The following is a 72089-nucleotide window of genomic DNA, read 5'->3' on the forward strand; positions in this document are numbered from 1 at the left end:
TCTAAAGTGTCAGTGCCTTTCCTTAAGAGAATTCATACTTACATTAATCGAGTTTTTATTACTCTTCCATTGGTTTACAAAGTGTATTTTTGAGAAAAAGGGTTTGAGTGAACTCTTGTAAGTGTGAGAAAGCTTTGAGTGAAGCAAGAGAAAGAGAAAGGGAAAGAGAAAGGAACTTCGAGTGAAGTTTGAGAGAAAACGTCAGTTGTTGGGAACTGTCGTTGGGAACTTGAGTTGAGTGACTTAAGTTGAGAATCGAGAGAAAAGTGATAGGTTGTAATCAAAGTTGTTTTGGCCTATTATAGTGGAAAGTTGTTTAAAATCCCTTGTGGTCGAGGTTGTTTCTTCCTACTAGGCCTAGGAAGTTTTTCCTCGTAAAATCTCTCGTGTTCCCATTGTTTGTTCCCAAGTTTACTTTTAATTCCGCAAAAAGTAGTGCTTATTCTCTCACTATAATTCACCCCCCCTCTTATAGTGCTCATATTATACAACAATGATTTTATTTTAAAATTCGAAAATCCTTTATTACCTAATATACTTGAATTATTTGGAAATCTGAATTTTGAAAATAATAATCTTATAAAAAAAAAATTCTGTTTTGAAGCAAATCTCACGCAAATTCCAGAATTTTGTCAGTTTACCAAGCAATCTGTCAAATTGATTCTCAATCAATTATCACCCAAAAATTTCGAAAAATCAATTCTAACCTTCCTTCTTTGTTTCAATCAAATCTTTCCTTCCTTCTTGAATTATTCCTCTTTCCCTCTTCTAAGACTATAAATACCGGACTCCTACACCTCATTCAAACACAATTTTCGCTTCAAAAATTCAGTAGGTGAGAAACCCTTTTTCTGTTAAACAAGATCAGAGAAGAAAAAAAAAAGAGGGGGGGGGACGGGTCGCGTAGGATGGCCGGCCCTCTTCCTTCATCTTCATCTTCTTTCTTCTTTCTTCTTTCTTCTTTCTCTCTCCTCTGGTCTTGTTTTGGTTCTGCCTTTTAGCTTTCCTTCGTACAAAATTTTCTACCTTATTAATTCAATTTTCTTTAGTTTACTTTTTGTTTCTTTTCCTTTTATTTTCTTTAGTTTACTTTTTGTTTCTTTTCCTTTTATTTTCTTTGGTTTTACTTTTTGTCTTTTCTTACTAACTGATTCCTTGAATCAGTAAAGTTGTTTAATACAACTTTTTACCTTCTCTCATTATTTATTTGATCTTTTCTTTCTCTTCATTCTCTAATTTTTTAAACAAAGATTTTCTTTTCTTTTTCTACTTTGACAATTAAATCTTGTGAAAACTTTATTATTTCATCCACCTTCAATTCATAAACTTAATAGATTCGAATATTACATAGGTGACTAATTTAGTTCCTTCACTTACTATTGTAGACGGAGATTTTGTAGAAGGAGCTTTCTAGGGGTGACTTTATTATTCGTATCTGCGCTACTCGAGGTAATTTCGATGTTCATCGTACTCTAGTTTCCGTTGCAAAACGGCTATCTGTGTGATTATATGATTAAGTGATTATGTATGTAACAAATATTTTATAGACTAATATTATGAATTTCTGAGTTAGTAATCATTATTATAAAAGTAGGATTCTCATAATACTATGAACTGGAGTATGTTATTATAACTTGGTAAGAGTATAAATATGTTATAATCATGTGTTCTTTTGAACTAAAGTAGTATTAGTATGTGAATATTCTTGTGGCAAACCTTTATGACTAGAGTATGTTTTATGTTAACAAAACATGTGGAATTGTATGGTTATCAACTTGAGAATTTATGTTTATTGTGACCTTTAAATAAAAACTAAGGAGGGTAATGAAGCCCGAAGGGTGTTGAACAGGTTGCCCTATACGATGGTATAACTATCTATAGGTTGATTAATAAATACGATACGAACTGTTGTCTTCCTTCTATTTGTTGTGATCCAAGTAGAAGGAGGTGTGCACACTAGGGACTCTATGATTTTGGCCATGGTTATATTGGGGTGACGACCTCTTGTTGAAGTAGGCGGTTAATAGGGATTAGTCCCGGCCTACTCGCGTTCACATTTCCCTCTCTTAATTTAAAATTATTATTTTAAGTGGTGTGTCTAAACGTTATGATATATGACTTGTATTTGGAGTTAGTAATACAAACGTTGAAAATCCAAACATTAGTGTTGAATTTGTTGGAGCACTTTATTCTATTTCTAAAATCAAAATTTATTTTTAAAATTATTATTTTTACGGGATGGAGTCGAATTACTCAGTTTTTCTGATTTTTGGGAGTTGTCTGCCTTGTTGTCTTCTTTCTATTACTTGCAGGTTGGACTTGGTCACGGGATCTCGTGTGAGGAGGCTTAGTTAATTCACCTAGACGACCTTATTTAGTTTTTTTTATTTGGAGTTACTATTTTAGATTTTATTAACTTTGGTTGTAATGATATTTCTATTTTAAGACTTTTGGGTTAACTTATCTTTTGTTGCCTTTCATTTACTCTTAGAGAGTTGGGCGGTAATATCATCCAAGTTTGAATAAAGGATTTTCTTAAAACTACACTTATTGGATTTTACACTTATTTAAATTTGGAGGGTGTTACAAAGTGGTATCAAGAGCTTAGGTTTAAGATTAACTAGGGATAATTGGGCTAAAACGGACTAAATAGGTTAAGTAAATTAAATAAATAAAATTAGGACTAAATTATGAGAGTGGGTTCGAAAAGGGATTTTTTTTTTTGAAGTACTACTTTTAAGTACTTAATATATGCTTCTTTATGTTTTAGATGGCAAGACTTCACCAAACTGCAAGAAAAAGGACAACGAGGAAACTCACTGGCCCTCTCTCTGCTTCACCTTACTTGATTCGCATGAGATACGGGGAGGATGTTTGTGATTATGTCCATCGTTTGAACTTGGCTATTGAAAGCTACCATTTTAATGACTTATATGGAGATTCAGACTTTTGCACTCCTGAAAGAAAGCATATGTTTATTGACAACCCTACCGAGCGAGGCATTAGGAGCAATCAAAAGAAATACAATGATGTTATGTTAATGATACCCTAATGTTGAGAGGTACACGCATAAAGGATCATGGTTTCTGACCATTGAGTATCTACGAAGGGTCATGATTGATGCTATGGAAGAATACTATTACAATCTCAATGTAAATGGCTCTAGTTCTGATGAAGGGAAGCTAATAGAAGCCCTAACCCTACCCACCTCAGTCCGAGATGGAGATGAAGAGCCTATGGAGGATGATGACCTTTAAGTTGTTCTTTCTTTTATTTATTACGTGCAATAAATTTTTAATAGTTATGTTGACCAAGATATTTGATAATTATTAAATAGGTTTCTTCTATTGTGTTACTAGCTCAAACTAAATACTTATGCTCATTATTATATTTTACATCAATAATAAATGGTGGTCACACCATTGTTTTCTCTTTCTAGGTAGCTTATGCAATTTAACGTCTATACTCGGTTTCGCTCAAACAAAAATATGTCTGAGACTCCGAACAAATTGCTGCTCGATTGCGAACTCGAGCAATTCTCAAAGTTTGGACTTGTTCTTCAAAACCAACTCAACAACCATGTCGGTGAGGAATCCCAAGCAACCATGGCCAGAAAATTGCCAATTTGAAACCACCAACCTTCATTGGTCGAGAAGATCCTCTTGTGTTAGAAAACTGGTTGCGCGTATAGAGAAGATATTCACCTCTAATGAACCCCTAACCAAAAGGTTGACCATGCTACCTTTTACCTTCGAGAGGATGCTGATCTTTGGTGGGAAACCCAAGGACCAACCATTCATATGCAACCTAATTTTGATTGGTCTACTTTTAAGACTACTATGAGGGTCCGATTTTTTCCCGAGCACATTAGGAGACAAAAATATAGTGAGTTCACTAGATTCAATCAAGGATCTACTATGAGTGTAGAAGAGTATGCTCAGAAATTTCACGAATATGCTAGGTTTTGCCCCAATATGGTTCCTGATGAAGCCGCAAAAGCCCAGAAATTTGAGGATGGACTTAGTATTAGAATTCAAAAGAGACTAGGCGGTAGTACCTCCCACACTTTTATGGAGGCTTATGGTAAAGCTTGCAACATGGAGAGAATTTTGAAACGAGAAGAGGAAGTGTTGGGACGAATCAAGAGGAAGGACCAAAGTGGGAACTCTCAAATCAAGGTTATGAGAAAAAGGCTCGCTATGGAGGAAATAATAGCGGGGGTAATCATCAGGGAGGTCGTTATACCAACAATAAACAGTTCTCACAACAACAATCAAGGTCAAAGGAGACCAGGAGACAATAATAAGAAGGTGTTTGTCTGTAAGAAGTGCAATAAGAGTCACCCAGGTTTCACATGTCAGGGTGAGCGAATTAAGTATTTCCAGTGCGGCGAACCTGGACACAAGGCCAACCAGTGTCCAAATAGGCAAACTGACCAAAATGGGCAAAATAGGGGAAACCACAATAATGGGAATACCAATTGAAACCAATACCAGACACCAAATCGCTCTGCCAATCCTAAAGTTCCAAACACCAATGTAATCAAGCCACTCCAAATGCTACCCAGAGCAACAACCAGATCAATGAAAATGGTGCACGTCCAACTTATGGCAGAATTCACGTCATGAGCAGAATTGAACCTTCATCGTCGTGTCTAGCCAACATTGTCATGTCCATCGGGACCACAATCCAATGTAATACCCTTTTTCAAGACATTCCTATTACCATAAGCGGGACTGATCTACCTGCTGATCTGATCTTGTTTTCCCTGAAAGACTTTGATTTATCTTAGGAATGGACTGGTTGAGTAGATATAAGGCCAAGATTGAGTGTCATAAACAAAAAGTGTCTCTTAAAGGACCGCAAGGGAATAGGATATCTTACCAAGGGTTGTCTTTACACCTGGAATCAAGATTATCTCAGCTTTGAACCTTCAAACTTACCTTAGGAAAGGCTACACAGTGTACCTGTGTCACATGAAAGACATAAGTAAGGAGGATGAGGAGATACCCAACATTCCTGTTGTTTGTGAATTCCCGGATGTATTTCCAGAAGAATTCCAGGAATGCCACCAGAGAGAGAAGTTGATTTCAAAATCGACGTAGTTCCTGGAACAGGCCCTATTTCTAAAGCACCATATCGAATGGCCCCAGCCGAAACAAGAGAATTGAAAGTGCAATTAGAAGAACTCTTGGAGAAAGGATATATAAGACCAAGTGTCTCACCCTGGGGAGCCCCAGTGTTGTTCGTTAGGAAGAAGGATGGGTCTCTAAGATTATGCATTGATTATAGGAAGTTAAACAATGTCACTGTCAAGAACAGATTCCCACTTCCTAAAATCGAGGATTTATTCGATCAGTTAAAAGGTGCTGCAGTATTCTCAAAAATCGACTTGCGTTCTGGCTATCATCAGCTAAGGATCGCGAATGAGGATATACCCAAAACAGCCTTCCGCACAAGGTATGGCCATTATGAGTTCACAGTTATGCCATTTGGCCTCACTAATGCGCCTGCTGCATTCATGGACCTCATGAATTGACCTTCAAGCAGTACTTAGATAAGTGCGTGGTCATATTCATCGATGACATTCTGGTCTTCTCAAGAGATAAGGAAGAACTGAGGCCCATTTGAGGATAATTTTGGAGATCCTTCGCCAAGAGAAATTGTATGCCAAATTCTCAAAGTGCGAATTTTGGTTAGAGAAGGTCGCATTTTTAGGCCATGTGATTTCAAAGGACGGAGTTGCTGTTGACCCCTCAAAGATACAAGCAGTGACTGATTGGGCTAGACCCACAAGTGTTACGGAAATTAGAAGTTTCTTGGGTCTTGCAGGGTACTATAGGAGATTCGTTAGAGATTTCTCTAAGGTTGCTCAACCTCTAACCAACCTAATGAAGAAAACCACTAAATTTCATTGGGAGACCAATGTGAGTCAGATTCCAAGAATTGAAGAAACGACTTACAACAGCACCAGTGTTGACCTTACCCTGTGGAACAGAAGGCTTCGAGGTGTTCATGACGCCTCAAAGCATGGGTTAGGGTGTGTGCTAATGCAACATGGAAAAGTTGTAGCGTATGCATCCAGGCAACTGAAACCTTATGAACAAAATTACCCTACTCATGATTTAGAGTTAGGAGCGATTGTGTTTGCACTCAAAATATGGAGACATTATTTGTATGGAGTCAAGTGCACAATGTACACAACACATAAGAGTTTAAAATATCTCTACACTCAGAAGGAGTTAAACATGAGACAAAGGCGTTGGCTTGAACTCATCAATGATTATGATCTCGACATTGTCTACCACGAAGGCAAAGCAAACAAAGTCGCAGATGCTCTAAGCAGGAAGAGTAGTCATACTTGAATGTATTGATCTTAGCCGACGAGTTATGCAAGGACTTCCATAAGTTAAACTTAGAGGTGGTTGAACATGGTTATGTAGAAGCTAGATTAAATGCAGTCTTGTCGAGCCTAACCTCTTCGAAGAAATTCAAGCAAAGCAGAGCACAGATGATTGGTTGATTAAGTTGAGGAAGATGAAAGAGGAGGGTCAAGCACCTGAATTTGAGGTCGATGCTAAAGGAATAGCAAAGTACAAGGGAAGATGGTGTGTTCCTAATGATGAAACCCTAAAGGACAAGATCTTGAAAGAGGCTCATAATTCCCATTACTCTATACACCCTGGCGGAGACAAACTCTATATAAAGACCTCAAACAACACTTTTGGTGGCCCAGAATGAAGCGAGAAGTGGCGGAATTCGTAGCCAAATGCTTAACTTGCCAAAAGGTTAAGATCCAGCACATGAAACCTGGTGGAAAGCTACAGCCTTTATCGGTTCCAGGATGGAAATGGGAATCGATCTCTATGGACTTTGTTATGGGATTGCCAAACACTAAGTCAGGAAAGAATGCCATTTGGGTTATAGTAGATCGTTTGACAAAAACAGCAGATTTGTGGCAATGAAGGACACATGGTCAATGCAACAACTAGCAGATGCTTATTTCAAGGAGGTAGTAAGATTGCATGGTGTACCCAAGGATATTGTTTCTGATCGGGATTCTCGATTCCTATCCAAATTCTGGCAGAAGCTTCAAGAAGCTGTGGGAACCATACTCAAGTTTAGTACAACATTTCATCCAGCTACTGATGGACAAACGGAAAGAACTATTCAGACACTCGAAGACATGTTACGGGCGTGCGTGATGGACTTTGGAGGATCATGGGACGACCATTTGATGTATATAGAATTTTCCTATAATAATAGTTATCACTCAAGTATAAAGATGGCACCTTATGAAGCTTTGTATGGACAAAAATGCCGAAGCCCTATATGCTGGAGTGATGTGACTGAGTCATTGAATTTGGGGCCCGACATGATTGAAGAGACCACCAAAAAGGTGAAACTCATTCAAGAACACATGAAAGCCGCTCAAGATCGCCAAAAATCGTATGCAGATAAAAAAAGGAAAACTTAGAGTTCGAAATTGGAGAAAAAGCCTTACTCAAGGTCTCCCCAACTAAAGGTGTAGCGATTTGGGAGAAAAGGGAAGCTAAGCCCTCGATATATTGGCCCTTATGAAGTTTTGGAGCGAATCGGAGAGGTGGCCTATAGGTTAGCATTACCTACGGAACTAGCCAATGTCCATAACGTTTTCCATGTGTCTCAACTTCGCAGATATGTTCATGACCCAAACCATATCCTTCAACCTGAAACGTCGGAATTAGATCAAAACCTTACCTTTGAAAACCGACCCATTAAAATCTTAGATACCAAAACGCGAGATACTCGACGCAAAGTTGTGAGGTTAGTTAAGGTATTATGGTCGAATCAGAAAACTGAGGAAGCCACTTGGGAAGCTGAGGACGCCATGAGAAACCGATATCCGGAACTTTTTCCTCAGGTATGGTAAAGTTTCGAGGACGAAACTTCCTTAATGAAGGGAAGAGTGTAATACTAACTTTTCGTTTTCTAACTTAGAGAGTCTATGCGATTTAAGTTCGAGGACGAACTTTGCTTTTTAGGAGGAGTGAATGTAATATCCCGAAATTCTTAAACTCCTAAATAATTATTTTCTCCAAACTACAAAATTCATGATTTTATTTTAAAATTCGAAAATCCTTTATTACCTAATATACTTGAATTATTTGGAAATCTGAATTTCGAAAATAATAATCTTATAAAAAAAAAAAGAACGCAAATTCCAAAATTTTGTCAGTTTACCAAGCAATCTGTCAAATTGATTCTCAATCAATTATCACCCAAAAATTTCGAAAAATCAATTCTAACCTTCCTTCTTTGTTTCAATCAAATCTTTCCTTCCTTCTTGAATTATTCCTCTCTCCCTCTTCTAAGACTATAAAGACCGGACTCCTACACCTCATTCAAACACAATTTTCGCTTCAAAAATTCAGTAGGTGAGAAACCCTTTTTCTGTTAAACAAGATCAGAGAAGAAGAAGAAGAGAAAAAAAAAAAAAAAAAGGGGGGGGGGGGGGGACGGGTCGCGTAGGATGGCCGGCCCTCTTCCTTCATCTTCATCTTCTTTCTTCTTTCTCTCTCCTCTGGTCTTGTTTTGGTTCTGCCTTTTAGTTTTCCTTCGTACAAAATTTTCTACCTTACTGATTCAATCTTCTTTAGTTTACTTTTGTTTCTTTTCCTTTTATTTTCTTTAGTTACTTTTTGTTTCTTTTTCCTTTTATTTTCTTTGGTTTTACTTTTTGTCTTTTCTTACTAACTGATTCCTTGAATCAGTAAAGTTGTTTAATACAACTTTTTACCTTCTCTCATTATTTATTTGATCTTTTCTTTCTCTTCATTCTCTAATTTTTTAAACAAAGATTTTCTTTTCTTTTTTTACTTTGACAATTAAATCTTGTGAAAACTTTATTATTTCATCCACCTTCAATTCATAAACTTAATAGATTCGAATATTACATAGGTGACTAATTTAGTTCCTTCACTTACTATTGTAGACGGAGATTTTGTAGAAGGAGCTTTCTGGGTGACTTTATTATTCGTATCTGCGCTACTCGAGGTAATTTCGATGTTCATCGTACTCTAGTTTCCGTTGCAAAACGGCTATCTGTGTGATTATATGATTAAGTGATTATGTATGTAACAAATATTTTATAGACTAATATTATGAATTTCTGATTAGTAATCATTATTATAAAAGTAGGATTCTCATAATACTATGAACTGGAGTATGTTATTATAACTTGGTAAGAGTATAAATATGTTATAATCATGTGTTCTTTTAACTAAAGTAGTATTAGTATGTGAATATTCTTGTGGCAAACCTTTATGACTAGAGTATGTTTTATGTTAACAAAACATGTGGAATTGTATGGTTATCAACTTGAGAATTTATGTTTAGTGACCTTTAAATAAAAACTAAGGAGGGTAATGAAGCCCGAAGGGTGTTGAACAGGTTGCCCTATACGATGGTATAACTATCTATAGGTTGATTAATAAATACGATACGAACTGTTGTCTTCCTTCTATTTGTTGTGATCCAAGTAGAAGGAGGTGTGCACACTAGGGACTCTATGATTTTGGCCATGGTTATATTGGGGTGACGACCTCTTGTTGAAGTAGGCGGTTAATAGGGATTAGTCCCGGCCTACTCGCGTTCACATTTCCCTCTCTTAATTTAAAATTATTATTTTAAGTGGTGTGTCTAAACGTTATGATATATGACTTGTATTTGGAGTTAGTAATACAAACGTTGAAAATCCAAACATTAGTGTTGAATTTGTTAGAGCACTTTATTCTATTTCTAAAATCAAAATTTATTTTTAAAATTATTATTTTTACGGGATGGAGTCGAATTACTCAGTTTTTCTGATTTTTGGGAGTTGTCTCCCTTGTTGTCTTCTTTCTATTACTTGCAGGTTGGACTTGGTGACGGGATCTCGTGTGAGGAGGCTTAGTTAATTCACCTAGACGACCTTATTTAGTTTTTTTATTTGGAGTTACTATTTTAGATTTTATTAACTTTTGTTGTAATGATATTTCTATTTTAAGACTTTTGGGTTAACTTATCTTTTGTTGCCTTTCATTTATTCTTAGAGAGTAAATGGGCGGTAATATCCTCCAAGTTTGAATAAAGGATTTTCTTAAAACTATACTTATTGGATTTTACACTTATTTAAATTTGGAGGGTGTTACACGGCCACCGCCATCGGTGCCGGAAACTTGTCGGCACCATCATCAGGACTAGGGGGAACACCGGGGACACGGGCTAAGGCAGGGGAGCACCAAAGGGGAACACATGTTCAAGAAACTTCCAGCCCTTCTGGGTAATAGAATAACCCAGAAACACACGTCTACTACGACTAGCAAATTTATCACCCCCGTGTGAAATATTATACGCATAACATAAGCAACCAAATGTCCTTAAATCCGTCATCTTAGGAGGTTTCCCAAACAAACACTCATAGGGGGTCTTATAGTGGAGGACAACAGAGGGGGTCCGATGTATCAAATGATAAGCAGCCTGGACACAATCCCCCCAAAGTTTCAAAGGTAGTTGTGCCTGGAACCGTAAGGCCCGTGCAACATTTAAAATATGTCCATGTTTTCTTTCCACGCGGCCATTCTGTTGGGGGGTTTTAACCCAAGAGGTTTCAAAAATAATGCTCTGTTGCATAAAATAAGGTTTAAGACAATTGAATTCGGTGCCATTATCACTACGCACACATTTAATTTGTTTATCAAACTGACGATCAATCATGGCCACAAAGTGTAAAAACATCATCTCAACTTCTAATTTATTATATAATAAATAGGTCCAGACAGTACGAGAAAAATCATCGACTAATGTCAAAAAATAGGAGGCACCACATGAAGATTTAGTTCGATAGAGATCCCATAAATCACAATGAACCAGTTCAAAAATGCGACTAGCCCGACTCTGACTGGTGGAAAATCTAGTCCTAGGATGATGGGCCCGAAAACAAACATCGCACCCATCTTTATTGCAACTACTAACACTAGAGGGACTCACACAAGGTAGATGTCGTAATACTCTCTCTGAAGGGTGACCCAAATGCCGATGCCTGATATCTATGGATGCCATGCCATCCACCACATGAATATTCACCTTTGGAACACCTCGGAAAAAGAAAAATCCATCTTCCCGCTCACCCGCTCCAATCAGCGCCCTCGTCCTGCGGCCCTGTAACGCACATAATGTTTTAGTAAATTGAACAACACAGTTAGCTGAGTCAAGCAACTGCGGAATGGAAATCAAGTTACAGTCAAGGTGGGGAACAAATAAAACATTGGTAATTTTTAAATTGCCAGGAAGAATCACATCTCCCTCATGGGTAGCCTCGGCGGAACTACCATCGGGTAAACAAACAGGACACCCCTTAATCTGTCTCGTAGTGTGGAAGTGCGAAAAAGTTCCTGTGACATGATGCGTAGCGCCAGTGTCTAATATCCACCGAAACTTACCATTCAACCGCTCTTGTGGTTTAGGATGATTTAAAATATCCAAAAGCCCTTTCCATTGTTCGGGTGTAATACCCGCGATCCCGCAGCCATGGGGTCTCCAGGTGGAATCGCACCGCTGCCACTAGGCTGAGCAGATGGTCCACTGACCACGGCCTTGTTGGCGCACGCAGGAGTAGAGCCAAAACCTCCCCGGCCTCGGCTAGCCCGGCCCCCACGAGCAGATCCTCCCCGCAGTGGTCGGTCGCCTCACCATTCGGGGTAGCCGATCACCTGAAAACACGTCGAGGCTTCGTGGCCCTCGCGCTGACAGTGAGTACAGAAGAGTCCGTCCCCCGCTGATCTGGGCTTCGGGCGAGCATTGACCAGAAACGCAAGAGCCTCGGCCGGCGAGGCAGTAGGAGACGAGCCGCGCAAGCGTTCTTCTTGGGCCACAAACTAATATGCCCTAGTGACAGTAGGAAGAGGATCTTGAGCAAGAATCATAGAGCGGTGGGCCGCTTACCGGTCATCCAAACCGATCAAAAATCGATGGAGGCGTTCCTGGGCGCGGGTGTCTTCGAAAAAACGAGCCACCGAACAGGCAGAACCGTCGGTCCCACACCGTGGCACCACCTCCTGGGAGGCCAAGTCATCCAACAAGCATTGAAGTCGACCATAATAATCAGCCAACGACTCACCAGAGCGTTGCTTGCACGCACTGATTTGGGATTTGAATTGACAAATCCTAGTACCGTTCGAAACAGAGAACCGGTCTTTCAAATTATTCCACAATTCACGGGCATCCTCGAAGCCGGAGACCAAGGAGCGCAAGTGAGGGGAAAGAGTGTTCAACAACCATGACGAAAGCATCGAGTGCACGGTGCTCCAGTCGGCCAATCAGTCGGCTGTGGTGGGCTTAGGAACGGTGCCGTCGATGAAGCCAAGTTTCCGTTTTGCATTAAGAGACATTTGTATGGCTCGGGACCATTCATCATAGTTGTCGTCGTTTAGTTGGATAGGAGTGATTAGATTTTCGGGGTTGTCGTTGGAACCCAGGAAGTAGACCGGGTCAGGTTTCAGAGGGGTGGCGTCGTCCTTGCCGTCCGTCATGATGACACGTCGCGTGCCACGGGTATAGGTTCGAAGAGGAGTGTCAATCGTGGTTGTGGAAAAAAATCAGATTAAGGTTTAAACATCTATGGCTCTTGATACCATGTTAAATCAAGGTCAATTTATGTCTCTCTTCATTCATCCATCAATTATATTTATATACATCCGAAGCACCGAATCCTAATAGAATTAGGAAGGAATATTTCTCAATTCCTATCTGAATTATATAATTTATCTAATTCCTATTTGAATTATAAACTCTATCTACATGAAGAGTACTACGTTCTAACGATAACCTCTACATGAGGATACTTTTTGAAAATTATCTGAACTTTAAACTAAAAGTATTTTTAATTATTTTAAATTTCTAAAGGGTTTTCTCAAATTTATGCAAAGTATTATGTTGTCTTACCTTTGCTACATTTTAGGTATACATGAATATCACCATTTTGGATTCGTATAAGAAGATATCTCCAAAATTGAAATTGATCTTAAATAATTTTATGTTATGATTATTTAGAGAAGATGGAGAAAAATCAAAGTTATTTATGTTAAATTTTCTTTCAAGTCATGACCAATCAAACAAAAACTTATTGATAAAATCCAAACAAAGGCAATGATGTTATAATATAATTTTGTTAATATATGATTGAATGACATATCTTATATTTGTTTGGACCCTCTAGAGTTCTAATAAAACTCTATAATGTAGAGTTTGAGAAATATCAACTATTGAATAAAAAATCAATGGCTCATATATTATCTTTCAAAAATCACCTATATTTTTCTCATCAAAATCCACCCCCTTATTTTCCTCTTCCCAGCCCTTGATTTGAAGATGTATGAATTGTACCTTGTAGAATTTTATTAGAACTCCAGAGGATCTGGACTCATCTCATCTTATATCTATGTATCTGGCCAAAGATTGTCTAATGAAGAAATTGTTCTATACGTTTCAGCGGAGGAATATGGAGAAAATTTTGGCCTTCATACACGTGTACGTGCACGCACATAATTGTACTTATACGAAACATTGCAATGTGTATCTGAAAATTATCAACCTTGACTACCTTTCACTAATATGCAAGTAAAGATATTAATACAAACGGGAAGGTACATATCAAAAGTGGAGAGTGGATTGATGCATAGGTTTCTCTTTAAATAATTTTCATATTTACTCATAGTTTTTGGTTCAAAAAATAGGATTTTCTGTTTTTTATCACTTTTTGTTTTACTTGATTTGTATATTACTATCTCCTTTTTTTATTTTACCATCTTAAGTAACCTAACTCGCTAAAAATTACCCATAACTTATTCTAAGGTGCATTTTTAGGCCAAGTAAGATCCACTTGCTGGAAATTTTCCCTTTGCACATGCTCTCTTCTCGATCTTTCCTTATAATTCAATACTTCACCTCAAGGTAAACCAAATACATCTTAGAATGAAAAATTCTCTCATCCAAACTCAAATTAAGTTAGGGCTCAAACATCTTATCCCAACTGTCCAAACAACCATTAAGTGTGTCTTTTATCTCAAAGTAAATGTAAAACACATTAGACACTTAAAATTGTGTGTGCATCACCCCACTCGGAGAATTCCAAAATTTGCATGGATATTAAGGTGAATAAGTGGTAAATGATGAAGAAAAAGTAGAAAGGAGTGTCAACTATAGCAATCAATGAGTTAAGAAACATATTGATTGCTGCATTTATCCGTAATTTAGCAAATTAAAGTGGTAAAAAAGAATATGCATATTAAATGAAGAACCCTAACCTTGAAACTTTGCTCACATACAGTCTATAAGTTAAGAACCTTCAACAATCCGTGATGTTTCTAGGTTGAAGTTCAACTATGGCTAAGAAGTGAAAACCCTAAATTGGAGAGAATTTGTTGCGAGAATTTTGGTTTGGATGAAATAATTTTTAGTTTTGAGGTGAATCTAGTGGAAGAAGAGATGAAGTTATGTTTTATAGAAAGTAACCAACGAGATCGAAAAAGTGAAATTTTTTTGGTCATGTGAGCCCCACTTGGTCGAAAACTAAACTTTAAGCAAACATCTTTAAAAGGTTGACATTTTGAAAATATGCATGAAGATGAATCCAACAATATCTTAAAAACTAATATATAATTACTTAAATATCAGTCAAAATTCAATCGATTATAGTAAATGAATAGTGTAAATATCAAACTGATACCAAAAAAAGGAGGAAGTAATAAGTAAAGGTAATAATTTTTCACAGAAAGAATTATGAAATACAGAATTAAAAACAAATAAACATCCTAATTAGGTAGTCCTCTCAGATGTTCACAACATATGATATTCCTCTTTTTTGTACCATTTGCCATTTTGGTTGTTTTCTTTTAGTCACAACATTCTATTTTCGGCAAATATTTTGATGCTTTCTTTTTACCTTTTTATCCTCAACTATTTCCTCTTCTCCAAATAAGAGGATTAATTAGATGAACACAGGGGCCCAATTTTATTTTGCTCTTTTCTTAAAGTATGCGCAAAAAACAATAGTGTAACTAAAAATAGAGAAAGTATGTTTATGTTAAAAACTACTAATAAAGACTGCTTATAGAAAGATAACCAAAGCAAAAAGAATATACAAATCTGGGAAAATGCTATGTTCATTCAAATGACATATATGTAAAACTATTCGGTAATTTGCATATAATTTCTTGTAAATTCTTGTAAAATAGAAACTTCGATTGAAAATCTATAGGTGTTCCATCAAAGGTAAACATATAACCATTCCATTTAGGAAAGATTTCTATTAGATGTAGAATTGTTGTTCGGTGCTGAATAACTTTATTTTTTAAAATTTTTCCTTTATTTATCTACATAGTATTTTTCTTCATCCAAAATTTATACATCCATAAAGTATGTTTAATTTGCTTATCTATAATCTAATTTTGTGTATTATATTATGCAACCAAATATTATATTTATACATCCATAATTTCAATGTAACATCCAAAAATTATATTTGTACATCCAAAATCTATGTACACACATCTCTAATCTATTTTATGTTTGCACCATCTAATATCTATTTTTATCTTGCACATCCACAATCTCTTTTGTACATCCAACACTATATTTAATTTGCACATCCATAATTAATCATGTATCTTGAATCACAAGTTCTTTTGTACAACAAAAAAAAGTATGCTTGCACAATGATAAACAATGTTTGCACATTCATAAGTTTGTTGTTGAAAAAAAAAATGTTTGTACATCCAAAATCAAAAAAAAAAATTTAATTGCTAAAAACAGTAGTAGAATATATTAATACTATTGCGGTTTTGATATAGGGGTATTGGTGCGGATTTCGCCGCATCGAAAATAATGGCGCGACAATAAGTAAATATCATCGTCACAAATACTTTGTTGACACTCTATAGCACGTTTACAAAACTTATTCACAACTCGCATGAATTCCAACATATTCCGATTTCCTTACATCGAACTTCAATCCATTTCTAGAAACCCCCACACATACATATTGTAACACCCCCAAATTACTCGCTTTTACATAAATTATTTAGTAAAAAATATTTGAGTAATTTAGGAGTATTACCGCCACGTGACTAACACGCTTTCAAGAGACTTTAAACAATAATAATAATACTTATTTATTAATAAAAGTAAATATTATCTCAATACTCAATATAAATAAACACCCTAATCTAGTTAAAGATCCCCTTCCTAGTATGCTCCCATGCACATCAAAAATACACCTGCAAAACTGCTTACCAAAAAGGTAAACAACGCAAAGCCAAATAGGAAAAAGAAAATACGTGTCAGTATAAAAATGAGTACGAAATGTACTAGATAAGTAACACATGTGTTAGTTCGCAACATTTTTCATTTCGAAAACTCCGTCACTAATAAATCAAGATTAACTCTTTAAGAACAAACTATTTTCAAACACTTTAATAATGATTCAAGAATAACCTTTTAAGAACAAACTCTTTCCAAACATTTGAATAATAATTCAAGAATAACCTTTTAAGAACAAACTCCTTCCAAACAACTTGGATTAAAAATAATCTTGAAAACAATTCCTCTTCTTATCTCCCCTTCTATTTTGCTAAGTGTGCACACCCTCCAAGCTAGTCATCCCATCACGGAGCTATATCAAGGGGTAACTATAATTGCCAACAAGTGGACTTTGAAGTTCTTGATATTAATCAAGCGGAAATAATAATAATATGACTTGTAAATCATGAATAAACCTCATTTCCTCATAAACAACTTTTTGAACATTCAAAGTTCATAAAAACCAATCAACCTTTCCTTGTAAAACAATTTAATTTTCCAAAAAGGATAACAGAACTTTTATGTGTAAAAATGATTGATAAAAACATTCCTTCTTTTCACTTCCAAGAGTGAATAATAAAATATTGTAACCATTTTAAAGCAAATTTCTAAACCAATCCGACCAGTAAATCAATAAACAACTTTACCACATAAAACCACATTTCAAAAGATCTAGCTACATAACGTACCTTGATCTTGCACAAAAAGTATACTAGTATCTTCACATATTCTTATACTTGAACTTTCTCATAACCAACCAATAAGTAATTTATCACATGAACTTAATCATGAATTTAAACATGAATGACCTATCACGGGCATAATATTTTTGACTAAGAAATATGAAAATAAATATTTTTCTTAAACCAAAGAAAATTGGAACTTGAATAAGGAATATAAAACTAGAATAGATAGGAAGAGAAAGAAGAACTTTGAAGTAAGAGTATGGATTCTTCAAAGTTTTTGAGTGGAAAAGATGGCTTAAGGTATGGGGTATTTATAGGAGTAGAATAGGTAGTACTTAGTTTCCAAAATTAAATAGTTTATAACCTTCACCATAAATTAGGAGATTAAACCAAGATTTGTAACCTCCATCATAAATTTGGAAGTTATAGGAAAATAAAACTCCCTCCAATCACCATAAAATCCCGTAGGAATATATGGCCCCAAAAAAGAATTTTTTTTTTTATTTTCTGAAATTTTTTGACTAGGATTTTAATACCAAAAGCTTAACAAATCTAATTTTGGCGCCATATTTCCGCCAAAATAATTTAAAACCAGTAAAAATACTAAAATACCCTTTGCTTAAAATATTTATTTCAGAAAATAAATATAAAAATAAATATTAATTATTTAAATAAATACTAAAAATATGGGGTATTACACATAAAAAATATTACCAGTAAAAAAAATCTCATAAATATAACACAACAAGCCTGAATACATGTTTCCAATGGGTCCTTATCACTTCAACCTAACCCATTATTAAACATTCAATACCACTAGTGAATGCATGTCTCCTCTTTGATTATAGGTAAAATTCTGCAACATTTCGCTTCAGTTCTCCGAGTACGCGATGACGATAATTACTTATCTTATATAAACTCTCTAAACAAATTAAGGAAATTACGAACCGAATTTCACTTAAAACCAAAGAGCCAACACACATTCACGTCCTAAGTGAGATTTGGTATTTAAGAACAATAACAAACTGAGGACTATTCAAGACTTTCTCATAATGAGTAAGCTAAGTCTTGAACGGGTATTTAGGCATAATGATGTATATATTAATCAAATATACATATAAAAACAATTGGATTCCAGAGATCCCAAGTCATTACTAAACAACAAATGCAAAACCATTCCTTAGATTTCCTTTCCCCTCCCATGGGGTGAGTCTATCATGTATGAAGCCATTGCATATCACTTCAAAGAAAGTATTGCATCAGTAAAATATTTAAATACCAATTACTACATCTTAGGGCATACAATCCAGTATAACATCTAAGGGCACACAAAAACTTAAGCAAAAATATCACAAAATCAGGTGTTAATCCTCAAATCTTATAGCTAATAATATATATATATATATATATATATATATTATATATATATATAAATATATATATATATATATATACATTATATAGAGTATTTTTAAACTAGTATTTAAGCGGAATTTTTGGATATAACATTGTTGATTAAGAAAACTAAAAATTAATAAGAAATTATGAAAAACTAACCAACTAAGAGAGGTGAAAGGTGGCGGCGGTGAACGGAGTTGGGCGATGTCGAGAAAATGTTGGTGGAAAGTGGTGGTGTCGGCCGTCGCAATCGGTCCGTGGTGAAATAATGTGAAGAATGAGAGAGGTGGAGAGATTAGATATGTTTGAGATAGTTAAAAGAGCGAGCTTCAATGAGAGAAAAGAGTGGTGTCACAACCCGTAGCAGTGTGTGAAGCTTCGTCGGTGTAACGCCCCGAAAATTCAAAACCTTAATAAAACACAATTGCTCATACTTAGCAGCGGAAATGGAACTTAAGTCTGTGGGATATGGCCCACCAATACAACGCAACCTTAAATAGTCCTTGATAACTATACATATATACTCGACTTAAATAATAATAATAATTTCTCTAACACCAGATACCGCACACTTTCCCTTGAACATGTTCCTTATTAACAACACACTTGCAATGGCTATGCTCATACCTAAAACAGAATACAAAACATCATGAGCCGAAGCTCAGTAATATACTACCCTAACAACGTAAATTCATTTCAATTCATTTAATTTGCAAACAGGGAGAAGAGAATATAGTAAAACATATTTCAAATTCGTAATGAAATAATAGCAAAGTAAACATTTATGAATAGCATCTCGATACTTCATAAGTTCTCATTATCTTTTCATCTTTTAGTTTGGTAACTGGCGAGTATAGACATGTGATGACCCTCAAGGAGCCCAACTCCCTTTTTGGGTACACCATCATGTGATGATCCTCAAGGAGCCCAACTCCGTTTTTGGATACACCACCATGCGATGATCCTCAAGGAGCCCTGCTCCCTTTTTGGATACACCGCTCGCACCAAATTAGCATGCGATACCCCTCAAGGAGCCCAGCTCCCTTTTCGGGTGTACGGCGGGTGCGAAGGTACGTGCACGACCATAAAGTAGATAAGCGTAACATTATACTGCCAGAATCTCTTTCACTTTTATTTATCATGTTTCGTTTATTTTGCATTCATCGGCATAAGCATAGGTCTTTCATGAATCATACTTGAGCTCAATAACTCATAAGATCATCATTTACGAAAATCATTCGAAGGCAATTTAATCACACAATCCATATAAGAATCACATCGCAAAATCCTTAACATAATTATAAACATCATTTCATAAACACATTTCAAAGGGGATCGTGGGTGTTAGCAATAGATGTTACCTGGAGTCCTGCTTAATAACCTTGAAAGTCGGGGGAGGCTGTAATATCCTTTCCATTTAATCTAATTATGAAATGACGCAACAAAATATATAAGTATTCGATTTATTTTAAAAATTGACCTTTAGTTATTAGTGTTACTTTTATTACGGACTATCGTTGGTGACGTTACAAAGATTCATTATTTAAGCTTTTATAATTAACTTTTCCTATGTTAATTTGATTAATAGAATTTACTTGTTATATATTTATATTATAGGTACCTTATTCAATTTAATAAGTAACTAAGCTTCAACAAGTTTTATAATAATTTAAGTTATCGTAGCCTAACTAATCATAAATTACTAATATTCATTTATTATTTTCAAATCACAAGAGTAAATTGATAATTACTAAGTGACGTTATTGCTAAGTTTTCTTGTCAATTCGTAATATTATACGTTTATTATAAATAGTTGTCATAAATTTATAATTTAATAAATAACTTTAGTAAGTCTAACAATTTCATATTATAAAATTTAAGGTGAACCATTGATGATAATTTACTCAATTAGTTTAGGTCTTGTTGCTTGATTAGAATAACTAATTAAAGGAGTAACCTAATTAATTAGTCCATTAGACTTAATCAATATTAATTACATGGATTTTGTTGGTTAGTTCAACTGAAACCAAAACCAAATTTAGGCCCATATTATGATTAACTAAAGATGGGTATATTTGGGCTCAAACTACAAAACAACCAAATGTTTAAAACAACAGATGTGAAGAGGAGGGAGAATGGCTGGCGGTGGGGTCAAGGCTCCGACAGCAGTGGCACGACAGCGTGGTTGGGGGCGCGGGATTTCGTCGGTTCTAGCGTGGCTCGCGGGAGCACGAGGAGCGAGAGGGAAACACGAGAGAGAGTGTTGGGACGCGAGAGAAGAAAGAAAAAGGCGAGAGAAGGAGGGAACGAGTGAAGGTGCAGGCGAGGTGGTGTGGTGGTGGCGCACAGGAGGCGCGGCGATGGTTTGGTGTGGCAGGTAATGCGGCGGCGCCGCGGTGGTACGAGGGTGGTGGTGGTCGAAAAAGAAGAAAAACAGAGGAAAGAGATAGTTGCGAAAAAACATAAGCTTTGGGGCATTTTTTGGTGGCTTTTTCCGGCGATGGTGGTGGAACTCCGGAGAAGACAGTGGAATGGTGGTGGTGGTGATTTGAGGGAATAAACATGGCTTTTTATAGCCATGGCTGAGCTCCAATTTTACCCAATTGGTAAAATGAAATTGAATGAGAAAAAATGGGTTATTGAGTGATTTGGGTTGAGTATGAATTTTTATTTGAAAATGAGTTTGATTGTGTGCAAGAACCCGTTTTGATTTAGAAATCCATGGGTGGGTTTTATTTTGTTGGAAGAAAATCTGGGATGGAGAAGAAAACTCCAAGTTACTGTTTCATTGCTTTGTTATTTATCTTTATTTTTCTTTTATTTTATTTTATTTAATCTTTATTTCTTTTTCCTTTCTTTTCTTTTCTCTTTTTCTTTTCCTTTTTATTCCTAATACCACTAATTTTTTCTATTATTGGACTAGAAGTAGTTCTAGTATTTAATTTGTTTATTATTTTGTTTTCTTACTTTAATTAATGTTATTGTTTAATCTAACATAACTTGTTATTATTTGTAACATACATTTATTTAACGAATTAATTATCATTACGTGGATATAGAGTAACCAAATCTCGATCATAACTTATGATTAAAGGAAAAATTTAGTCACTAATTATTATTATATAATTTAAGAAAGTTTAAATTTTCGGGATATTACAGTCCGTGTCAGAGTTGGCGTCGACGACCAGATCTAGAGTGAGAGAGTCGAAAAAGTGAGAAAGAATGAGACGAGTAAGAGAGTCCAAAGAGTGAGAGAGTATATGAAGAGTAAGAGCTCGTATGAATTAACACTTCAGATTTAATTTTTGAACAGATCTGTTGTTGCGGTTCTTTATGTAAATCGTTGTAATAGATTAAAAGAAAAAAAATATTATTTATTTAGGATTTTTTAACTAATAATACAAACTTTTGGACGTTCTCTCTTAATAATACAAACTTTTGATTATTTTTTAATAATATAAATTCTACATCAAAATTCCTCTAATAGGTCAAGTTGACTTGTAACCTGTAAAACAGGTCAAAAAAATTACAAAATGATCTTTCTTCTTTCTCCCTCCTCTCCCAACTAACCCCCAACCCACCTGAACAACCTCAGCTTGTTACCTCCTACAACAAGTTAACAATCGGTATTTCCCTACTGAAGGAATTTTGATCAAAAGTTTGTATTATTAAAAAATAATCAAAAGTTTGTATTATTACGAGAAAGCGGGCTAAAATTTGTGTTATTCTTGTTAAAAAATCCTTTAATATATTGTTGCAGTTTCTTGAAAGAACCGCAACAATAGATCTGATCAAACCAGCCATGTCTGAACTTTTTTTTGAAAAGTGACTGTTGAGTTCTATTGCTGCGGTTTTTGAGGAAAACTGCAACAATATGTTATTTTTCGAATTTCTTTTTCTTTTGACATAGTTAAGTATTGCTGCATATGGGTAAAACCGCAACAATTTTATAGCAGCAATAAGGTTATTTTTCTACTAGTGAAAAAATAAAGGAGAAAAGGTAAAAACCAAATATATATGACACCCAACAACTGACTTATTAGCCTTTTTCTTGTGGATAGCATATATTAAATGTATTTTTTAAATCACTTTCAAAACTATTTCAAATGAGAAATTAAGATACTTTTTTTATTCATTTCCTAAGCAAAAGTGTACACACCAATCAAAATGGTAGTCCATCACAAGCCTATGGAAAAGGGGTATATCTTAACAAAAATGTCAAAAAGTAACATAGTTTTACATAAAGTGAATGTTCATAAAAGACAAGTTACCTATTACTCCCCCATCCCATAATATAAAACTTGTTTCTCTATCTTGAGGTTAAATTTTAAAATCTTTGACTAAATATTCTCATTAATATATACTAAAAAACATACTCATATAGGATCTTGTTAGGTCCGCTCTCAATGTATAATTTCATAATATAAACTTTTTATATTCTCTATTAATACGGAATTGAAGATATTGAGGGTCAAATGTATATCTTGGAAACCGTGTAAAAAGGAAACAAACATTATATTATGGAACGGAGGGTATATAAAATAAGGGGTGATCGAATACTATAATGTAGTACTGACTATTATGTAAAGACCATTGAAATTAGCTATGGAAAAACAACTTCCCTTGTGGTCATCAAATATTAGATATACTTTACGTTTTTACTTTGACAAAACTTATTTATCAATAGAGGTGGTGGTTATGGTCGAGCGAAGCCTTGGGCGAATTTTTTTGGACTTTGCTATTTGACGCCTTAATATTTGTTACTAACACTTTAAATATAGTATTTTTATATAGTATAAATATACCTTCATTTCTAGTCTAGTAATCTCTCTCCTTCTCCTCCCCTTACAGCATGAATATTTCTCCACTAGTTGCAAATAAGAAAATGATCCAGTATAATGATTTAGTGACATTTCTAGCTAGATTTGTAGATCTTGCCACCACTGCTAAACGCCTAAATCCCCAGACTTTCAAGAACTAAAAGTGAATCCAAGAACCGGGGGTTTCCTGTACATCCACATATCCAATATTTAAGAGAAGAAATCAAGAAGAGGCAGAAACCACTACAGGCGCCTCCAGCCCTCCACACCACAACTTATCGCCACCACCATCACGCCCACCACCAACATCACGCCCCACTACCAACATCATTCCCCACCACTGCTAAACTCACGGACTAAACTGATTTTTTTTTAAAATGGAGAGGCATCCATGGCAGACGCTCCACCATAAGGTGAGGCGCCTGCCATAGACACCTCTCTTTTTTTTGAAATTTTTTAGAAAATAATGGGGAAGCGTCCACCATGGACGCTGTTAGGGGAGAATAAAATGACTATAACTGATTTTTCAGCAGAGCTGAAATTAGCTGAAAATTAGTTAGAAGTTGTTATAATATCAGTTGGTGGTTGTTATGAGTTTTAGCGGAACTTGTAAAGAGAGCTTTAAATACTTGTAATAGCTGATTACAATTCATTAATGATTCAATAATTCTCTCGTTCCTCTTCTTACATTCTATCTGATTCTCTCTCTATTTCTCTTCTACTCCTCTCTTCTCTCTACTGTCTTTTCTGAATTCTATTCTTATTTCTTAATGAACTAAGCAGAGAAATATATTCCTGCAACATTGGTATCAGAGCAAACCGATCAAAACTCATCCAAATTGATTCATTTTCAGTTCATAAGAATCTCTATGAGATTGCGGTTCTACTGAGCTAAAAATTGCAATCATCGGATCATTTTTTCACAGTCAAAAGTAACACCCTATTTTGTCGAAAGTGAAGAAAAAATTCTGTTTCTTAGAGATTTTTAGCTCATCAAAATCTCTATAGTCTCCTGATTCTATCGAGCTAAAATTTACAGAAAATCGTTGAGTAAATTGCCGCCAATTTGACACCCTATTTTTCTGCAATTTGATAACTTCAAATTCAATTGTCCTAAACTGGCGCCAATTACCAGAAAAGGAATTACCATGGAGGATCCATTGAAATCATTTGAGCAGAAATTTCAAGATCAATCGAAGAAAGTTGAGGATCAGTCTAAAAAGATCGATGATCTGATGAATTTGATCCTTGAATTAAAGACTCAAATGGCAGAATCTACAGAAAGTCCAAGATCTGGTTCTAGGCAAGGAACTAACTACACTCCTAAACCTCTAGGGTACGTTCCTAAGCTCGAATTTCCTAAATTTGATGGTGTTAATTGTAGATTGTGGATAAAAAAATGCAATAAGTATTTTCATCTGTGCAAAATAGCTGATGATCAGAAAGTTGATCTAGCATCCTTATTCATGGTTGATAAGGCTGAAAAATGGGTTAGTAGTTACCTCTCTGTGAGGAAAAGTGTTGACTGGAGTGAGTTTGTAATTGACCTATCAGCTAGATTCAAAGATGATAAAACCATGAATGTTGTTGAACAGTTCAATAGGTTGCACCAAACTGATTCATTAGAGACATATATTGATGAATTTGAGGATCTTAGTTCTGTGGTATTACAACATTATCATGATTTACCTCAGAAATATCTGCTCGAAAGCTTTGTAGGAGGATTGAAAGCTGGTGTTAAACCATTTGTTAAAGCCTTCAAACCTGAATCCATAGCTGCTGCCGTAGAGTTTGCCAGATTACAAGAGGAAACCATAGGAAATCTTCAAATTAAACCACAAAAATTTCAGCCTTCTTACTTCAAACCACCATCAACATCTACTGTTTCTAGTAGTTTGCCACCACTTTTACCTACACCTTCAACTAAACCTCTTCCTTCTTCTAAATTCTCACCCAAAACACCTAGGACCTTTAAACACATCCCAGCAGATGTGAGGGCAGAGAAAATTGCCAAAGGCCTTTGCTACTATTGTGATCAACCTTATGATAGAAATCATAAGTGTCAATTCAAAGAACCTCAACTTTTTACTGTAGAATTTTTGGGTGCTGAAGAAGAAGAGTTGGTTGACGATAATGGTGAGATATTGATGGAAGAAACTGATCCTCTCATCTCAGTCAACGCTCTTTCTGGTAACCAGAACTTTCACACCATGAGGGTGCAAGGACTGGTTAAAGACAAATTATTTCATATACTGATAGATTCTGGATCTACTCACAATTTTCTGGATCTAGAATTAGCCAAAAAACTAGGCTGTATCATTGAGTCTATTCCCCTTCAAGCTGTAGCTGTGGCTGATGGCAATCAGTTACATTGTCAACATGTCAGTAAAGGTTTTACATGGAGTATGCAGGGTCACCTCTTTAAGGCTGATGTGATGCTCATTTCATTAGGAGGTTGTGATATGGTTCTAGGTGTCCAATGGTTGGCTACATTGGGCCCTATTTGTTGGGATTTTAAGCAATTACTGATGGAGTTTGATTGGCAAGGAAAACTTCTGCTTCTTAAGGGTGTTCCTCCCAAGAAGGTACGAGTGTTGGATGGCACTCCTTCACAGAAGCTGATCGATAGTGCTGTTCAGATTTGTTTGTTGCAAGTTAGAGACCTCAATTACTTGACACAGAGTCAGGAGCAGGAGGAAGTGAGCTCTAGTATACATCAAGAATTGATAGCTTTGAGGTTACAATATAAGGACTTGTTTGAAGATCCAGTAGCCCTGCCTCCTCTTAGGGGAGTCTTTGATCACCCTATTCCTCTCATAGAGGGTTCTAGACCTGTTAATATCAGGCCATATAGATACCCACTCAAGCAGAGGGATATCATTGAGCAGCTTGTACAGGAGATGTTGGACAGAGGCATTATTCAGAATAGTGCTAGTCCCTTTGCTTCTCCAGTGGTCTTAGTGGGGAAAAAGGATGGTACATGGCGATTATGTGTGGACTACAGGGATTTAAATTCTAAAACTGTGAAGAATAAATTTCCTATTCCCGTTATTGATGAATTGATTGATGAGCTAGCTGGGGCTTCTGTTTTCAGTAAACTTGATCTTAGAGCTGGATACCATCAGATGAGGGTTCACCCAAATGATGTTTATAAGACAGCTTTTAAGACTCATACAGGGCATTTTGAATTTTTAGTAATGCCTTTTGGCCTTACTAATGCCCCTGCATCTTTTCAAGGGTGGATGAACAATGTCTTTAAGCCTCTTTTAAGAAGATGTGTTCTGGTTTTTTTTGATGATATCTTGGTGTATAGCAAATCTCTGGAGTCTCACTGGAAAGATTTAGCTGCTGTTTTTGAGCTGATGCGAGCTAATTCCATGTTCATCAAAGAGAAAAAATGCAGCTTTGCTATTAAAAAAGTGGAGTATTTGGGCCACTTCATCTCAGCAAAAGGTGTGGAAACTGACCCTAATAAGGTGTCAGCAGTAGACAGTTGGCCAATACCTCAGTCGGTTAAAGAATTGAGGAGTTTCTTGGGCCTAGCTGGTTATTACAGGAAATTTGTAAAACATTACTCTATCATCAGTAAGCCCCTCACAGATTTGTTAAAAAAAGGAGCTTTCTTGTGGACTGAACACGCTCAGCAAGCTTTTGTTGCTCTAAAACATGCTCTGGTGACTGCTCCAGTGCTGGCTGTCCCAGATTTCTCCAAACAATTTATTGTGGAGACAGATGCTTCTCAAAAGGGGATTGGAGCTGTGTTAATGCAAGACCATCATCCTATTGCTTTCATAAGCAGGACATTGGGCACCAAATGGCAAAAACTTTCAGTTTATGAAAAAGAGCTGCTTGCCATAGTTTTTGCTGTCCAAAAGTGGGAACAATATTTGGTTAGCACTCACTTTATCATTCATACAGACCAAAAAAGCTTGAAATGGCTTCTCCAGCAGAAAATTTCTACTCCTTTTCAACATTTTTGGCTTTCCAAGTTGATGGGTTTTGATTATGAAATCAAGTACAAGTGTGGTCAAGATAATACTGCTGCAGATGCCCTTTCCCGGGTAGAAGGTTCTCAGGTTTTGTCTATGGCACTTTCAGTGGTCAACTCTGACTTGACAGCACTGCTCAAATCCAGTTATGCTTTGGATAATGGTTTGTTGGATATTCTTCACAAATTACAAGCATCTATTCCAGTGGATAAGTATGCTTTACAAGATGAGTTGTTGAGGAGATTAGGAAGATTAGTAGTTGGGCCTGATGACAATCTGAGGGCTAAAATAATCACCTGGTTACACTCTTCACCTGAGAGTGGACACTGTGGCAGAGATTTAACCATCAGAAGGGTTAAAAATCTGTTCTATTGGAAGGGATTGAGCAAAGAGATCAGACAATTTGTGAGGAAATGTGTTGTTTGTCAAGCTTCTAAGTATGATCCTGCTGCCAAACCAGGTTTACTTCAACCTTTACCTATTCCTGAGGCTATATGGATTGATGTGTCGATGGATTTTATTACTGGTCTACCTAGATCAGGAGGTTTTGATGTCATACTGGTGGTTGTTGACAGGCTTAGCAAATATGCACATTTTATGCCTTTATCCCATCCCTATACAGCTTTACAAGTAGCCCAAACATATCTGGACAATGTGTTCAAGCTGCATGGCTGGCCTCGGAGCATAGTTAGTGATAGGGATGCCATATTCCTTAGTCAATTTTGGCAGGGGTTGTTCAGCCTTCATGGTACTGAGTTCTTGCTGTCATCAGCCTACCATCCTGAAACAGATGGCCAGACTGAGGTATTAAATAGGTGTTTAGAAACCTATTTGCGATGTATGTGTAGTGATCATCCTCACAAATGGAGTGCTTGGCTTCCTTTGGCGGAGTGGTGGTATAACACTCACTTCCAATCTGCTATTCAGCTCACTCCTTATGAAGCTGTGTATGGTCAACCGCCACCTTTGTATTTGCCTTATTTACCAGGGGATTCCAATGTGTTAGAAGTGGACAGGAGTCTCCAAAGGAGGGAAGCCATGATACAGGATCTAAAGTTTCATTTGCAAAGAGCTCAGAATAGGATGAAACATCAGGCTGATCACCATAGGTCTGAGAGAACATTTGTAGTGGGTGACTGGGTTTGGCTTAAGCTGCAACCCTATAGACAGCAGTCAGTGCAGCATAGAAGTAGCCAGAAAGTTTCTCCTAAGTACTATGGACCCTATCAAATTCAGGCTGTTATTGGTCAAGTGGCTTACAAGCTGAAGTTGCCAGATTCAGCAAAAATACATGATGTTTTTCATGTCTCTCAATTGAAGGCATTTCATGGTACATTACCTATGGCTACTCACATTCCGACTTGGTTTCAAGGTCATGAGGCTGGCTTTGTTCCCACGCCTGCTGCCATTTTGGACAGAAGAGTAGTTAAGTTTCAGAATCATGCTCAGGTCCAGTATCTTGTTCGATGGGAGAATGCTGATGTAGCTGATACTTCCTGGGAAGCTGCTGATGCTTTTGAAGCCAAATTCCCTGATTTTGATATCTCTTTTTAGACTTGAGGACAAGTCTTTTTAAGGGGGAAGGAATGTTAGGGGAGAATAAAATGACTATAACTGATTTTTCAGCAGAGCTGAAATTAGCTGAAAATTAGTTAGAAGTTGTTATAATATCAGTTGGTGGTTGTTATGAGTTTTAGCGGAACTTGTAAAGAGAGCTTTAAATACTTGTAATAGCTGATTACAATTCATTAATGATTCAATAATTCTCTCGTTCCTCTTCTTACATTCTATCTGATTCTCTCTCTATTTCTCTTCTACTCCTCTCTTCTCTCTACTGTCTTTTCTGAATTCTATTCTTATTTCTTAATGAACTAAGCAGAGAAATATATTCCTGCAACAGACGCCACCACCGTTCATGGTGAACGCCTCCTTTTTTTAAAAAAAAATTAGAAGAAAACAGAGGAGAGAAGAATGGGGAAAAAGGGTGGGGTTCGATAATGGTGGTGGCCGTACAGCGGCAACGCAAGTAGCAGTGTGCCGGCGATGGTGTGCCGGCGTCAGTGCCCAGTGGTAGTGTGGAAGAAGAAGATGGGGAGGGGAAAGTGAAGAAAGGGAGAAAAGGAGAAAAGAAATGGAAAGTATACAAATACTCCCTCCGTTTCCTAAAGATCTTCCCTCTTTCCGTTTAAGTGTGTTTCCAAAAGATCTTCTCTCTTTTACCTTATTCCTTATTTGGATTTTTTTTTCCTTTTTACCCTCTCATGTCCCTATTATATTATCCACCATTACATTATTAATTCAATTTTACTCCATTTCTGTCTCCTACTTTAACCCCTTTTTATTTGTTTATTTATTTTAACCTCTTTCTCTCTCCTACTTTACCCACCACACACCCCAAACAAATGGATCCTCCTTGGTATATGTAAGAACAGTAACAAGGAAGATCTTTAGGAAACGGAGGTAGTACAATAGTATTTTATACGTATTTATGGCGTTAATAGGAAATTATAGGGCGTCATTTAACAAATGAGATTTTTTTTACCCCAAAATCTGTTATTTTAAGAAAAATCAAGACAAAATAAAGAAAAGGTAGACATTTTATTAAAGGAAAGACGATAGCGAAATTATCGTCTGATGGAAATATCACTCTAAATAAGGGTTAAATATAATTTAAGAAAATAAATCCCATGAATTATCCAACTATCAAAACTAATATAATACTTATACTAATACTAATCAATCTAGGTTCGTCGTTAGTTACCTTTGAAGACCTCCAATTGCTTACATTTACAACATGTACTGTTATATTCCGATCCATATTTCCAGTGATTTATAGTTAGATGTCAAATCGCTCCGGTCAAAGTGAAGACCAAGATGTTCTAAACATTTTGTCAAAATTTGAAGACGAACCAACATTTAGATCTCCGGATATGGTCATTTTTGTGAAGGTGCGGCAGGAAAACGGGATGAATAACTTTTTTATTCTTTTTCTCTTTTCAAATAGCCGACTCGTTTGAGGAGGAAATGATATTGATTTATGTTGTCACAAACAGCTTCAAATATGATTGAAAAGAGGAGTGAAAAGGGAGGTTACACTAGTTAGAAATAAGGGATTTAATTGGCATTAAAGAGGGGGTTACAAGGAGGGTTACAAGCTCCAAAAGCCACTTCTTTATCCGTCAAAATATCCGATTTTTGGACAACTCTTTTAGGATCCAAACTCCATGTCCAAGATTACAGTCCGACGCGCGTTTTAAAATCAAAATGCATAGCTAAAACGCAAAATTTAAATACTAGAAAAATATATAATTTGGAATCAAATAAATTTTATAAATATAACATTTTAAAAGTTGAAAAACAAATAGTATAAGATACAGTATTTTTGAGAAGTAAATTATAAAAATTTTACCTGAAAATAATAATTAAGGGAAAATAAGTCGAAGAAATTATGAGCGAAATTCTACGGTGTTACAATCACTTCCCCTTAAGAAAGTTTCGTCCTCGAAACTTGAAACAATACATAGAAACGCTATACGACGACTACGTACAACTTTATTTGGGACATCTAATTAACACCTTGGAGGTACTCTGCGAAAACGAAAACGTTAGTCCTTGCTAAACCTCACTAACACATAAGAAAAACATATAGCTAATTTGTTAACAAAAATAACTCCCAAGGAATTCTTCCTACCCAATTAACTCTCACTAAATACTTTTCTTAAAGCCTAAGATACTAATAATCATAGATGCATCAACTACACATTTCTCATGGAATATGTAGCAACTCAATGAGAATTTTTGGATCATTTGCTCTGATACCAACTGTAACATTCCGTCCTTTAATAAGACAAAATAGAGAAAATGTAGACATTTTATTAAAGAAAATCTTAGGCACCTGGTATCTGAGCCAGGCCCCATTTCGGTGTCCTGTACAGCATACGAGGACGTAGAATCCTTAAAGGAGGGGAGAAGGTGCCTAAGATCTTGGCTATCTCACATCGGACATTAAGGAGAACGAAGTCTTCTTTATTAAAAGGTGAACACCTCAACCTAGTAGAGGCCTTTTGGTTAGGACTTCGATCCTATACGAAAGCAAATCCTTGCGGGCTAGGGCCTAAAGAGGACAATATCTACTAGTTGGCTCCTGTACACCTAGGGGTGTTCATATGTGCCATAGACACCGACGATCTCGAGAACACGACATCGACGTTAGTAGAGCTTTGCGCATAGTAGCACACCGATTTGTAAGAATGCCGTCAGGTGCCTTCCCACCTATGCAAGAAACCCATGTAGAGAAAAGCCACCCACAAGTCTCACTATTCTCATGCGACAGTAAGGCACAACTAAGAAGAATGCTTTGACCGTGATGATTTACACCAACAAAATCACAAAACGGAAGCTCATACTCATTGGTCAAATAAGTCACGTCAAAGCACACAACATCACTAAACTCCTTATATGTTGCTCTACTTCGAGCATCTACTCATGTTACGTCCTTCAACATTAATTTCTCATTTAATCGGTGCATATGGAAAAAATTATGATTATTAGTTGTCATCTTATTAAAATACTATCTTTTCAAAAAAAAAAAAAAATCTTATTAAAATACTAAAGCATCGCGTTGGCATCTCCGTCCTTCATTTTCAATCTCTTAACCTTACTAACCTCATTCCGGAAATCCCTCTCCATAACCACCCAATTCTCTACACCATTCATGTCCCTAGCTAAGCACACATGAATATGAGGTATCTTGACTCTTGAGTTGTAATCATTGAACAATTTTCTTCCGATGTTGATATACAATTCTTCCTTATGGTACATGCTAATGTGCCAGGATTTAGAGGGAGTAGGATCATGGTTCTTGTGTTCAATCACTACTCTCTTCAAAACCCACTTCCCACACTCATTCACACTTGCATATATCATCATCAGATATTTACACTTCTTAGATTTCTTCAAAACCACATCGTCACATTGGACAAAATCAGTCACAAACTGTCTCCCCCCTTTAAGTCTTTTAAGCTTATTGGGGTTACCGAAACGCTCACAAGTTCACTAGCCACTTCGTCATTTTTTTCCCTCCCCAACTTTCCTAAAATAGGCACCAGCAATACATACAATAAAAAATCCTTCTTGCTTTGTAAACTTCCTATAGTAAGTTTCCGCACCATCCCAGCTAGGAAAAACATCCCAGCAAATTGGACATATAGCTTCTCTACCCCACCTATTCTACATTCACTAACCTTCCCAACCAAAGTTCCCAACCAAAGTTACGACCACGATCATATCTCCCTCTCAATGAACTCCCTCCACATTAGCACCATCACCAACAAACATCTCCCCATTCACCTCATATAACTCAGTCGTTGAATTTTTTTTCACCATGCCTCACATAACTATAATTAAGATGCTCAAGCAAATGACATTAATTAACAATTTAAACACCCTCAATTAAGAAAATTATATCATAATTATGCCGCGGAGATTCATATGGGAACTAATAATCTTGTAAGTCATATGCATCGTGATGGGTTAGATTCAGATGTGAGTCATATAGGAACTTCTTTGTAGCAACATTTATTAACATTTTGTATGTCATATGCACTGTCATCACATGTAAGTCCATAATTTCCACAACCATTTATTAACAACAGTATTAAACAATTATATTCCTCGTCTAATAATATAAAAATTACGCAAAAATAACATATTCCTCTACTAATAGCACATTCAACAAAACAAAACAAAATCACATATTCAATTTTCTTCCGCGCAAATTTTACATTTATTGTCTTTTCAACAATATCTCCCCACATTCAATTACGATCAATAAATGCCAACTACTTCATACATACTTATCGCCAATCATTTTAGACATACTTAGAGCATACACAATTGTTGACCCAAAATTCTGGATCATCAAATATTCAAATAGTTCATCTCTCCTCCACCTTATTCATTCATGATCTACAATTAACTTTTATGATTTCTTCACCCCTAATGGATGATCTATAATTTTAGATCTTTACATTCTCTTTCTTACTTTTTATTATACCCTAGTACCCTACCATATATTCTCTCTCCATAATTTCTTTTTCATCCTATATTTTTATTTATTATGAACGATTTAGTAATCCATTAATGATGATTGATTGTAGAAAATTTATGTTTTTGTAATCAAATAATATTAAAAATAATTAATATTGTTAATAATGTACTTAATTACTTAATATGATAATTAAGTTAATACTATTGATGGAAGTAAGTAACTCAACATTGATGTTTATTTATAGACAAAAAACAAAACTATCGATGAAAGATTTTATTTTAGATAAAAAATATTTAGCACATAAATATTACCTTTTAAGAAAACAAAAGTTACAAAATTGTGATGTAAATTAGGCCATTGGATGTCTATTTTGTAACGTTACAAAATGACCATTGAATGGCTGCAATTTTAGACATGTGGGGACCTCAGAAGATTTTGCCTTCAATCTCCAACTAACATGTGTCAACTGCTGTAACATATGATTCATGAACCAGTCTTCACTTGGATCGTTATAGCTTAGCCATTGCTTGATCTAATTTATGGATTATGAAGAGAGAGACAATAAAAAAAATATTAAACAAATAGGAGAGAGAAAGAAGGAGGAAAGAGAGACAATGCTCAAATCGTTCCCATGATCTCAAACTCCTTTGGCAATAGTGAGTTCATCGCCACATGGCACAAGGTGAGAGGAAGCTGAAAATGAAGTGGGCCCCACTTCTGCTGCATGGCAGACATCCAACCCTCCTTATTTCTCCAATCTAATGGCTAGGATTGCGTAGAATTATTAACGTTGCAAATTTTTGAAACGGACATATTGCTTGTTTAAATTTTATTTTTTTTAAAAAAAAACACCAACATGTATTTTTTTTTTCCCTATAAATAGAGACCAATATTGAGTTATTTCTACATATCTTATTTTTGAGCTCATTTTGTTATTGAAAGTTATTTGTTTCCTTTCATCATTTATCCACCCCACAAAGTTAATTTCTCTCATAATAAAGATTAGTTATGGATTCCAAAACCAGTAGAAAAAATACCCTCCAAAATTCAAAAGACCTCAACAACCTCAAATTAATCCAAAATTTCAATCGTCTAGTTCCCAAATTGATCTCAATTCTCAAACTGATCCAAATTTTCATATGGGATACAACTCACAAAATATTATTTATCCTACTCAACTTAACCAACAATTCCCCCCACAAAATATGAGTTTCTGAAATACACCTTCTTACTCCCAATTTGCTCCACGTTCACAAGAAAATATGTACAATTTGAATGAGAATTATCGTTATTCTCAAGATGAAAAGTCATTTCCTATGTCTCAACATTTCCAGCAATTATAAGGTGAAGGGTCATTTCCAAACTTCAGTAGTTCATTTCAGTCTTGAGTTGCATCGGTTGAGCGTGATGATGACAACAACGAAGAAGAAGATAAAGGGTCGAGGAAATTCTGGAGGCCATCTAAAGAAGAGGTTCTCATGAAGGCTTGGTTAATGGTAAGCCAAGATAAAGGTAGTAATACTAAACAAACAACAATTATCTTCTGGACAAAAATTACTGAAATGTTTAAAGAAGTTATGTGTTATAGAGATCGATGATGGGAAGGATGTGTGAAAGTTTCAAGGAGTCTGATATCTTACCATTTGACAGAGAGTTGGGTCAATTACAAAGTCAAAGGAAAAGAATACATGCAAAAGTATCCAAATTTGTTGGTGCATATGCTCATGTGAAGGCTCGTCGAAAAAGTGGTGAGTCTGATGACGACGTCATGAAAACTGCATTTGCAATCTACAAAAAGGATAATTAAACAGACTTTAATAATCTTCACTATTCGGAAATTATGAGGCATAATGATGTCTGGAAGCCTATGGAATATACTGGCAAAGCTTGCAAAAAGAAGACAGTTAATCATGAAAGTGGCTCAAAGAGGTGGAAGATTAATGAAGCAGGCAACTACTCCACTTCAAGTGAGCCAAATACGCCAAGCAATGGAGACCCAACTGCTCCAAACGACGGATTCACCAAAAATAAAGGCAAGGAAAAGGTTTTGAACATGTCTACAGAAGCCTTTCAAGAATGGAGGGATCAAGTCCAAAATTAATTTGGAGAAAAACAATGGAATTCAAGTCGAGATCTAAAGTATTAATCATGAAAAGAAAAGCAACAGTGAGATGGTCCAGCTAGAAAGGGAGAAAATTGCAACAAAAAACATGAAGATTAACTTGGAGTTATTCAAGGTGCTTTCAGCAAGGAATGATTTAAATGAGGAAGAACAACCACTTAAGAGAGATCTAGTTAAGGTTTTATTTCCAATGTAATTTTCTAATTTTCCTTTAGTACGATTAATCTCTATTATATAAGGGAAGGGGGGAGCAATGGTGTCCTCTTTTGAAATGTCTATTTTGCCCCTTTTCCTTTCTAAATTACAAAAGGAATGTCAAAATCAAAATCGACACTCAAAGAAAACTACCGAAAATTGATTTACAACACTCACTCACAAATCACTTATAAGAAGAAACTTTACAAATCACTCATACAATTGAGAAAATCACGTTATGAAATCACGCAAATCACTCAAATAATCGGGAAACTTTATTAAAACTTAAAATTAACATACAAACTAAAACTAATAACCTAGAACGTCAATACATACAAAAACATTTACAAAAAATTCTAGTGTTATATAATATATTTCTTACTTTCCAATGTATTTCCTACTACAATAATGAAGACATTGATTTGACAATTCACTTCATATATCAGTCCATTATCACTGCAATAATAAAGACATTGAAACCATGTGATGATTTGACAATCCACTAATATATAGCAGTGCATCATTACCGCTATAATAAAGACACTGAAACCATGTGATGACTTGAGCATTCACTCCAATATCAGTGTAATATTGCTGACAATTCACCTTCTCTCTCTATATACCTTACAATGCTAACTACTCAACCATTCACGCAAAACCATTTTACCTTTCAAACCCTCATTCTTCCCCTACAAAAATATTGAAACAATGTCATCATAATCAAGTTACAATAGCAATATTTCTTCTTCTAGTTCTTCGAATTCTGATGATTCAAATTCTTACACACAAATTCAAATAACTCGTAACGATGAGTATAGGCGTCGTTCGGAAAGGCACAGACATACAACTCAGTTGATGGATCAAATGATGGAAAGCTTTGCGATGGCCAATCTAGCTGAATTATATGCAATGGTAACTCAAGTTCCAAGAGCACCAATAACTGTAGTGTCAAGGGATCGTGATGAGGGCCACAACCAGTTATGGAATGACTACTTTGTCAAGAATTCCGTTTATCCCCCACAAACGTTTTGGCGGAGATTTCGCATGCAAAAAAATGTCTTCCTCCGCATAGTGGAAGTCTTGACTTTGCAAAATTCATTCTTCCAACAAAGGCGAGATGCCGTAGGTAAACTTGATGCATCATCATTATTAAAATGCACTACTGTTATAAGATTGTTAGCGTATGGGGAAACGGCGGATTCTGTGGACAATTATCTAAAAATTAGTGCATCTCTTGCTAGAGATTCACTACAACATTTTGTAGAAGGGGTTGTCGCCCAGTTTGGGGACGAATACTTAAGAAAGCCCAATGAAGCAGATTTAAGGATACGCAGCTGAAGAACGAGAATTCCCTGGAATGATGGGTTCTATTGACTGCATGTACTGGAGATGAAAAAATTGTCCACTTCAATTTAAAGGACTCTATTTGGGAAGATCGTGTAAGCCAACATTGGTTTTAGAAGCCGTTGCTTCTTATGATCTATGGATCTGGCATACTTTCTTTAGAACGCCAGGTAAGTGTAATGATATTAATGTTCTTGATTGATCTCCATTATTTAATGATGTTTTTGAGGGTCGTGCACCCCAAGTTAACTATGTTGTCAACGTACACCAAAGACGATATGGGATATTACCTAGCAGATGGTATATATCCTCAATGGGTTGCATTTATTCCAACAATGAGTCTTCTACAAAATGAAAAAGAAAGTCCATTAATTTGCCCAAAACCAAGAGAGCAAACGAAAAGACGTGGAACGTGCATTTGGAATATTGCAATCTCGTTTTGCTATGATTTGACAACCAACTCTAGCTCGTGATAAAGAAATGTTAGGGAAAATAATAACCGCCTGCATTATTATCCATAATGTGGTAGTTGAAGATGAACGAGATTCATATTCCATTCATTTTGATCCTAATGATTATGACCAACCTCCACGCCTACTACTTCAACGCAAAGGAATGTAGGGACATCTGATGAGCCTTTCGCATACGACACTAGTGAGAATCGCATAGCAAGTCTAAAAATATATATGAATAATAGGGGTCGATTTCGTGACCAAATTGTGCATAGACGTCTCAAAGCATACCATGTAGAAAATAGTTGGCTTAAATTCGGCCAACAAAGGGGTTAATTTAGCTGCTATTTTTTTGTTATATGTAATGCAATTCTCTATATGTATGTGTGATTTTTATTGTTTAATGCTATATTTTACTATTATTACATTTTCTGATTGTATATTTGGATCGATTGTATTAAGTTGATTACCGATGTAATTATGTACAATATTAACGAAATTATTTTTACTAATAGTTTTTAATCACAAACATAAAAATTATTTACATTCAATGATCATTAATTGATTCTTAAATAATTCATAATAAATGAAAAAGATGGGACGAGAAGGTGATTGAGGAGGGAGAATATATGGTGGGGTATGGTAAAAAGTAGGAAAGAGAATGTGTAGATCTAAAAGTATAGGTCATCCATTGAGGGTGAAGAGATCATAAAAATCAATTGTGCATCATGAATGAAGTAAAAGAGTGAGAAATTAATAAAGTAATTGATGATCCCAAATTTGGAATCATCCATTGGCCAGGATGATCATATCATCTTCCCTTCTCTCCTTTTTTTCTCTTTCCTATTTTTTTTTATTAATCTCGTTTTTGACCTCGATATTTTCTATCCTTATTAATAAAAATTATAAGAAGTTGATATTGTGAAATTACACGTTGATGCAGATCTAATAAGATTTGGCATGAGTATGTTTTATTATATATATATTCATGAGAACATTTGTTCAAAGATTTTGAGTTTTGACCTCAAAAAGAGAAACAAGCATTATATTATGGGATGGAGGAAGTAGAATTCAGACAAAGTACGGGAGATTTAGGTAGGAGGAAGTCAGATAACACACCCTAGAATTAAGTTAAGTTACTTTAGATAGTATAAGTCATTAGAGATCTACAAGTAGAGGTGTTCATAAAGAAACGATATTCAAAAACCGAAAAATCGGTCTAAATGGGTGGTAACCGTGTGGATAAAAAATGTTTTCACGTTGCGATTACCAAACCGATAAAAGTAGCATTTAAATGGTATAGTTACATTTATGATTTTTGAGTATACCGAAATATTTTTTTTCTCTATTTAATTATCGTGAAACATTTTCCAACAATTACATTAGTTTAATATTTGTTTACTAAGTTATAACATTTAGAGGAAGTTTAGGATTATTTAGAAACTCTAGTACTTATATAAACACTAGATTTATTATCCATTTTATATTAGAGTATATATAATATTAAATATATGCATAAAAAAATATATAAAGTAAGTAAAATATAATAGTATAACTTAAATAACTGCTAATAATTAATAAAAAATTCGTACTAAAAAACGGTTAACCGCTTAGACGGTAACCAATCTAAATAATTACGGTTCTAAAAAAGAGCGAATTGAACTCTTCGATTAGCAATTAAGGTCCTTCCACTGAAGTTGAGAAAAAAAAAAAAAAAAAAAAAAAAAAAACCTTACACGGTTACACTTACACCCCTACATGGCTACATACAAGTCAACAACGGGCTTACGTGAGTATTGTATTATAATCATACACATTTAGAAGTTGAGCTCCAACATAAAATTCCAAAAACACCATAGAAGAAGAAAACTCTATACTTCAGTTTCGCTTACCATTCGTCTGCCAATTCTCTACATCATCTGCACCATTTTCATCATCCATGGTGTGAGGTTTGCTTTTGTTGATTTCCCCTCTCTAATTTTAATTATATGGGTCTTATCTTAGTTTTGAGCTACACATTTCTATTTTTGCTCCTTGACCTAGGACATTGAAGTGATTTGAGTAAATGTTGATTGTTTAACTGCTTTATGCTTGAACTGAATGCACCCATGATTTTAGGGCTCCTTTTTTTTTATTTTTTTTGCTTTTTATTTGAGGCTGTGGTTGTGATTTTGGATTTTTCAAGTGGGTTTAGGGTTTTTAATTTCTTCTAATTGGGATTGTCTTGAGTGTCATTTCGATTTATGTAATCTTTGATGATCATAATTTAGGATATTAGAGCTTTTACCTGATGAAAGTTTCGATTCACTTGGTTTGCTTGTGGTATACAAAGAGAAAATGATATGAGGAAAACATTGTAGACATTTTTTTGTTTTCTTTGTATGGGCTCCTGTGATTTTTAGGGACTGATTTGCTTGATTGTGGAACAAAATGTTACAAGCATTTGTTTGTCTTCTTAAATTTATAGGCTAGTTTTTTATTGCGATGGTTTTCAGTTTAATCAGTGATGATTATTTGACTATGAAGGCTGTTAGTGCGTCTGATCTCTTATCATGATAATTCTAGGTATAAGCTCTCGATAATGTCCCTTGCCTGCTTGGAGTTGTAATGTCTGGTGTTAGAGAGGACGAGGACGGCCAAAGCAGCGGAACTTTACCATTTCCCGCTTCCTCTGCTGAAAGCATATTGCATAATAACTCTGAATTAAGAGAAGTTAACTACATGGGATATTCTGATTGCTCTTCATCAGTGGACAGTTCTGCAATTTCGGTTGCCTCTGGAGAAAGTAGAAGCAATTATAACCTTAAAGCAACAGAACTGAGACTTGGCCTTCCTGGGTCACAATCGCCTGGAAGAGATACTGAACTTGGTCCATTAACTTCCTCGAAACTGGACAAGAAACCGTTATTTCCATTGTATCCTGTTAGTGATGGTACTTCCTCTTCATCGAGGATATCCATTGTCTCAGGTCACAAAAGGGGATTTGCTGATGCCGTTAATGGCTTCTCCAAGGTGGAACCTAAACTACATGTTGCTCGATCATCATTGCCTCCGTTGACACATATAAGTGACATGTTATAACTTTTCCATGCAGGGTAAACTTCTTTCCAGTTCAGATGTAAATGTGGTCTTATCACCGAGGTCTCCCTCCAGCCTGGATGTCAAATCTGGTCCTTTGAAAGAGAGTTCTACAATTTTGACGGCCAAGATGAAGGAGGCAGTATCATCAGTTGCAGTTAAAGAGAGGGCTCTTGATATTGGAAATGCTAGTGCGGAACACGAGGGTGCTGGAAATCATAATCGTGCACCTGCTCCCAAGTGAGTTTGCAACACTTAAGCTCTGTGGGTTTTAGCATGGGGATCATTAGAGACAAAGAATTTCAGCTCACAGAATTGTTACTTGTTAATCTATCACAGGGCACAAGTTGTTGGTTGGCCACCTATCAGATCATTCAGGAAAAATTCCATGGTAACTGCCTCAAAGAACTCTGGTGAAGTAGACGGAAAAGCAGGAATTGGTGTTTGTTTTGTAAAAGTCAGTATGGATGGTGCTCCATATCTTCGAAAGGTAGACATAAAAGCTTACATGACATACCATGAATTATCATCTGCTCTTGAGAAAATGTTCAGTTGTTTTACAATAGGTGAGTTATTTTAATGCTCTATTCATGTTTAATGGTTGATTGATTTGACTACAATTTCTCCTTTTCGTGCCAAATATTTTTTGGTAAAGAAGTGAAGATGATGTATGATTTACTAGTACAATATGCCTTCAATAATTTCAGGTCACTGTACATCACATATGACTACTGGAAGGGAGATGCTTAGCATAAACAAACTCAAAGATTTAGTTCATGGTTCAGAATATGTTCTGACATATAAAGACAAAGATGGTGACTGGATGCTTGTTGGTGATGTTCCCTGGGAGTAAGTTTTCAATCATCTTGAATTTTAATGTGTTTCTCCTTCTGGCTTGATGATCATTCTTTTGGCTTGCCACAAGCCCTAATGCTCTAGCAATTGGCACAAGTTTAGCTTATTCTCCTTTCTCCAGCATGGTTAACTTAAGCAATAATATATATATATATAATATATATATATATATATATATATATATATATATATATATATATATATATATATATGTATATAGAAGTGAGTTCATATAAGAATGCATACTTACATGAGAAATGAGAATGACTTTTACGCGATATAACTCTTATGAATAAGTGATGTAACTCTAATGAAAAATTGATGAAACTCCAAAAAATGAATATTAGAAGAAAAAAAATCGAATTTTTTTTTTTTTGGGCTCCAATTTTTTTAGGAAGGTATAACTCTAATGAACAAATGTTGTAACTCTAATCCAATCGTGTGGTTGAGATTCATTCTCATTTCTCATGTGATCTTGTCCCTATATATATATTTATTTGTTTTGGATATGCAAATGTAATTCTACTATGACCAGTCCCCCTTGGGAGACTTTAATGAAATAATCAATTATGCAGGTTTTGCCTGTTTAGCTGTAAAAGATCCTCCTTTACCCCCTTTTTTACTGATTCTAGGAACTCCCAAGCAACAAGATCCCAAGCAAAATAATAATGGAACTAGGAACAGAAGTAAGATGAGTATATCAGAGAGAGAGAGAGAGAGAGAGAATTCTGATATTGCTGAAAAAAAACAAGAAATAGATACAAGAGGTATTCGAGTGACCCCCACACTCCCACAAGACAAATGAAGAATAATTTACTGGATAAAAATTCCTCTTAATTACTATTCTCTATTTATACTACTGTTTTAGTACTATTTCTCTCTCTTAAGAAACTTCTCTGCTCCTTCCTCAATCATTGGTAATAAACCACAGCATGCCACCTGGCTACCCCTCTGTCAAGTCACAGATTCAGGTGCTGCTAGACCTGCCCCAGAATCCTTCCTTCTGACGTGGCGCCTAGAGTACGTGAAAGTCACTGGTGGCCTGATTTGGGCTGGCTGAATATTTGGATCTATTACATTAGCGTAGGTGGTTGTAGTTGTACTATTGTATAAACTTTACTTTTGAGTTTATCTAGGTCTTCTAGCTTGAGGTTTTTATATGTAGCTGGTGTATAAGGACAAGAGAGAAAGTAAATGGGAGTGTAAGAGCTACCTGGAAAAAGAAAACTATTACAAGGTTTCAGGATAAGAATATTAAAGAAATTGGGTGGAGCACCAGAGAAGTAAGTGCAGTCTTGCTGTACAACTTGTTAAAGAGCTACTGCATGCTTTTGATGCGTGCGCAGTGAAGAGAGGCTGCAGGCTCATCCATGACTTAATTCTTGCTTAGTTCTCTTGGCTCGACTTTCCATGATTTGAGCTCGGATCCTCAACTCTCAACATTTAGACACCAAGAACCCTCGTAAAGCATAGAATCAACAAAATAGAAAGGGAGTAAACAAGTAAAAGTACCTAAGACACCTAAATACACGAGACTCGACATTAGAGCACAAAAGGTGCAAAATGAATAAATGCAAACTAAAACCAACCAAAACAATCACAAAACCGAATAAAAGCAACCCCTAATCCTATCCTAAGAGTTCCATAAATGACATCAATCTGTTTATAAATGCTTGTCATTCAAACTCCATCAATTATCTGGCTCATGTTTCCATGTTAACTATAGATCTAATCTTTGTTAGCTCAATGCATTATTTTTTCTTGTGTACCTGTCTCAAATAAAGACTCTGCAATGGTATGGATTCCTTACTCGGCACTTATATTACCCTATATTCCTAGGGGGAAAATTTGAAGAGAGGGAAAGCGGAGATATACGATTCGTGCTCACAAATGGGCTTATGATCAGTACAAGTATTTCTATGTGAAAAGCTTGGGCATAAATTCTTTATAAATCAGGAAAAATGTTTCATGAATGCAATGTCTCCACAACCTCAGCGGCTGTGCGCAATCTATATGATAGTGTCCTCGTGTCAGGTACTTTTAGCCTTGATGATTATGCGATAGGACACTCGTACCCAGCAGTCTAACCGTGTCTGAGTAGGGAAAAATCCAACTTCATTATGCAATTTTTCTCCCCTTACGTCCCCGCTCCCTGTTAGCTTACAGGGTTAATATTCCTGGTTTCCCCAATTTCGAGTAGGGTATCAATATATATTGGCTGTGAACCTTCTGGAGTCACTGCTACAATCATGTAGGTAGATGGCATTGAGAATTTATAGCCAATCTATAATTGCCTATAGGCTATGCCAAGTCAACTCAATAAATGATCCTAGAAAACAAATAATCTGGATAAATGGGAGGAAATCTAATGAAAAAACACAAACGAGATCCCAAAAAATAAAAGACAGATACTGAGCTAAGCAACTAAATAAATTGCTATTAGAACTTTAAGGACAAGACATGAATATGTCAGTCAAACAGAAGATAGAATTCATATTTTGCTAATACTTGTCAACTTTACGGGAACTGCTCGTATACAAAAGGGGAAACAAGGATATAGATTGAATTTTCGGATCTGTCATATGTATGGTTCCCATGGCACCAAAGGCCCTATAATCTGATGGGTTCAAGCAGTTGTTGGAGTTCTTGGAGATAAGGAAGGGTGAAGAAAGATAACAGGGGTGAGGGAGGCTAGGAATTGTAGAGATTGAGAAGGATGAGATTATGATTCTTTTTCTATTTTACTCTGATATCATTAGTTGCTGTTACTCTATTTCTATTGATTGCACGTGGAACACGAACTATTAGATGTTGATAGTTCAACAGCTTTGATCACTTGTCACCCTACTTTAATTAAGATCTTTGTTTAAAAATTGATGCCTTCAAGTTAGCTTTCAGCTTTTATGTCCCTCTGAATGCAACCAAGGAAAATTTGATATTCTGAAATGCTAAGCATGCATGGAAACGTAACAAGATTGAAGCTGGCATTATGCTTTGTTAATCCCACTGAATATAACCTGCCAACCTCTGGGAAAATGTGATATTCTGATTTGCCGAGCAATTTCGCAAGCAAATTTTGATTGAAATATTACCAAACAACCATTAGTTTGCACTTTGCACCTTTTAACAAAGATCTGATACAGATCATCATAAGCAACATTACGAACTTAGCAGTTCTGTTCATTTGTATTTGCACATTGCTGTCACATGGAGAGTGCACGACTGCCTATTTGCACCCTAATTAAAATGTATAAAACTGACTAGTAGTGCTGTAGAGGGGAAAATTCCTCACTTTTAGTCTTTATCTTTATCAGTTCTGTCACTCCTTTCAACATCAATGTTTGTTCGGTGAATTAGAAGTGTATTTAAAGCTAACTGTTCTGAGCATTTGGGTTTCTGCAGGATGTTTGTTGATTCATGCAGAAGGCTAAGGATCATGAAGAGCTCCGATGCAATTGGTCTAGGTATATGCTTCATCAGTGAAGTACTTTATTGAATTCAGGGACTTCTTTGTTCTCTTTCCATGATAAAAGCTACATGCCTTTGAAATCTTGTGATGTTGCCAGTATCTATACATCTCACTCATAGATGTACCTGAAAAACTTTTGTGCAGCTCCAAGAGCAGTAGAGAAATGCAGGAACAGGAGCTAGCTTATCCACGGCTTTGTTGATCGTGTGCTTGTCTTGGACTGTTGTAATGTATCATTCTAACTGGATAAGAATATTGTAGTTGATGTTTTGGAATTCAGATTGCTCTATTGCTACATACTTAGGAGATCACCTTAGCATAATATTACCAACTTGGTATTATAGATTTGTAGTTTTCTATTACTTGCTTCCTAGCAGGACAGCCTACATGTAAAGTGCCCTGCTTGGCTGTTTCCTGAAGCTCTCTACTCTGCGTGCATGTTTAAATCATAGACTCGCTTGCAGCCTCAAATTAGCTGATTGTTTCTGTTGCCTTTTACTCTGTTTCTGCTAATTATGCTGGCTAGTTTCTGCAAGTTCTCCAATGGTCCTGGAGAGAAGAATAGGACATATATTATGTAACTCGCGTCCCGTAGGCAGCTTGTTCCCTTCGAGAAGGAAATGACCACCTGTGAGAAGAGAGCAGAGATTTCCTATGTACCTTGAAGGACTTTGCTTGGGCGTAACAGAAACTAAAGCAAACTCGCTCTATGCCAAGTATATGAACCTGGATGACGCACCTCAATCTTGGGAAAGAAAGTAACTGGATGAACCACTTGCGAAACCGAATCCTCTTCTAATGGAGCACCATGATCAACCAAATTAAGGGTACGCAAACTAAAACCTTGGGCTCATCCCCAAGGCTAAAAACATGATATGACAAAACTCTAAAAGGAAATTTGACTGGAGAAGTGAGGCATAATAACATCTAAAAATACTTCCATAAGCAATGGAAGTAGAGTCAAAATCCCTTATTCTATAGAAGGTATTCCCTATATTGTTTAAATCTGTAGCTCACTTAATATTCTTTAAATCCAAGGATATCCCTTTGTATTTCATCTGGCAATACCCAAAAGAAATAATTTCCATCTTCCATTTCCAAACCAAAAGCAGAGACATAGCACAAGTCGAAAACAAAGAGAACAACAACCAAACTCTGAAACCAGAAACCAAGCACTAGGCTGTTGGAAGAAACCAGAAGAAAATTCCCGCAGGACACTGGGAAGGAATTGTTGCGGCTGATAAGGGAGAAGCGTAGGTTGCTCGGTGTCAACCGGAACTATAAGACTAGCTGCTCTGGTTGGCAGCGAGCCGCCTCTGAATATTCAATGCTTTTTAATAGTGTATGTACTCCCCCCGTCTTAAAATATAATTTTCATTTCATTTTTTATAGTCTATTTTTATAATCTTTGACCAAATATTTTCATTGATGTATACGATAAAACATATTCATGTGAGATCTCATTAGATTCATCTTAATGTGTAGCTTTATAATATCGATTTTTTAAATTTCTATTAATACGTAACTAAGGATATTAATAGTCAAAGTTACGTGTTGGAAACCTTGTAAAAAGAAACGGGAACTATATTTTGAGACGAGAAAGTACTAATAACGCAATATACTTCCTCAATTTTTTTAGCTACAATGTCTTTTTTATTTGTTTGTTTCCCATGCATAGCTTTTGACATTTATATTTTTAATTAGGTATTAGATTTGAGTCGGAACTATTACAAATTTATTGAATTGAAAATTTTGGCACTTTAAAAAGTAATTGGAATCAGTAAAAGTTAGGATTTTAAAAAACTCTAGATATCTGATTACCTAAAAAACAATTAATGCGCTTTACGACTTACTCAACTCTTACCTAAAGAGGAAGGGATTTTAGAAGATATTGGTATAAGTTGCAAATCTGAACTACCCATCACATGCTTAGGTACCTACATACCAGTAGAGAATCATTAAACAAATTGGTAAATATGGTTAATTAATAGACTAACAATGGTATTGTTGATAACGATCAATATTTCTATATTTTCTTGGTTGTTAAGGATCCTTGCATCTAGCAGTTCCTAACTTCCATGTGCCCCAATAATTGCAGAGCATCTTAATTCTTAGCTCACCAGTCTCAAATTCTCCAATTCTAACTTAACTTACTACAATGTCACATATCAATCTATTAATTTATCAGGGGGAAAAGTGTATCGAATACTTGAATAAGTGTATCGAATACTTGAAGAAATTCATGTGACCCGCTACCAATTTTTCAGCTAATGTATCGTATTTTGGTATGGAATAAATGTTGTTGAAGTGAATCGGCATTACTTAATCACGTATACCGGTTTGAAGTCCTACAAGACATGATGTAAGCTAACCTCGAGAGATTTATCCGAGATACCCCCCTCCGATGCCTAAGTCAATAAAGGTTAAAAGTCGGTATATCTCAAATAGAGTATATTAGTATATGTGAACATACCTTATGACTCAGATCATGGATATTTATAGGAGCAGACAATGTCCCAAGCTAGGTAGGACACTGCTCCTATTGGTTGGATATAATTCTATCCTCTTTTGATACTTATCTTTAGGCCCATAGTTGAGTATGGACTAGATCATGCCCAAGATCATTAAGATGGCGCAAGTGTGTGGCACTGCCAGGATGTCTGATAAGGACCTGTATAATAGGAAAACCGATATCATATACATTTCCACCCGGACAGGTTGGTTTTACCATGACGGTCAATAGGCAGTTCGATTAGACTGGTAGGGATCTTGACAACCCCATACATAACGAGATTTTCCTTCTATCCCCTCTTTCATATTTTTTGGTTTCTAGTTTGGTCTTTAGTTCATTACTTTTTAAACTTGTAAATATTTTAAGTTAGATTATCATAAACTCCTTATTTTTGGAGTGTTCTATTGATTAATATTTACATGGTAACAATAATCAAATCCTAACTATGTTAGGAAATTTAAATAATATAAGAGTTATGCTACACAAAGTACATGCTAATCAAATGAGAAAATATGATTCTACTATCAGACCCCGCGATCATAGCGGGAGGAGGTCAACTCTAAGACAGGATCTGAGATTCGTAAATAGTTATCGAGGTTGGTCCTTTGTGAATATGTCTGCAAACTGAAATTGGGAAGGAACACGACGAACCTGAACCTGACATAATGGAACCTTCGTCTGAACAAAGTGAATATTCTCCTTAACTTTCGAGTGTTCCATTGATCAATATTTATATGGATTACAACAATCAAATCCTCACTATATTAAGAATCCAAACAATATAAGAGTTATGCTATACAAAGTATATCCTAATCAGATGAGAAAATATTATTCTAAATATTATCTCAATCACTTTAATATATGGTGAACTGGGGGATTTATGTTTTATGCTTTCATTTTGAGATTTATTGATGATCTATTTAATTTTATTTTTGAAGTGGTAACCTACATAAATTAAAGATAATGGTTAGTGGTTGTCTTCTGAATGTGAACAAAAGTAGGTTTAAATTTTTTTTATTCCACAAAGACAGAGATATAATTAAATTTTCTAGCTAGTAAAAAAGATATAATTTAAATACTTCACGTGTACCAAGAACTCTTTGTTGAAAAAAAATTATATTAGAAAAGAAAACACTTTAAAAGCGTGGTTAATATCACAAATATCAAATGGTGTTAGATGGAGAAAGTACAAACTAAGCTAAAAAATTATTTATATATTTATTATATCTTTGATATATATTTTACCATACCAAAGAAAGTTACTAATTTTACACTGATATTCTCTCTTCTAAATTCTATAGTCATAAGAAAAAGTTTCAATCAACAACGATCTGGTACGTCATAAGTGGATCAGAACGAACATAAACCATATTCTCTTTGCCCCCAAAAAACAAAACCCTAGAAACCCTTTAAAGTCATTCGTCGCGTGGAGGCTCGCTGGTGGTCCCAGGGCCCCCGGAAAGCCTGCTTCTTGTTCTCTTCTTCTTCCCCGTTGAGGTCACCAGCGAGCCTACTTCTTATTCTCTTCTTCGCCAGGTTGTTAGTCGTTGTTCCCTATCGTTCTCCTCTCTTCTGGTCTCTCCCGCTGTGTTCCCTCCCCTGCTTCGACGTTGTTCCCTTCCCGCTCCCTAGGTTTCATGCGTCTCCCCTCCCTTCTCCCTCAAGTTCGTGCGTCTCCCCTCCCCACTTCCCCGGTTATCGCGAGTCTCCCCCTTCCCTATTTAGTGAGTCTCTCCCTTCCCCTATTTAGTGAGTCTCCCCCCATCCTCTAGTTACGTGACTCTCCTTCTGTTTTTCACCTGATCTTCTAGTGAAGATTCGAAGTTGAAAGTGGCTTTTTGGTATGGTGATAAGTTTTTTAGTTCTGGTTGGTGTCTTAGTGAGTATCCCCTTCCCTATTCCCCGTTTGTGCGTCTCCTCCTTTCACTTCCCCCTGGTTCTCGAGCTTCCCTTCCCCCTTCCCTATTCCCTTGGTTTTCGGGCTTCTCCTCCCCCCCAGGTTGTTGGGCGTCCCCACCCTAGTTATATTAGATATATATGTGATAGCTTTTATTTTAGTATGCATGGTAGATCTCCAAATAGTTGGAGTAATTTGTTTCATTGGAGTTGGCAGAAGTTGTTCTTCATGATTGGTTGTGGACATCACAAAGTCATTGTCAGTTGGATAAGGATGATTCTACCTTATAAGTTTCTAAGGGTTGTGAGCGTGGACGAGATGATGACTTCATAGTTTGGATGTGTGTTTTCCAGTTTCTGAAATCAGAGTTGTGTTCGAGAGCTCAACATGTTTAAAGCTCTTCTTAGATTGGCATTGATCTTTATGATCCTTGCCTTGAGAGAATGAGATCTAAAGGCGGCACCCAGTTGCATCTGGTGGTTTTCAGCATACCAACTCAAATGGATTTCTTCTACCTCAAGGAGAAACCTGCAATACTCTCTCAAGAGAGTAATGAGTCAACGTGGCTCTTCAAAAAACCATGAACCAAAAATTCCAATCGACAGAAGGTTGTTGGGATTGCTCATGTGGTGAAATGTGAAACTCGTTATTGATTGCTAATTGTCAGAATCGTGATTGAGATTCTCTTCTTCCACCACTTCCATCACTTTTGCCTCAATCATCACAATCATTGAACAACAACAACCTCCATAACATGCGCCTTTTTATTAGATTTACTTGTTTTTGTTTTCTATGGTTTGTAAGAGCTAATAAACTCCTTTAGATCTTGTTTGCTTTGCTTTATGTTTGATTGTAATAGTATTAGGATGTACTTCATTTTTTATTTAATACACGTTTTCTCGTTGTATAAAAAATGATCTAGTAGGTCAACGTGTGGCTTACATCTTTTTAGATGCAAATACTACATTAGCACACAATTCCTATTTACTATTGCTAAGTCCAAGCCAATTTCAATAAATACTTTTCTTGTCCTAATATCACATCATAATTGTAAATTTTATTTTCTAAAAGTTACTTTGTTAAAGTTGGACCACAATTATTAATTCTGCCCCATAAACATTAGTTAGAGTTCAATAAGAAGTATCAATCGTATATTTAAAAAGATATTGTTCTACAACTACTTTTTTAAAAAAAATAATGACCACCTTATGAGTCACAAAGTGAAGTGACCTATTGATAATGTTTCTCCTAGTCATAAGTCTTATATTTAGATGCTTGATAATAGCTATAACCTCTCCAAATATAGTTAATGTTTATGATTCTATTTTCCAATGTACCATTAATGGTGAAAGTGATTGAAAGAAACCATCAAAATCTCCTTACAAAATCATGCCTTAATCTTAATAAAGTGTTGAAATATTTATAGTTAAACATATTTGTTAGGCATACATGTGATGGCGTTATAAGGGAATTGTATAGTTTGAATTTTATAGAGGATTAATAATTTAAAATTTTCAGATTTTAGTTAGGTGCAACTGCACCACTTATAGCGATGCATCCGCACCTAGTTGTCTATAAAAATCTAAAGGTGGCAGAAACTTTGTTCCTCCTGCACCACTTATAACGGTATGCCTGTACATATTTTGGTGCTCCCGCAACTATGCCAAAAACACGATTTTTCACTTTTTTGATGTCTTTTAGTGTATTTTCCCTATATTATTAAGAGGGGTGTATCATATGTAAAGAATCATATCTAATCATTCTCATACTTGCTTAGAGAAGTTATCTTAGAATTCTAGCTTCTTGTGTTCTTGAGATGATTTAACAATCAAATTCTTGTAGGAAATGGACTTGACATCAACCAAGTTCTCTATTTGTTTTCTTCGTATCTCATAACTCGTTGATAACTGGGATCAGTAAATTACTTATAAAAAATAGTATCTAATAGACCAATATGTGCTTGAAAGAACCATCTAATTTCCTTTATTATCATATACACATCTAACATAAAGTGAGGTTGAGAAAATATAATCACTAGTTTTGAATTGAGGATATGAAGGAAATTTTCTATTATACATCTGTATATTCTATAGCATATGAGAAAAAAAGATGATTATCTTTGACGTATATACATACTCATGATAAAGTGGAATACTGTTTGGAACTTTGGATGTTTTGGCCTTTTGGGAGATGAAATACCACAAAATGAACCTGTTCAGTGAACGATTGCATATCACAATCCAAGAATTCAAAATTGGTGCAGTGGGCGGAGGTTGCACTAAATACCCTATGTACCAAATACTAGGATCTATAAATAAAATACTCACTAATATTAGAAGTGAGGTCCAATGTTGAAACTAAAGTGAATATCTAGAATGATCAACGACTTTTGACTTTGAGTAATACCACATGGAAGGAGAACTATTATGCATTATGATGACATGGACATCAAACATGGCATGTTGTTATTGCAGTATTACTAATGCTAATGCTACTCGTAATGCTTATGCTATACTAACAAAACATAGGAGTATCTAATGGTCCACACGGAATATCAAACAACTCCATTTGACTTGTTCAATCGGAAATCTGAACACAAAACAACAATATATTAGCACTTCCCATTTCCAATTATCGAAAGCAACATTTATCAAAACAGATTCTATTTTTGAAGTTTTGGATCATAAATTGAAGGTCGGAGGATACATTTATGAAACTAAATTATAGCTTTAGACATGATACACCTTCATTGTCATACTCGATTACTCAGTCCATTTACATAAATAGGAATAAAGAAAATACAACCAAAAATAACAAAGGGAACGATAGTGGAAATTTCGCCAAGGCGGAAAATGTTACTCTAAATTTCAACTAAACATTATCATAAAGACACAATATCATACTAAACCTACCTCAAATGAGTTTATCCATCCATAGCAAAACAACATCTAGAGATCCCGAAACATAAACACTTCATCTAAAATCACTTGTGGCAAAACAAGTAAAACAGTACTACTTCACAACTATAAGACTAAAAGTTTTTCTATTATCCTCATAGATATCATCTACTAAAACAAAAATAACAAACTTAGTAAATCTCTCAAAATGCACTTGTCGAGCCCGAACTATTATAAGTCTAGCCTTCCAAGCCATCTGCAATTATAAAGAAATAACAAGTAATCCACAATCAGTATGTAGTAACTAGCAGTTCTCCCACAACAAACAATATCAAGATAGCATTAGAAATAAACTTTAATCATCAAGAAGACATCAGACCATACTCCACTCAGCAATTAATCACATAGAACTCTATACTACTTCACATGAAAACAAAGGCGGTAAGCATGAATTATATAAATAAAAGAATAACATCAACTTGTTCTCACATTCATATATCACAATAACAAACAATAGAGTAGTACATAAGAAACGAGAAAAAGAGCAGACCGACAATTGTAAACCACTTCCTAAAATTTGTTAGATCGCAACCTCCCGATAGCCTACGAACTTACATTCTCTACTATTTGTATCTAAGAATGACCAAACTCTCGATGTAGGATACTACCCATCTCCGAACTTCCTGACCTATCGGACGACAACGACTAACCTAGGTTTAACCCCCTAGATTGCAACCCATGTAGTTAGCATGTTCTTCATCGGGAACTACATCTATCATTCCAAATTTCCTACATCTATCCTTCCGGATATCTTACATCTCAAAGTGAAATATGTTAAAAAAAATTCAAATCAAATTATATTATCACTAAAACAATAGGGATGCCCAATGGCCTTACACACATTTAAGCACAAACAACTAGGATCGCATACCCAAGTAAATCCAAATTCCAAAATCATCACATTTCCATAATTCTCATCAAAATATAACAATAACCAAAATCCTCAAGCAACAACCATACTCATAACACCATATTAAAACATGAATCAACATACTCACACCAAGACTATTAAATTATATTACATACAAATAACCCACTAACATCACCAAATTCACTTCCAAAGAGATACTATGAAGAATAAAAGAGTAGTTAGTTACATTCTGTTATTCAGTTATTGTAATAACATAAGTTTGTTATTCTCTAACTGATTTCAGTTCTCTCTATTATAGCTAGAGTATAAAAGAGATGTAAGCTCAATTCATTCCTTTGTAATAAACATCTCTCAATCTTAATAGACTTCTTTTCTTCTGCCATTTTCTCTCTCTAAGAACGCTTGTAAGAGTTCTCTAATTCTCATGGTATTAGAGCAGATTCGATCAACCTAAGATCAATCGCTTAAATAATTTCATTTCTTCTTTTCCGCTTAAATCAATTGAGTTGATCATCTTTTGATCTTCTCAAATTTCTTGCAAAAATGGTGGAAATTACACACGATTCTGGCGAACAATCTGAAGAAAAACAGAATTCATTGAATTCCTCAAATACTCACAGTGTAAGTATTGCTTACAATGATCCTTATTTCATAACTAGTTCAGATCAAACTGTGAACAGACTTCTTGCAGTAAATCTCATTGGAAGCAATTTTATTAGATGGAAACGAAACGTTAAAAGAGCTTTTGATTGCTAAAAACAAATTAGAATTTCTTGATGGAAGTATTCCTAAACCTGATGAATCTGATAAAGATTATAATCATTGGATGAGATGCAATTATTTGCTAACATGCTGGTTAGTGAATTCTATGAGTGAAGAAATTGGTGAGAACTTCACTTTTGTCGAAAATTCTGCACAATTATGGCGTGAGATTTGTGAATGTTATGGTCAATGTAATGGACCACAGATCTATCAGTTAAAACATAAAATAGATAGTCTCAGACAAGAGAATCAGTCTATTATGAACTATTATGGCAAATTAAAGAGGTGTTGGGATGAGCTTCAGAATTTGTGAAGTTTTCCTTCTTGTACATGTGGAATTTTATCCAAATGCAGCTGTAATTTCTTGAAACGAGTATATGATGTTGAATCAGAAGAAAAATTGATGTAGTTCTTGTTAGGCTTGAATAGTGGCTTTGATAATGCCATTAATAGTATCCTAGCTATGGATCCTCTACCTTCTCTTAGTAGAGCTTTTTATTTAGCTCAACAAATGGAGAAACAGAAGGAGGTTAGTGGATTGAATGTTGGACCAGGGAATCATGAAATGAATGCATTAGCAGTTCAAAAACAATCTTATCATGATAGGGACAAATATAAGAAAGATTGGAAGAAAGACAAGCAAGAGAAGTTTTGTGAGTATTGCAAGAAACATGGACATACTAAGGATGTATGTTTCAAGCTCAAAGGATATCCAGTTTGGTTCACGAAGAAGCCTGGAAATGGAAAACTTGCTGCACATGTATCTGTTAACACATAAGACTACATTGTTGATAATCCTCTTGAGTATAATGTAGTTGGTCCTTCTCAGTCAAATGAGAGTGGTAGTACTTCTAATTCAATGATGATGCAGTCCATAGTACAAGAAGTGATGAGAGCTATGAAAAGGAAGCAGGTTGTTGGAGACTCTTCCAACAGTCCTGGATGTTCATATGCTAACTATGTAGGTATTACTTCTAATTCTGCTTTGTTTTCAAGCACTTGGATAGTGGATTCAGGTGCAACTGATCACATGATATTTGATGATAGTTTGTTTGTGCATAAAAAGAAGTTACATAGTTTGGTGGAAATTGGTCTTCCTGATGGAAGTTGTTCTTATGTGGCTGAAACTGGTAGTGTAAAGATCAATGATGATTTGTTTCTTGAAGATGTATTGTATGTGCCAAATTTTAAACATAATATGCTTTCCATAGGAAAATTGACAGCTAATTCTAATATTGAAGTAGTGTTTTGTGCAAACAAGTGTGTTTTCTATGATCCTAAACACTCATCTAAAATTCTAACTATAGGTTCTAAACATAAAAGCTTATATACTCTTCATTCATCATCATCTATCAATTTTACTCATACTTCTTTACTTACTACAGCTACTAATATAGCAGTAGTGAATTCTATCCCTTCAAAAAGAAAACATCTTACAAATGCAGAAGTTCACTTACTTCATGCAAGATTGGGCCACATTTCTTTATCCAAAATAAAACATATCTGTTCATGTAATCATTTGAATGAATATTTTTGTGAAATTTGTGTTTTTGCTAAACATCATAAAACTCCTTTCCCAAGAAGTTTAAGTAGAGCATCTCATTGTTTTGCTCTAATCCACATAGACCTCTGGGGTCCTTATAAAGCTAAAACCATGTCAGGAGCTTCATACTTTCTAACCATCCTTGATGGTCATAGTAGATGTACATGGACTTATCTCTTACACAATAAAATGCAAGTATACAGAACCATATCTTCTTTCATCTTACAAACTGAAACTCGGTTCAATACCAAATTCAAGATTATAAGATCTGACAATGATACAGAAATCATCCAAGACCAATGCCTTACTCTTTTTCAAAACAAAGGTATCATACACCAAACTAGTATTGTAGGAAGACCACAAAAAAATGGGCGTGTAGAAAGAAAACATAGGCACTTATTGGAGGTTGCTAGATCTCTCAAATTTCAAGCCAACTTGCCTACTAAGTTTTGGGGTGACTACTTACTTAAGCAACTTTTCTTATCAATTTGATGCCTTCTTCTGTCATAGATTGGAAGACACCCTCTGAGATCTTATTTCAAAAACCTCCAGATTATTCTTTCTTAAAGGTCTTTGGTTGTCAATGTTTGCCTACAATATAGACAGTAACAAAGATAAATTTAGTCCAAGAGCTATAAGATGCATATTCATTGGCTATCCTTTTGGTCAAAAAGGATATAAGATCTATGATATGGGTTCTCATCACAAATGTTTTGTCACTCGAGATGTTGTTTTTCAAGAACACATCTTTCCTTTTCATTCCAAATCTCTTGTTCTTCCATCTTCTGATATGCCTATTGTTTCTTTCAACAATCAAAGTTCTTCTTTTACTGCTACACCTTTCGATCATGGTATTTCTTCTCTTTCTATTAATTATCCCTCTCATTCTGTTCAGAATTCTCATTCACTTGATTCTCCTTCTCCTTTTGTTCAAGATTCTCCCATTATTAATCACAACTTTTCTGATTGTTCACAACAGTCCACCCCTGTCATTAATCATCCTATTATTCATTCTAGTTCTCCTATTCCCATTCATAATGATAACATGGTAATTCCTGTTATTAGACAATCTACTAGACTTAGTAAACCTCCTACTAAGTACAAGGATTTTGGGTGTCCTACCCTTCCTATTTCTTCTCATTCTGACTTATTTCATGTTCAAATCCACAACACTTGTTTGCATGAACCTACATCATATAAGGAGGCTAACAAATTTCCTGAGTGGAGAGAGGCTATGCAACAAGAGTTAAAGGCTCTTGAAATGAACCAAAATTGGGTGTTAACTACTTTACCTGTTGGCAAAAGAGCAATTGGTTCCAAATGGGTCTTTAAAATTAAACACAAGGCAAATGGGAGTATTGAAAGGTACAAGGACAGGTTAGTTGCAACTGGTTATCAACAGATTGAAGGAGAAGATTTCACTCACACCTTTTCTCCTGTTGCTAAGATTGCTACAGTTAGAGTTGTGATCTCTCTTGCTGCTGCTAAACATTGGCCTCTATGCCAACTAGACATTAACATGCCTTCCTCCATGGTTATTTAGAAGAGGAAGTGTATATGAAGCCACCTTTGGGCTATGATAAAGCCACTTCTGATGAGGTGTGTCATCTTAAAAGGTCTCTTTATGGCCTTAAACAGGCTTCCAGGCAATGGAATGAAGAGCTCAATAAATTTCTGGTTTCTATTGGTTTCATTCAATCTAAATAAGACTACTCCTTGTTTACTAGAGATCTTCAAGGTGAATTTATTGTTTTGCTGGTTTATGTTGATGATATGCTCTTGACTAGCACTTCACAAACACAAATTGATGAAATAAAGGTTGCTTTGGATCAAGCCTTTACTAGTAAAGACTTGGGTGAACTCAAATATTTTTTCGGGATTGAGATCATTAAAAATACCTCAGGAATCATGCTTAGCCAGAAGAAGTACATCTTGGACATGATCAAAGATTTAAATCTTGATCATTCTAGACCTGTTAGCACTCCTTTACCTAAAGGATTGGGTTTATCTACTGAATTAGGTGATGTATTAGAGGAACCAGAACAGTACAGAAAGTTGGTTGGTAGGTTGTTGTATCTTAACATCACAAGGCTTGATTTATCTTATGCTACTCAACACTTAAGTCAATTCTTAAGTTGTCCCAGGAAACCACATTTACAGGCAGCAATGTATGTTGTTAGATACTTAAAAAGTACTCTTCATCTTGGATTGTTTTATTCTGCCACCAGTGATGATGTGGTTAAATCTTATAGTGATGCAGACTGGAGAACATGTTTGTTTACTAGCAGATCTCTAAGTGCCTACTGTATTTTTGTTGGGAATCATTTGGTGTCTTGGAAAACTAAAAAGCAGAAAACTGTCAGCAAGTCATTTGCTGAGGCAGAGTATGGAAGCATGTCTAGTACTGCTTCTAAAGTGGTTTGGCTTGAAGGATTATTGCAAGACTTAAAAGTGCATGTTTCTCTTCCTATTTATCTATACTAAGATAATACTGCTGCTGAGCACATTGCTCAGAATCCTGTATTTCATGAAAGAACAAAACATCTAAAAAGGGACTGTCATTATGTCATGGAGCAAGTAGAAGCTGGTTTTCTACAAACTTCTCATGTTTAGAGACAGGGACAACTTGCAGATTTGTTGACAAACGCATTACCAGGACCACATCATCAGTATCTTACTGCCAAGCTTGGACTTGTTGACTCCAATCATGTCTAGCTTGAAGGGGGGATATGAAGAATAAAAGAGTAGTTACATTATGTTATTCAGTTATTGTTATAACAGAAGTTTGTTATTCTCTAACTGATTTCAGTTCTCTCTATTGTAACTAGAGTATAAAAGAGATGTAAGCTCAATTCATTCCTTTGTAACAAACATATCTTAGTCTTAATAGACTTCTTTTCTTCTGCCATTTTCTCTCTCTAAGAACTCTTGTAAGAGTTCTCTAATTCTCAGATACAAACTAAACTTGATAACATTCAAGCACAACAAATTCAGAAACAAACTTGCTCCAACTTACTAACATATTTTAGATAACTGAAAACATAACAAAAATTAGACAAAACATGAGCATAAATTGATCTGACCTATAGATCCGCCACGGTTGTTTGTGCATGCACTCTACGCAGGAGCGTGGGTTTGGTGCAACGCTTGTGCGTCTAACACATAGAAGTTGCGTCCAATGCATCTCGGTGCGTCTGACGCGTCTGGAACAAAATTCCAATTTGTCTGAAAATCCAAAAAAAAAACTCACATATTTCATAGAAACGAATATAAAAAATATTCTCAACAATAATCCAGTATCACACATCCATAAATTCCAATACTCCAACAATTGTAACATTAAATCTAATCACAAGGAAAATTATAAAAACTTAATTTACATGATAAACAATCAAAAGAACAATATAATAACACATATATCCACATCCTAAAACATAATCTATACATAGAAAAATAATTATAAAACTTCTAACAACATGAACAATACATCAACTAATCCAACAACATGATTCACAACAAAAATCATTTCTCAACAACACAAAAACCACATGGCACACACATATATTCAAACAATTTCATCAAAATTCTAACTCTGAATAAATAACATATAATCCTAAAATAATTCTTAATAGTTAAACCTTTTTTATTTCCTAAAAATATCGCGATTTCTAATGTTATAAAATGATTACTAGTTATTTGGAACATTAGGTGAAGTGCAGAACTATAATACTAGCCGTTTTCTTCTTGTGATTGATGCTCGTCCTCCAAACCGTTTCTTAGTGTACCAAAAACATCAATTGGTCGGAGAATTTAGAGTGGTAGAATTAACAAGGATCAAGTGTAAAAGTTTATGATTGATAAAAGATGAAAAAATTTCTCACACTTGATTTGAAAATAGCGTGCAAGTGTTAGAGAATGTCTGATATAAAAAATCGGATTTTTCAAAGGAAAAATGAAGATTTTAGGAAAGTTTCGGGAACTGATTAAGTGGAAGGTTACAAAGAACTCAAAGGAACACTAAAGAGCGTCAAAACTCTTCATCCTCCTCTCCAATAAAGCTGTCGGCAAGCATTTATGCAACATGTGATGGATTAATTTCATCACTTGTGGCGGTCTAAACGAACAATAAATTCGTTGCGCGACAAAACGCATCCTAAGTGATTAAATAATTAATGAAACTAATATAATCCTTAAATAAATAACCCACCACTATAAATAAAATATATATAACTATATGAAAGCATATAATATTATACTAAAAATAAAACACACTCCTAAATATATTTTAGTGATTAAATATTTAGTTTTTTAACGAAAAAAATACTAATTTAGTATAATTAAACACGAAAAAATTAGGAGTAAAATCACGGAGTGTTACATATATGCACGACTTAAGACGTGTAAGTTGGGCTTGTGCACATAACCTTGTGAGTATCTAAGGGCTCAAAATTATATTTATTTATATAAAACAATTGTTTAAAGTTCCGAATCCATGTCATGGTTCAATGGTGAGAGCGATGTATGTTGTCTCAATGTTTGGATCTCGTCCCTTAGAATGACAATATCGCAGGTCTTGATGAGAGTCTTGCAGGGAGTCTTTTGATAAGACTTGATATTCCAGCCAAAAAAAGAAAGAGTCTTAGATTGGGTTTTAATATTCAAGACTTGTCCCACGACTCTTGCCATGCAAAGGATATTTTTGTGACCAGTAAAAAAAAGTCATATATTATTATTATTTTGTGGAGTGAGTTTGGAGAGAGTATGAGGGGTAAAGTATAAAACTGGAATGAGTTTGAACTGAGTCTGTAAAATTAAAAAGTAGTAAAAAAATTGATGTGTGACAATCTAAACTTACCCCATACACCTAGTGGAACTTTTTTAATACTGGACTAGTAAATTTGTATATTTCTTGATATATGAAGTACTTCTAATAATTTTTTGAGATGAAAAGGAAATGAAGTATATGTCAAGCAAGAAAATTTTAATTTTTGTTTGTAGCTTCACCCTTATTTTTTCACAAATTCTTAAATACGGTCGGCCACACCAGAAATTTCGCGTGTGGCGGGCACATATATAAGCCCAGGTGGAAATTATCGCTTCTTCTTCCGCGTGGTTCTCCTGTGAATTACGTTACTTCCCCAGGACCTCTTCAAGACTCTTTAACATTTTCAATTTCCTCCATTGAAGGAAGCTTCACTCGTTCTCTCTCTTCTTTTTCTCTTTCTTTTCAATCTCTGAAAAACTCTTGCATTTGATATTATCTTGTATTTTCTCTCTCCTCTTCCTAAACGGTTATCTTTGAGGGGAAAAGAGTTTGAAGATTGAATTGGATAAGTTAATTTGCGAATTTTAAATGGAAGTTAGTTTAACGTTTGCTTCGATTTGGGGATTTCATCTGAATAACCTCCTTTGTTCATATCAGTAACCCTATTTATTCATACTATATCATACCAGTAATTAATCTCATTTGTTTGCATGAGTAACCTTAAAATATTATATGAGTAGCCTTAAAATATAGTTGGAGTAACCTCATTTATTCTTATGAGTAAACTCGTTTGATCATACTAGTAACCACATTTATTTATACGAGTAACTTCAATTGTTCACACAAGTAACCCCCTATTTATTAATACAAGCTAGTAACCTCATTCGTTTATAAAGAGTAATCCTATTTATTGATACGAGTAACCCCATTTAATCATATGAGTAACATCATTTTGTTCACATAAGTAACCTCATTTTATTCGCATCAGTAACCCTAATTATTCATAAAAGTAAACCCCTTATTAATACGAGTAACCTAATTCGTTCAACAAGAGTAAGTCATTTATTCATACTAGTAACCCCATTTAAGCATATGAGTAACAACATTTTGTTCACATAAGTAACCCCGTTTTATTCGTATCAGTTACTCCAATTGTTCATATAAGTAACTCCCACTTATTAATAAGAGTAACCTTATTCGATCATAAGGAGTAACCCAATTTATTCATACTAGTAAACTCATGTAATCATATGAGTAACCCTATTTGTTCACATAGGTAATCTCATTTGGATTATAAGAGTAACCACATTTATTTATAGGAGTGACACCCTATTATTGTTAAAAGTAACCACATACTCATACAAGTAACTTCATATGGTCATAAAAGTAACTCCACCTATTCATAAGAGTAACTTCATTTATTCATAAGGGTTTGTGCATAAGGGTCAACTTCAAAATGTCATATCTCACATCACACTTAATATTTTGGGAATATTCAAGCTGGAGATGAAATTTTGATTCGATAGCTTTCCAACGCATGGTCAAAAGCTCGATTTTGATGAGAAACAAGTGAGATATGACCATTTGAAAATGAGCTGACGTGCTGACAATTAAATAAATCATCTCACTTTGTTAATTGATTGAATTTTTCATTTTGATGTAATATATAGTTGTGTTTGTGAATTCATTGATTATATATTTAATTAATGTAATATTCCTTTTTTTTTCCTTTAGTCAATATTTCTTTTTTGGTGGCTCAGTTATAACTTGATTGTCTTCAACATTCAAGTTAATATTTTAATGCTATATTTGAGTTTGACTTTGTTTTTCCCCTTTTTTTTTGGTAATAGTTGATTTACTAACGGGTACTTAAGTAAATTTATAGGGGGAGACACCATAGCTCCCCCTTCTCTTATATAATAGAGATAAATAATTCTCCAAATTGTTAGCACTTTGGCAGAAATGGTTTTTTTTTTTTTGATAAAACGTCGAGCTAATTTCCCTCTTAAAAAATATATTCTAATAAATGAAAAGTTCTATAACTAACACGGTTTCATTACATAAGAGGACATATTGATCCCGTGATTTGGAATATTAGGCTATACTAAGAGGAGATGATATATTGATTTTCATATATGCTAAAATAAATCCTCGAATATTAAATTATGTTGTTGGACCTTATTTGCTTAATCTTTAATTTTGCATAAGGCCTCCGCTTATTATAAGATGGTCTTATTTACCCGAGTGTATAATGAATTTTCTCATGATATTATTCTTCGGTTCGAAGAAAAGAAAAGGCAGAGGGTATAAAAGTCCTTGAGGAGTGATAAGATGAGAAATGCTAGGGGTGAATCATATTCATATCTTACCTGCTATAGCATGCGAGACTGAAGATCAGTTTGAGTTGAAAATTCAAATAACCGTAAAAGTTAGGGGAATAATCAATTAAACAAGTTGGAGGCATAGTTTCAACTTTCAATGAGTTACGTGCTTATCTAATGTAAAACCAGCTACTACCATGCAAGACTTCATACATTGAAGCTCGGTAATCTTTGAATATTTAGATTGCACCTATAGTTTATTAGTACTTTGCAGCCAACTAATAAGTTAGGAAGAATAAATTTAAAAGATGTAACAGTTGTTCAAAGACCTAGTAACTACTCCTACAGTCCTACTAGTACTAATAGTTATTAAGTAATTAGATTAGCAAATCCAATGAGCTTAAGTTCAATCATTTGCGAACCTTTTTGACAATGGGTCGAACATCGAACTCAGCATCTATCAAAATATATTCACTCCTCTAAGACGGCACTTCTTCCTAGATTATCCCTAATTAAAGGGTGATTAGTAAGTTAACCTAACCTAATCCCCCGTTTCTTGTGGAAGTAAACCTAACTTTATTAGGAAAGCCAATCTTCAAGATCACAAAGTATGCCTCAAAATTAGAAGTAGGAGTAGCAGTAAACATTTATTCTAAAGTGGGTTTTGGGAAGAATGCTTGATTAATTAAATACTGATTAGGGGAGGGTTGAAGGATCATATTTCAATGCTAATTATGATGGGATATTTGACAAAACAAAGTAAGAGAGAGGTGTTGCGCCATCACATATCATTGCTAAAAGTAATGAACTTTGTTAACGATCACCTAACACATACTCATTTGTCCTATTTTAGGGGGTGTTTGTTCACCTTAAGAAAAACAAGTTTCAAGTTTAATAAGTTCGAATAATTTCAATTAAATTTAGATAAATTCAAATAAAATTTAAACACATTACAAAATGAACATTAATTAATATGTTCCAATAAGTGTAGATAAATTTAGAAGAATTCAGGTAAATGAAACGCGGCCTTAATTACAAAATTTGTAATTTTATAATTTATTAGAATATATCTTTGACATCATATATCTACAATTTCATCATAATAAAATAATTATAAAAATACATTGATATATACTCCCTGCTTTTTTATCTTTCTCACCTAGAATCTTGGCATTATTCATACTTAGAGAGAATCTTCTCAATTTTTTTCAATTTATAAGAAAAAATAAAATCATGTGGGGTCTTGTTTGATTCGTCTAAATTAGTACATTATTAATATTCAATCATAATTTTTACTAATACTAGTTGTTGCTCTGCGCACCTACGAGCGCGGCGTCCCAAAATAGTGTAATAGTGATATTTGAGGTCGGTTAGCCTTAGTTAGGCGGTTGGGCCATTTTGCACGAATTTCAACCAAGCGTTAAGTATGTTCGTTGTGTTAGTTGCATTTGGCAAAGTGTTGAATTTTGGTGTGCAAACATGATTTATATAATCATTAATTTCACATAGAAACATTAAAGTTAATAAGGCTGAGTTTGAAAATAAACCACCTACATAAACATTCAACAATTTAGAAAGAAACCCTTTTTGTAGAATCTAGCTAGGGGAAACCACAAGTTTCTCATAAAAACTAAGATCAACATCTTATTAGTTCCTAAAAATGACAGTGATAAGGGAACCATAGCCAACTCTTAACTTTTCGGGAATACAATGGGCTAAATGTTTTATCATCAAAAGTAGGAAAGTTAATAGGAACATGATTTTCAAGACCCTAAATGAGACAAGCATCAAAAAGATTGACATCATCTCTCTTTTGGGTTCTAGGAACTACACCTCTCCACACAATATTGAATAACAGTTTTTGCAAAGGTGAAAGAAACTTGTGTTTTGTGGTGGATGACTTATCATAATTTTCCCCTATCTTCTTCACAGTTTGAGCACTCTCAAGTTGGTTAATTATCACTTTCATCTTCCCTTTCACATACTCATCAAAACCTTCATCCGGCACACCAAATAAATTTCCCAAATACTCAACATCAAAATAAGCTATTGAAGTTTCATTGACTTCACTAGTGCAAACCAGTTTTTTGTAAGAAAAATTCTCACAAAATTTCATGCATAGCTAATGGGTAAATTGAGAGTCTTACATGAGTATCAAAAAGACTTACCCACTGTTGAAGATCCAAGATTTCCTCTATTTACTCTAGTTTCTCAGATTTACACTATCCATAATTGACTGCAAAGCCTTGAGCGAGAAGTTTGTTTTTAGTTTCAAGGGCTGAAATTTTCGGACTCTTCTCTTTGACAAGTTAAAAATTCGTCTCGATTTTCGCACCCGCTTCGATTTTTCGTTTCTTGGTTCACTAGATTTGGTGCAACGAGAAGGAACCGTCGGGTTCCTGAGCTGAGTCGGCAACGGCTGGTGTTGTGCTGTAACACCCGGATAATTCTCTCTTTTTCAAAATGAAACTTAGAGAATCATCAAAGCATTATCGCCCTTGTGATAATGTATCGGCTTATTCAGAATTTTGCAGCGGAAAACATAATAACTAACTTTAGAATTGAAATTTAATTAACAACAAAGTCAACTTTAAAACCAACCAACAACGTTAACATTAACTTCAAACCAAACTAAATTGATTTCCCTCACTTTTCTCTCTCCCCTCTCTCCTCCCTACTTTCAAAAACCCTAGCCTCCATTGTTGATTTTTAAAGGGGCTTCCATCGGTTTTTACCGTTGGAAAGCCCCCACCTTTGTTTTTTATTTGTTTTTAGATTTCCAATAACGATTTCTCCCTCAAAAGAAAGGGTTTTCGATCTCCTTCGGAAGAAAAGGTTTTTCGATCTCCTTCGAAAGACAAGGTTTTTCGACCTCCTTCGAAAGACAGGGTTTTTCTCCTCTTTTAGAGGGGGAATTTCTACAGGTTACAATCCGGGATTCTAGATCTAATGGATTGCCGTGAAATTATTTTGTTGGTGAAGAATTATGCGGGATCACAAAGGTTATCAATTTTTCGAATACGGTCAGGTGAATCCGACGGAAATTATCCTCACGACTACAAGGGATCGTTAGATTGTCTCTCCAACAAGGCTGTATTTTCCAGCGATATAAGCGGGAGATGTTCCACATTGCAAGATTTGTTTGACGATCGTAGTTTTTATGAAGGAAATTTTTGTTTGATTCAACTTATGTATTTGTTTGATTCGATTGCTTATGTAGATGTCGTATGACTTTTTATTAATGAATTAATTTTACTATTCAAAAAAAAAAAAAACTTCAAACCAAACTAAATATAAAGTATGTCAACTCAAGTACGATAAATAATCAATAACAAGCTCTTCATTCCCGAACTCAATGATGCATTATCTTCACACCTGTAGATAAATGACAATGCATTAGAGAGTCTGCTACCAAGAATGGATGGATCATCACAGGATCAATAAGGCAAAGCCATGATCAACACACACAAACAAAGCACGTAATCAGCAAAGCTGAGTACTACATATTAAATATATAAATAAGCAACCCTAATCATGATACTGATAAACAGTAAACATGGATATATAATAACATACTAACTTGCAGATAACTTTTATTAAACTAAACTTTAACAACATTCTTATTACTTTAAATGTAATAATCACTGGACCGAGTTGTCTAATTAAAATCAGTCTTTCCTTTGGAAGACGAAGTACGGAGGGGATTCTGTATTCCCATGACTTACGATATCGAGGAACCTTTTAAATAAAAATAAGAACGATGATCAATTCTATCCCAGAAAAAGTCATGGCACACTCACCATGCACCCCAACTTCTATATGTCCAATACTTCAGACGTGCACTAATCTAAAGCTTATTATTATCCAAGTTTCACTTTACGTGATTTACCATTTATTACTTGTTATGACACATAAGCAACACAGATAATACATGATCAACAATCACAACTTTTATTTTTATCTTAGGATTAGATAAGTAATCACACAACTTACAACCCAAGATTAATTCCTTTTCTAATTAATCCAACCTTCCTTATTTGTTGAATTTAGCCAACAACCAACTTACTTTTCAACGGTATAAAAATATCAACTAAAAGGGAACAACATGATTCAATCATGATCCAGACCAATAAATATATTAATTCCTACATGTGAATTAATAAAATAAAATTTCCAACCAACATGCTTGCATTAATCTTCCATATGAACACGATATAAATCTCATAATTAGCATGTTCGCACAAAGGCATAAAACATGCAAAATAATCCAACATGATAGCAATCATATATGAACTCACATAGATCCTATAGATGATACTATATAACTTTTCTTCTTAAATTCATGACACTACATCAATCAATACATAGGCATGTACCTACATTTTGTAGACAAATTGATAGGCCACTTTAACAGTCTTAAAATTCGTCTAGAGAGAATTCTCCACCTAAAACAACCAATATAAATTCATAATCAATACTCAAATAATTTTCAGCAACTTTAAAATACTTTAATTTAACCCTCCTTTAAAAATATTTAAAAGTCGATTCCATCATTAAAACTTCAATTACTAACACTTCCTAGCATAGTACTACCATAATAGTTATTAAAATCTTTAAAACTCCATTAATAATATCTTTTTTGAAATTCCAGCAACATATAATTTATTAAAACTCCCTTTAAACATACTTAAACTTATAAGAATAATCAATTCCATAGTTTATAACATACTATTATGATTTTCCAATCTTTAACACCCTAAAAAAACCATGTTGCTTTGATAATAAAAAAAAAGAGTAATGTTATATGTAGCCCTTAGGGCTATGGATAAGCATTAAATATATTTCTTAAAATAGAAATAGTTTAAAATTTCAAGACAAAATTACACATCATTTGAAGTAATAAATGCTTGATTCAACTTTTTATTTCCATTTTTAGCTTCTTATATGTAGCACTAAGGGCTATGTATATCATTTTCCTAAAAAAAACAATCTAAACATAATAAATAAATTTGAATTTTTATTTCTTCAATATATAAATTATTTAATCTTAGATTCATAATCAAATCATCAAACTAAAGTTTTTAAACATAATTAAAGTAAAAACATATCCTAAAAACACAATCTTTAAATAAAACTTGAGGAGGAAGAAAGGTAATCAAACCAAAACAAACGAAGAGAAGGACAAAGGTTGCCGACGTGATGATGTGGCAGCGGTGGCAGCAGTCGCACGATGGTTGGCGGTGGTTCGATTGAGGAAGGGAGGTTTCTTGTTGAAGAAGAAATCGTTTCTTAGAAGAGAAGAAAGAAGGAAGGAGAAAAATGTGAGAGAGAAAGGAGAATAGGAGCGTCGGTTTTCTTGATGTGGAGTGGGGAGAGAGAAAATTATGTGTGAGAAAATTTTTGGGTTTAATAAATTTATATACTTCCTCCGTTTTTTTAGATGTTACACTTTCTATTTTAGGAAATTTTAAATTAGATGTTACACTTTTATTTTGGGTAATAACTTCTCTCTATCTCTCTCCTATCACATGTTCACATGGGGCCCTTTTATTTTTCATTCTCTCTATGTCTCTCCTCTCCAAAAATTACCTAGGAGTCCGTGATTTGAAAAGTGTAACGTCTAAAAAAACGAAGGAAGTATGTATTTTCCTTGTGGGCTTACGGGGTGTTTGTTTAGGGGGATTAGGGGGTGGGAATGGGATATTATATCCCCATGGGTAGATATCCCATGTTTGTTTGAGAGGATATCTAAATTCCCATGTGAAGGGGAATGGGATTAAACCCCCCCTTATCCCACCAAAATAAGACATGGAAGGGGGCAGGTATTAGGGAGGGGAATTATTTCTGGTTATGTTAGAAGACGAATTTACCCTTCATTAAAATATACTTCACCAATGAATTAAATGGCTAATATAATGAAATGGGTAAATTTGTAATTTAGCAATATATTCACTCCTTAAGTACCTCATACCAAACATGGGATAATAATATTCCCAACATAATCCCACTAACATACCAAACAAGTGATTGGGATATATTTAATGCATTCCCACCTTCTAACTCCCATTCCCAATCCCATCCTCTAATCCCCAAACTCCCAATCCCTCATACCAAACGCCCCCTTAGGAAAAGGCAATTGGGGTTAAATAGAGTTTAATGATGAGTAAATTTGATGATTGAAACTCCTAATACAACTATAAGTTCTTTTCCTAGTCTAAATAGTGATTGGGCTCCTCAAGCCCATTTAGACTCATTTTTCAAACCCAAAAAGTATTTCAAATGTTTTTCTAAAGCATGTCTAAACAAAATATTTTAACTTCTTTAGATCCTTAAAATAATTCCTTTTACTTTCAAATTGACAACCTTTTAAAGAAATAAATTATTTTAATACTAAATTATACTTATATATATATATATATAATTCATAAATTTACGGGGGATTACATGTGCAGGCACTCCAGTGGTCAGATGTTGTTCAGTCGGTAAATCCAAGGGATTGCCGCCTATTATGGCGAATGGTGGTGGTTGAATTTTGACGGGAGAGAGGCTTTGAGAAGGTGCGGTTTCCATGGGAATAGGAGATGAAGGACCTCTTTTTCTTTTGTGGGTAGAAATATCTGTGTTGAGACTTGTGAGAACCATGGTGTTTTATACAGAAAAGAAATTTGAAGAGGAAGACGCATCTTGAGTTTCTTGAGGTTGGAGAAGATGAAGTGGTGGTGTTGGTTGGGTTATGCATGAAAAGGGAGAGTATGAGGGAGAGATGGGATTGAAAATTTATCAACTTAATTAATTTGATTTGGAACTTAAATGTGGTTAAATAAATAATAAAGAGATAAAAGTGGGTGATATGAAAAAGTAGAGGTGATCATGGGTTGGACTTTGGCCTAAAAAAGTAATCCATTTCGGGACAAAGTTGCGGGTTGGTCCAAGGTTCGGGCAATAAAAAAACGCGTCAAAGCACGGTATTTTGGGCCGGGCCTAGCGGGTTTTTCGGGTCAGGTCGATATTTAGGTTATTTTTCCAAATCTAGGTTGTCCGTGGCTCAGAAATTTTGCCCAAAAATTCGGGTCGGGTCCAACCGCGGGCCGAAAATTCGTGCCCAAAACCTACCCATTCGGACCGGGCTAATATTGATCACCTCTATAAAAAAGCAGCGATGGGGTGTATTTAGGAGAGAGGAAAAAATCTAAATGTGTGAAATAAAGAGGATATGGAAAAAGATCAAAAAAAAAATTGAAGAGAAGAAAGAGTAAAAGATCACGTGGAAAAAAATGAAAAAAAATAACGTGGGAAAAAGAATGAAAAGAAAAAATAGGAAAAGAAGATATAAAATTATGATGGTGAGAAATAAATATCAGGAAAAAACTTGCTTAACCTTATATAACATATAACTAAAATAAAAAGAAGTTGTTTACCTAACACAATTCATGAGTGAAAATGAGTTTCTATAATAGAAAACTTAGAATATGTTTTCACATAATTAATTGGGTTGGAATAACAATGCCATGTATTAAAATATATCATTTTTATCCGGAGAAATCTCATAGGCAGTCATCTCAACTTGATCATTCCAAGTTTCGGTCTCATTTTGAAAAATGATCCCTTATATGGATATGTTTGACTCGAGAATGATGAACTCGATCTTTGAAAATACATATGGCACTTGTATTATCACAATAAATGAAAACACAATCATATATTATACCAAAACCTGTTAATTGTTGCTTTATCCAAAGTAGTTGTGAGCAACATGCAGTAGCAGCTACGTACTCAGCTTCAACAGTGAATATAGCAACAATAATCAGCATCAACAAAGCGCTTTAAATTAAAAGCACCATCTAAGATAGAACAAACCTAAATCATCGGTTCCTCGAAGATACCTTAGTATCCTTTTCACAGCAGTCATATGTGACTCCTTTGGATTTGTTTGGAACTTGGCACATAAACCTACACTAAAAGAAATGTCAGGTTTAGTAGCAGTTACATATAGCAATGATCCAATCAATCCTATATACTTTGTTTGATGCAGACTTTTTCCTTTGGGATCTTCATCTAATCTTGTGACTGTTTCCATAGGAGTGTGATTTACTTTAGCGGATTCAAGATCATATTTCTTGAGTAGTTCCTTGACATATTTTCGTTGGTGTCATAATTCCTTTTCCAGTTTGCTTTATTTGTAAATCAACAAAGAAATTGAGTTCCCCCATCATACTCATCTCGAACTCGTACTGCTCATTAAATCTGCAAATTTCTTACACAATACTTCATTAGTAGCACCAAATAATATATCATCAACATAAATTCGTACTAGTAAAAGATCAGTTCCTTTTGATTACAAAAATAAAGTTTCATCAATTCTACCTTGTTCGAAATCATTTTGCAAAAGGAATTTGGATAATCTTTCATACCATGATCTAGGAGCTTGTTTGATCCCATAGAGAGCTTTATCAAGATTATAGATATAGTCAGGAAGACTTGAATTGATAAATCAAGGAGTTTGTTCCATATAGACGTCTTCCTCTAAATAACCATTTAAGAAAGCACATTTGACGTCCATTTGGTACAACTTGAAACCCATGAAAGAAGCAAAAGCAATTAAATTTCTTATAGCTTCTAGTCTAGGAATAGGAGCAAAACTTTTTTCAAAATCAACACCTTCATGTTGGTTGTGACTTTTGACAACCAACCTTGCCTTGTTCCTTATCATAGTTCCATGTTCATCGAGCTTGTTCCGAAATACCCATTTGAGACCTATTACCTTTTGATTCTTTAGCTTAGTTTCCAAATGCCACACCTTGTTTCTTTTGAATTCATTCAGTTCATCTTGCATCGCAGTGATCCAGTCAACATCTTTTAATGCTTTAATGTGGTTCCTTGGTTCGATTATGGATAAGAATGGATGGAAGGCACAAAAGTTCCTTAGTTGAGATCTTGTCCGAGTTCCTTTCCGAATGTTGCTAATGATCAGATCTATTGGATGGGAACTTTGATGTTTCCATGGTTTTGGTTGGAACTCTGCTGCAGGGACTGTTTCTGGCTGAGGTTCGGTCACCTCAGTTCCTTGATCCTCATGATTCTGAGGTTCATCCTGCTCATTAGAAACTGCATCAGTTTATCCTGGTTCCTCTGCCACAGGAACTTCTTGATTTACTCCTGCTTCTTGGTTTCTAGGCATATTAACTATATTGTTTGGCCTTGTTGGAGAGATTTCATCATCTTCATCTGAAAAACGAGTTAGACCAATTTCGAAATCTTCTTGTTCCTGAACTACATCAAATTTGTCAATTTCATCAAAAAAAAATATGCACACTCTGTTCTACACACATAGTGCCTTTGTTATAAACTCTATAAGCTTTACTGTTTGAGGCATATTATAAGAATATTGCCTCATCACTTATTTCATCAAATTTTCCTACGTTCCTTTTGCCATTATTGTGAACATAACACTTACACCCAAAAATTTTAAAATAAAGATATATTTGGTTTATTTCCTTTCAAAAGTTCATAAGGAGTCTTATTAATAAGTCCATAATCATGCACGACTATATGGATTCTATAACAAGATGTATTAACTGCTTCACAAGTTCCTTGGTAAGGAACTTGCAATCAACATGAATCTAGCCA

At 35.0% G+C, this 72089-nt stretch overlaps 3 protein-coding genes across 4 annotated transcripts; all 3 read left to right on the top strand.

Annotated features, from left to right (window-relative positions):
- The first annotated feature begins 36503 nt into the window (after positions 1-36503).
- LOC104883523 (uncharacterized) lies at positions 36504-36974 on the top strand. The gene has a single exon (XM_010668065.1). It carries the CDS (start codon positions 36504-36506, stop codon positions 36972-36974), a length of 471 nt encoding a protein of 156 aa, XP_010666367.1.
- A 2247-nt stretch (positions 36975-39221) lies between these two features.
- Positions 39222-45332, top strand: LOC104883520 (auxin-responsive protein IAA8). Of its 2 annotated transcripts, none has more exons than XM_019247389.3 (7): positions 39222-39374; positions 39998-40444; positions 40527-40750; positions 40850-41076; positions 41218-41359; positions 44768-44829; positions 44979-45332. In XM_019247389.3, the coding sequence occupies exons 2-7, from the start codon at positions 40040-40042 to the stop codon at positions 45014-45016; spliced, it is 1098 nt and encodes a 365-aa protein (XP_019102934.1). In that variant the 5' UTR covers positions 39222-39374; positions 39998-40039; the 3' UTR covers positions 45017-45332. The 2 variants fall into 2 exon arrangements, with proteins under 2 accessions (XP_019102934.1, XP_010666360.1); XM_010668058.3 differs by having other exon boundaries at positions 39223-39381.
- Positions 45333-56933: 11601 nt separating this feature from the next.
- LOC109133709 (uncharacterized mitochondrial protein AtMg00810-like) lies at positions 56934-57860 on the top strand. Its single transcript, XM_019247385.1, has 2 exons — positions 56934-57022; positions 57104-57860. The coding sequence occupies exons 1-2, from the start codon at positions 56934-56936 to the stop codon at positions 57858-57860; spliced, it is 846 nt and encodes a 281-aa protein (XP_019102930.1).
- Positions 57861-72089: the final 14229 nt, after the last annotated feature.

The sequence above is a fragment of the Beta vulgaris genome, chromosome 1 (genome assembly GCF_026745355.1).
Source record: "Beta vulgaris subsp. vulgaris cultivar EL10 chromosome 1, EL10.2, whole genome shotgun sequence".
Taxonomy (NCBI): domain Eukaryota; kingdom Viridiplantae; phylum Streptophyta; class Magnoliopsida; order Caryophyllales; family Amaranthaceae; genus Beta; species Beta vulgaris.

Bases quoted from the DNA above. Each gene is read 5' to 3' on its own strand.
- LOC104883523 (XM_010668065.1), top strand. From the start codon at position 36,504: ATGGAAAGCTTTGCGATGGCCAATCTAGCTGAATTATATGCAATGGTA.
- LOC109133709 (XM_019247385.1), top strand. From the start codon at position 56,934: ATGAAGCCACCTTTGGGCTATGATAAAGCCACTTCTGATGAGGTGTGT. The intron at 57,023-57,103 runs GCAATGGAATGA...CTTGTTTACTAG, and splicing joins GGCCTTAAACAGGCTTCCAG to AGATCTTCAAGGTGAATTTA.
- LOC104883520 (XM_019247389.3), top strand. From the start codon at position 40,040: ATGTCTGGTGTTAGAGAGGACGAGGACGGCCAAAGCAGCGGAACTTTA. The intron at 41,077-41,217 runs GTGAGTTATTTT...CAATAATTTCAG, and splicing joins GTTCAGTTGTTTTACAATAG to GTCACTGTACATCACATATG. The intron at 41,360-44,767 runs GTAAGTTTTCAA...GGGTTTCTGCAG, and splicing joins GTTGGTGATGTTCCCTGGGA to GATGTTTGTTGATTCATGCA.